Below are 72,089 nucleotides of genomic sequence, written 5' to 3'. Positions count from 1 at the left end.
AAATAAGGGATATATTTGTATTTTATGCAGCTACTTCATGTATTTAAGCACAATTAAATCTTCAACTTTGGTTTACCTTTTAGTAGAAATGCCCATATGGGAGCTATATCTAAATCTGACCAGATTTTCACGAAACTTAGCACGCATTATTCTAGACTCAATTCAGTACGTTGTGCTAAATTCCGTGCAAAGCAAAAGAAATACAGGGACTTTGGTGTGTATTTACATAAAATCGGACGAAAATATATATCTAAATCTGAACCGATTTCCACGAAACTTACCACACATCATTTAGACTCAATACAGTATGGTATTCCAAATTTCGTCTGAATCGGACAAACCATGGGAGTTTAGAGCTACATTTACCATAAACTCGGACGAATATAATAGTGTCTGGTTACTTTTCCACTAGCTGTGTAATTGCTACAGGAAAGTTATATTTCAGATTTTGCAAAATATCACGTAAATTCACTTAAAATTCTTGAAATTTACTTTTTAAACTTATTAGAGAATAAATTATAAAAACTTTTTTTGACTTTTATCAAAGTTTAAAATTAACGGCTGATTGAAATACATCGAATTGTGCTGGATAAATCTTACTAGAATAAATTTGTCCAGTAACATCCCTCTCTCTCTTTTCGCTTTCATTTACTGATCAAACATAGTGACTTGGGCGAACTATTGTAGAAACGGACAAGCCTATATATGGGATCCATGTCTAAATCTTACCCGATTTTTTCCAATTGCAAAAGAATTCGTTCTTGGGCTAAATAGGTAGGCCGCAGGCAGTTAAAATAGATTTTTGTCCTCTAAAAATAGGTCGTATATAAACAGATCGCCAAACCCTAAGCACACACTCAGTACAATTTTTAAAATAGTATTTTTTATGAAAACAAAGTTATACAATTTGTTTTTCTTATTGTTTACTTATTTAGAACTTGCAGACCCGACAAACGATGTCTTGCCTTATAATATTAATATAATTAATATTGTTAAGGAATAATTTTCGGTATTTTAGATTTGTTTTTCTGTTTCTATTCATACTTGCGTAAACAATTTTTTGTGTAAGAAATATCCATGAAAATTATTGGTATAGATAACCTTTTTATATTTTTTCACATAAACCGATATTGATCTATGCATCATTTCTGCAGTATAGAATGTCGAGTTTCAGTTGGGTTTGGTCTAATAAAGTAACATTACAGTTCTGAGCGTGGGTTATTAAATAAGGTCTACCGGGTGGTGAATTAACGCCTTAGTCTTCTCTTGCTGTAACTTTTTAATCGCAAAATACCCTCCAAAAGGGGATAAAAACTCAAAATATTTTCCACAAAAACGTTATTATAGTATTGTGCACGTATATTTTGGTTCGAATTAAATATTTTTTGTTTATTTATTCTTCAAACAATACATTTGAAGTCAATGAAGACATCGAATTCACCTCTTTGTTAACCTTATGAATAAACCTTGGTTCATAGTATCTACTATTTGATTTTTATGACCGAGTCTTGTTACTATAGAAAATAAATTCATTTATAATTGAAAAATGTGTGAGGATATTTTACGATTTTTGTTCTTGAGTTATAAGCGGTGCTATTGTTGAACCGGTAAACGGTGTTTTCTCTTCTAAAATTTCCGTAGATATAATTTTTGTAACAATTTATAAGATAAGATAGAGATTTGATTGGATGTTTGGTAAAGAAAATGGGATTGTTAACGAAGGATTAAGGAATAATTAATATTAATTAATAACAGTTTGGCCCAGTCGATCTTAACGACGTTTTTACTTGTTATTAGATGTCTTTATTTTATATATCGGTAATTGACATGTTGAGGTATTTGTTAAACAAATTGGGAACATTACATCACTACCAAACATCTTAGAAGAAGCAATGCATGTGCAAAATGTCAAAGCTCTTTATATATTTTCTATATTGCTGGTTTATAGTTAGTAGTTCTCATTCGAGTTTAATATCGAATTTTGCAATGAAAAGGAAAGACAGAGACCATTCTCGATTCAAAATGTCTTCTTATATTAGTTTTCTCTCACACATTAAGTTTTAAGATTATAAGTTCAAAGCTATTCTCCACCCATAGGCATAGCCATCATATAATGTACCACATTATTTTATATTGCTCATGGCATAGGAACATTTTAGTTACCTTAAGGAACAACATGTTCATATGGATCTATTATTATTATTTTCAAACCAAATAGAATCAGAATTCTTTGAATGGACACAAACTCGATTCGGAATGTCTGCATTCTATGGATAACGTGTACGCTCATACTTCTCAATTATTTTTTCCATTTTAACATAAAATACTTCCAATACAATGTCAAAATAAAAATAAAAGTTCCGTTCCAGAACCTAAAAGAATCTACTCATTTTACAAGTTTTGCAACTTTGCAGCTTTCCTGACCCCACAAAACTGGTAAAACATTCAATTAAATTTAAGAGAGCACAATACAAAATGGCGTTCTCTTTGTAAACTTTTTACCCGAGAAATTTGGCCGAGTAAAAATGGTAAGCAGGAAAATCTACTTCTGATTGGCTGTTATGTTGATTTTGAAGTATTGCCATCTAATTTTGGCATATTTACTAGATTTTCGTTCCTGAACTTTTTAAATTATTTTGTACTCTGAAAGCGATTTTGAAATGTTTCTCTTTTACTAGCTTTACTATTAAAAAAGTACTGGAACAGACCAAAAATGAAAAAAAAAATATTTTGAAAATTTTCAATAATTGACAAATGAAGACTTAATGAAATGATACTCTACCAATTTTCACCCAAAGTATCTCAAAATTACAACTACGACGTATTGCAACCAAAATAGTTCGAAACTAAATTCGTGGAAATGCAAACACTCGTCAAAATATTTTTTGGAACATTTTCGCGGTTTTCGATTTTTTCTCACCCTTTATACCTTCTCTGGACCTCCACGAACATTTCAAGACGAAGATAAGAAAAATCCGTTCAGCTGTTCTCGAGTTTTAGCGAGACTAACGAACAGCAATTCATTTATATACATATACTAGCTGGACCCGTGGCGCTTCGCTGCCCCTACTAAAGTAATTAACATAGGATAGTTCACGTAGAAAACTATTTTATTTAGTTTAAATGCTACTATTTATTAATAGGATTGATTGATATAGGTATTATAGTAGCCCCAATTACTGTTCGACTATATATATTTCGAAGTGTAATGTATCAGTACTAATTCCGTAGCAGCTGGTTAATGTATACGTTATTTGAAGCTTGAGCTTGACTTGTCTCAATATGATTATACACTAATATATTTTCTACAATATTCACATGTTTTGCATTAATCGTTCAAAGACCAATAAAATCCTTCATTCCCATTACCACCTACCTTTATGTCTGTATTCTCAACTGATTTCCCATTATATGGCTGGGATCCTTTCACATTGTAATATTTTTAACGAACTTAGACTTAGTTTTCTTCTTAATTCATCCTTGTATAATGTTCTTAACTGAAATAAATAGTTTTAGTAATATCCGTTTGATCAACTAAACTTAATTTCTCAAGTAATGTACACATTTTGTTTTAGGTCAGCTATGATGATAACCCACCACAGATTTCAGATTATTATAACTTTTAATCCATCATCCGCATTTCGCTTCTGGATACCTCCCAATTATTGCTGATGCATACTTTTATTGAATTCATGTTCGTTTTCTCCAATGGTAGTAAAATTATTAAAATTAAAAAAAAAACGTTCAAAAGCTGAAATATATATATTTTTTTCAAAATGACAAAATGTAAAAATATAATGTCAAGAATTTTTCATTTTACACAAATTTTATTCCAATGTGTATGAATATGACAATGGAGAGATGGAAAACAGTAGACGTTATCCGAATTACTGAATTACTGATAATAGGACAAAAAATTATGAGTCGAAAATTTCTGATTTGACCATATTTTACTTCCTGGTCATTTAAGATTGGATGTGTACTTATCTGAGTATCATACATACTTTTATGAACATATTTATTGAAGATATTCAGATATATGCATAGACAATTAATATTAGTTCAGAGGTATGATTACGGTTGATGCTATAACTCTTCGTCATCGCGGAATTTTGAAAGTTTATTTTGCATATTTTACTTCCATGGGATGGCATTTCTGACTGCGAAAATTTCTACAAAGTCTATTCAGCGATTTTTGTGTCCATGTATAGATATATTAAATTCAATTGTGAGTAAATTCCGTCCAAAGTGGGAATTTGTAACGCCCTTTAGGAAATAAACATAGAATACCTATGTCATTTCAGATTTGTGATTACTTATGATGCTATAACTCCGCCTATGATTTGTCTATCAGGTAGCATGAGGTGCTGTAAAATTCGCACTAAAATCTGTTGAGCGGTTTTTGACTAATCAAACAAAAAATGTTATTTTCGCTGTATGCAAATTATTTAAGTGCAATTAATTGTAGAAAATTAAAATATTTTGAGAATTTTCTATAATTGACAATTACTTAAAGATATACGCTGCCAATTTTCGCCCAAAATATGTCCAAAAAGAACTATGAAGAAATGAAACCATAAGTGTTCGATATAAAATGTGTGGAAATTCTAATATCTTTCAAAATATATTATTCAACATTTTCGCGGATTTTTCTCAAAATCTTCTTTTATTAAAACCTTCCCACTTCAATTACAGGCTACTAACAAAAATTGTAAGTCAAATCGGTCCAACCGTTTCTTTAAAATAATTTTTGCAAGATTTCCGCGGATTTTTTTATAAAGCGTCAAATTGAAATTGAACAGGCTAAACTATTTTCTGAAAGGCTACAGAACATCAAACCTGGTCCAAGAGCCCATAAAAATATTTACAACATAATTGGTTATAAGAAAAGGACATATATTAAAAAACTATCTGAGAACAATGTTGTGATACACGATGATTTGGTTGCTTGTGATAGACTAAAGCAATACTTCGGCAATATTTACAACCATCATGCTTTAAATGGAGACATACAAGAAATAGAATCTGTTGTACGTGAAGTCATTTCTAGTGATTCAAATCTGCTAGTTTTTAATAGTTCTGAATCGCCTCTTAACCCATTGAATAATCCAAGACTTACATCTATGGACGAAATAGTGAACATCAGCAAGCAAATTAACAATAAAAAATCTTGCAGCCTGGATAAAATTTCAAACTTTATAATAAAGAAATTACCAGTTAAGGCCTTCGAATTTCTGACGATAATATTTAATAATTGTTTAAATAATGCATATTTTCCTAATAAATGGAAGATATCTAAAATCGTACCTGTTATAAAAAAACCAAATAACTCCGAAATCAATAATTTAAGACCGATATCAATGCTTTCTAATCTGGGAAAACTTTTTGAGCGAGTCATTCGTTCTAAGATGGATTATGGAATAAATTCAAAGTATATACCGGAACTTCAATTTGGATTCAAGTCTGGTCACTCAACGACAGACGCTTTACTCAAATTTCAAAATGATATTGTATGTAACTTGCGAGAAAGGAAGTGTACGGTTGCGCTTTCTCTTGATGTAGAAAAAGCTTTTGATCACGCATCCCATTTAGGAATTCTATATAAAATGATTAAATTGGATTTTTATCCACGTGTTATTAAATTATTCCACAGTTTCTTCACTGGTAGAACTTTTTGTGTAGAATTTCATAATTTATTATCGGAGCTAGGAGAAATTAATTGTGGAGTACCCCAGGGATCGATTTTATCTCCCCATTTATATAGCATATTTATCCACGATTTTCCTCATACTGTCTCAGATTCCACCGGCCTTTTATATGCAGATGATTCCTTATTATATGCGCATGATGAATCACCAAATTTAGCGTTATCTAACGTAAAACATCACTTGGAATTGGTATCACAATTTTACCAACATTGGGGTATCAAAATTAATCCATCTAAAACCGAAGCTATATGTATAAGGAATGCATCAGGAAAATGTAAAAAATTTGTTGTTCCGGAAAGCAAAAATTTGAAATTACCTTTTAATGAAGTTGACATTCCTATAGAAAATTCCTTAAAATACCTTGGTGTTACTTTTGATAATCTTCTTAAATTTAACAAACATGCAAGAGAAGTTTTAAATAAGGCATATAGGATTTTAGGATCATTCTCTAAAATTTTGGTGAATAAGGATCTTCCAGTACGGACAAAACTGTTGCTGTATAAAACGAGCATAAGACCAGTGTTCTTGTATGCGTTTCCAATATGGTTCATTATATCCCCTATAGTTATTAAGGAAATGGAAATATTGGAGCGAAAAGTTTTGAGGCACTGTATTGGTAAATATTTCAAATCACCTTGCAAACGTTTTTCCAACAGAGAGGTTTATGGTGAGTCAAAAATTACTCCTGTTGGGTTATACGTTTGTGATTTGATATCAAAATTTATTCATAGGGTGCAAAATCATGATAACAGTTACGTGTCAGGTGTTTATAATAATCAAATATCATATTCTTGGAGGAATACAAATTACATGTCGCCTATTGGTTTTATTAATGAAAATCCACCGAATTTTGACATTAATGTCAATACTCGGTGTTCATTTTACGGAAAAGCTTATCCTGGTACGCATAGGGGGTAATATACGTGTTTGTTGTGTTTTTTTTTTGTTTTTTAAATTATTTTTTGATTTCCTTTGGTTTTTATTTTGTTTTTAGATTATAAGTTTAATTGAGTTTATTAACACTCCAGATAAGTGCATTCCCGGGAGCAAGGAATTTTTGTATAACATTAACACTCTGAATTTATTTTTGTGTCTATCTTACTCTTAAGCATGGTGCTGTACACATAATTATTGTAAATTTTGATCATACATTACAATCTTAAGTATTTCTAAATATTATGACAACTCTGTAAAAATTGACTGTTTGTTTCAAAGACTCAATAAATGTAATCTTAATCTTTATTTTATTTTGAGATATCTTCATGCTTCTATTTGTTTTTCGCGACAATTTAACCGTAATTCAATGTGATTTGACAAGTATACAAAGAAAACAAATGTATTTAACCATTTGTGAAGAAATTCGCGAATTACAACAAATAGGAATTCATTTCATTTATATTTGAAATGCAAGATTTAAAATCGCTATAACTTTCGTGCGCAGCATCCGAATTTGTGAACGCGAACAGATTTCGAATCAGCATATTTTTCTTAAACTATGTACCAAGAATAATGAATGTGATCGCAAAAACATTTTTCAAAAATTTTTAAAATAATTTTGTTTTTTGCTTTTCCCGAAAGTAATCAATGTGACCATAACCCTCTTTAAAAATACACATCTTGTTTTTATTTTAAAAAAGTTGTAACGTGACCGTTTCATACATTATGCACGACCCAAGTTAATGTCAACCCACCTCAATATTTAGTAGTGAATAACGTCTCACTCTAAACCTAAGCCGGTATCATTACCTGCGTTTTTCAAATTCATTGTATTAAACGACATACAATTCCCTTGAAGTACACAATAATTCTCATTCACTTCATAGTATCATAAATGTTCCACTATTCCATGCCGAAGTGGTCGACCTCGGACGTTAACGAACTACGAGTGACGAAGATGTGTGGCTTGTCCGCAGTCTCGTATACTGGTGAATGTTAACGACGGTTAGGCCTCGCTCTTTGCCAGCACCTCGCTCATAGCCAGCTCCTCCAGCCGACTGTATCCTGCCGATCACCAACGAGCCGACGGTAGCCAGCCGATCACACATGAGCCGACATCAGCTAGACGAGTATCTTCGAGCCGACTGTAGTCAGCCGATCTCCAACGTACCGACAGCAGCTAGCCGATCTTCAACGAGCCGACATCAGCTAGCCGAGTATCTTCGAGCCGACTGTAGCCAACCGATCTCTAAAGTACCGACAGCAGCCGACTGTAACCAACCGTACAGCTCCGAGCCGACCATTCGGAGGTAAGCGACTTCTTAAGTCCGGAATTTCTTAGCTGAATATATTTGTTGAAACGAGAGCAGCTGATTGAAGAAAGACAAAAGGTTGGACTTCATACCGAGGGCTACACCGTAGATCACCTTCGGAAACAACTAAGCAAACATATTAGAGAGAAACGAACACGCGAATCGGCTGAAAACCTATTACGGGAATTAGGGAAGGAAGTTAAAACTTCGGTGACAGCATTTCTACCAGAGATATCTTTGGAAGTTCCTGCAACAATAGATCGTACAACGAGTACCATGTCATACAACGAATTGATGAGTATAATTCACCGTTGGTCACTCAAATTTTTGGGTGACCACGATCTGATCGATTTCCTCGAGCGATTTGAAGAACTCGCCGAATGTTATAGCATTCCCTTTGGCCGTCCAGAGGCTAACGAGTTGCGAATCGGATCTTCGGTTAAATGTCGTGTATTCAGGAAAGATTACTAACCTTTGCGTCACCGTGCTTCCAACTCTGGCCGAACCACTGATATTGGGTATGGACTTCCTCGCGAAACGGTGTTGCAGGTTGAGTCTAGATGGAGAAATGATAGTGCGAACTAGGGAAGAACCGATCATCGATTATGCTCATACGATAACATCTCGAGATTTTCTTACAGCCGAACAGTTTGAAAGAACTACGTCGTATATTAGGAATGACATCATGGTATAGACGATTTATACCAAACTTCACAAAAGTTGTAAGCCCTCTAAATCAGCTTCAGAAGAAATCGGCACAATGGAAATGGGGACCACCACAAGCGGAAGCATTCGAAAACCTGAAACGAAACCTGACCGAGGCACCCGTGCTAACATGCCCCGACTTCACGCGACAATTCTTCCTTCAAACCGACGCCAGCAATACGACTTCGAGATAGAATCTCTAAAGGAGAGTGAATGGCCAAGATCTCAAACCCTAAATCAACACTGTACATTTTATTCCTCGAAGTGAGGGGGGAGATGTAACGTGACCGTTTCATACATTATGTACGAATCAAGTTAATGTCAACCCACCTCAATATTTAGTAGTGAATAACTTCTCACTCTAAACCTAAGTGGTATCATTACCTGCGTTTTTCAACTTCATTGTATTAAACGACAGACAATTTCCTTGAAGTACACAATAATTCTCATTCACTTCATAGTACCATACGGATCAGTGTTGCCGTTTGAAAATTTTATTTCCGCCCAAAATTTCCCCAAAAAGTGCCCAAAATAAAAATTTATGCCCAAAAATTCAAAAAGTATACACTGACGTTAAATATTAAAAGCAAGGGTTCTTTTTGTTCCATTTTTTTTTTTTTTTCAATTTCCATTCCATTTACAAATGACCGTCTGTCTGTCTGTCCAGTCATCCGGTGCGTTAAATATTAAAAGCAAGGGTCCCTTTTGTTCTATTTTTTTTCAATTTCCATTCCATTTACAAATGACCGTCTGTCTGTCTGTCCAGTCATCCGGTGCGCATGATGTCTTTCGAAAGAAGTAACCGATCTCATCCAAACTTAGCACATCATCATATTTCTTCCAAATTTAAATCAAGTTCGGAGATGGAGAAAACCTTCTGTGTCGAAATTTTTTTCATCCTATATCAGATGAACGGAATGTCTGATTCAAACTTTCCACCTACTTTTACCAAACCTAGATCAAGTTCGAACCCACGGGTCATTACTTCAGGGTCATTACTTCAGGTCAACATTTAAAAAGGTTGTAAATATTGATTTGATGCATTGAGTGTACATCGTAATATTTCACCAAATTTGCATTTAATATGAATATGTGGCCTCTATGGCATAACTCTTTGATAAAAACATGTACCTTATATAAAGCGAATGGTAAATAATGTGTGGTCTAAACATGAAAGACCTTAATACTTATACTTAATATACATTTTGGTGCAATTATCGGTCACAATATAATAAACAGTTCCACCTTGGATATAGAGTGTAATTTCAAAACCTAGATTCCGGGTATATATATATATATGTCGAAAACCGACTGAATGACCTAAAATAAAACCAGGAAGCGGAACGGAATATTCGGACATGGCTGACCATACAATACCCTACACACAGACCCTGGATATACATTTTCAGTCAAGTTTGTCTACATATGAACATTTTGGTATATACGACTACACACGTAAATATAGTTGAAATGATTTCAAAGTACAAATTATTTATTTTATCATATGTTCGTGGAGAAAACATGTCCACCATAGAATGACATGATCTTCGATGCCCAGATTCACTTTCCGTTTAAATTACATGGTTTTCAGATCATACACATGGTCTATAGAGCGATTAGAATCAAACATAAACATCCATGATTTTTTCCCATGTAAAGTTTAGTCTTGTTCGGGTCATAATTGTGATCTCGAGAGCGACCAGAATTACAGACAAAAATAAAGTTTTAGATCCATTTGAAAATATAAGAGTCGTCTTTGTATAGAACCTGATCCACATACAAATGGCGATTAATCCATACAAATTATAATCAAATCAGCTAGTCGAAATATATCGGTGGTCTTGGAGCAATATTTCGCTGTTTTACAAACTCTTGGGACAATAAAATTTCTCACAACATATTTGTGTAGGGTAAACAAATATATAAAAAAATTTAAATGTGCCGGAAACGAAAAAATGCCCAAAATGCGCCCAAGTCCAAAATTTTAAATTTTTTATGCCCATTTTTGGGCATAAATGCCCACTTTCGGCAACACTGATACGGATATATGTTCCACTATTCCATGCCGAAGTGGTCGACCTCGGACGTTAGCGAACTACGAGTGACGAAGATGTGTGGCTTGTCCGCAGTCTCGTATACTGGTGAATGTTAACGACGGTTCGGCCTCGCTCATAGTCAGGTCCCCGCTCTTTGCCAGCTCCTCGCTCTTAGCCAGCTCATCGCTCATAGCTAGCTCCCCGCTCTTTGCCAGCTCCTCGCTCTTAGCCAGTTCCTCGCTCTTTGTCAGCTCCTCGCTCATAGCCAGCTCCACGCTCTTTGCCAGCTCCCCGCTCATAGCTAGCTCCATATTAATAACCACTAACTACTAACCGAACACTGACAAAACCCGAACCCTGAAAACCCCATCCTGCGGACCAACAACGAGCCGACTGTATCCTGCCGATCACAAACGAGCCGACGGTAGCCAGCCGATCTTCAACGAGCTGACATCAGCTAGCCGAGTATCTTCGAGCCGACTGTATCCTGCCGATCACCAACGAGCCGACGGTAGCCAGCCGACCTTCAACGAGCCGACATCAGCTAGCCGAGTATCTTCGAGCCGACTGTAGCCAGCCGATCACCAACGAGCCGACATCAGCTAGCCGAGTATGTACGAGCCGATTGTATCCTGCCGATCACCAACGAGCCGACGGTAGCCAGCCGACCTTAAACGAGCCGACATCAGTTAGCCGAGTATCTTCGAGCCGACTGTAGCCAGCCGATCCCCAACGAGCCGACATCAGTTAGCCGAGTATCTTCGAGCCGACTGTAGCCAGCCGATCACCGACGAGCCGACATCAGCTAGCCGAGTATCTTTGAGCCGACTGTAGCCAGCCGATCACCAACGAGCCCACATCAGCTAGCCGATTTTCAACGAGCCGACATCAGCTAGCCGATTTTCAACGAGCCGACATCAGCTAGCCGAGTATCTTCGAGCCGACTGTAGCCAACCGATCTCCAAAGTACCGACAGCAGCCGATTAGTTACGATCCGACATCACTTAAACACCCCCGAGCCGACTGTAACCAGCCGGCTATTCACGATCCGATCTTCATACCCAGCTACCATTACCGATTAGAAGATTCCAACATAAAAGCTTATCTCACATCCAAACTATTATTCATATTGTAAACACCAGAGTATTATAATAAAGATTGAAATTGTAATCCTTCGTGTTTTTTACTTAAGGTTTGTGGGTCCTTAGGTTAACCCTGGCAGCGACTGAGCTTACTTCAGCCTTAGTTAAAACCACTCGTTATAAAGTCCTGATTTTGGCAAAGCCCTCATTCATGATACAAGCTTACAATGGTACAGGCGGATTTCAAAATTTCAATTTTAGGTGACGACGACTTATATATTTTTCGTAGTTACATCTAAGGTATGTGTTAATATTTGCGGATTGTGTCGGAACAATTGTACTTTTACTTTGTTACGACCAGAATACTGTTGGTATTGTGGGTCAATTGTGGGTCTTGAAAGTGCTACAAATTTTTAATACTGTCAAATAAAAGTGCTAAAAATGTATAGAAAGAAATTTGCTTGTAGTTAATAGTGAGATCTGTATTTCTTAAAAATTCATTATACTCTCAAGGTGGAATAAGGATATATTTACCTGAGACCCCATTTATTCTAAATCAGAATAAAATTCTATACCTATTTAGTCATGTACGTCTGTCGATACAGCTCACAATATTGAACACTGAGATTTGAAAATGTGCACGTACTAGTACTACTATAATGTTTGGGTAGCTCCATATAAATTTTTTATATGGAGCTATGTTTTACAGCCGAATTTGCTCTAATTTGATATTTTGGATTTTCATTTGGTACAGAATCTCTCTATCAAGAATTATCAATATGGGACGAAATGTCGGAGAAACACCCCCCATTATTGGTTTTTTGGTAACATTAGGCACGTTTTTAACCGAAGTGCCTTCATTTCATACGGCATTTACATTAGAACTTTTTACCGGGTTAACCTACTTTATGAGGATTTATTTGGCATACATTCAAAGGAATAGACAACTTAAACCCACTGGGTTAACCAAATCCGGTACGCTCATAGCTAGCTCCATATTAATAACCACTAACTACTAACCGAACACTGACAAAACCCGAACCCTGAAAACCCCATCCTGCGGACCAACAACGAGCCGACTGTATCCTGCCGATCACAAACGAGCCGACGGTAGCCAGCCGATCTTCAACGAGCTGACATCAGCTAGCCGAGTATCTTCGAGCCGACTGTATCCTGCCGATCACCAACGAGCCGACGGTAGCCAGCCGACCTTCAACGAGCCGACATCAGCTAGCCGAGTATCTTCGAGCCGACTGTAGCCAGCCGATCACCAACGAGCCGACATCAGCTAGCCGAGTATGTACGAGCCGATTGTATCCTGCCGATCACCAACGAGCCGACGGTAGCCAGCCGACCTTAAACGAGCCGACAGCAGCTAGCCGAGTATCTTCGAGCCGACTGTAGCCAACGGATCACCAACGAGCCTACGGTAGCCAGCCGATCTTCAACGTACCGACAGCAGGTAGCCGAGTATCTTCGAGCCGACTGCAGCCAACGGATCACCAACAAGCCGACATCAGCTAGCCGAGTATCTTTGAGCCGACTGTAGCCAGCCGATCACCAACGAGCCCACATCAGCTAGCCGATTTTCAACGAGCCGACATCAGCTAGCCGATTTTCAACGAGCCGACATCAGCTAGCCGAGTATCTTCGAGCCGACTGTAGCCAACCGATCTCCAAAGTACCGACAGCAGCCGATTAGTTACGATCCGACATCACTTAAACACCCCCGAGCCGACTGTAACCAGCCGGCTATTCACGATCCGATCTTCATACCCAGCTACCATTACCGATTAGAAGATTCCAACATAAAAGCTTATCTCACATCCAAACTATTATTCATATTGTAAACACCAGAGTATTATAATAAAGATTGAAATTGTAATCCTTCGTGTTTTTTACTTAAGGTTTGTGGGTCCTTAGGTTAACCCTGGCAGCGACTGAGCTTACTTCAGCCTTAGTTAAAACCACTCGTTATAAAGTCCTGATTTTGGCAAAGCCCTCATTCATGATACAAGCTTACAATGGTACAGGCGGATTTCAAAATTTCAATTTTAGGTGACGACGACTTATATATTTTTCGTAGTTACATCTAAGGTATGTGTTAATATTTGCGGATTGTGTCGGAACAATTGTACTTTTACTTTGTTACGACCAGAATACTGTTGGTATTGTGGGTCAATTGTGGGTCTTGAAAGTGCTACAAATTTTTAATACTGTCAAATAAAAGTGCTAAAAATGTATAGAAAGAAATTTGCTTATAGTTAATAGTGAGATCTGTATTTCTTAAAAATTCATTATACTCTCAAGGTGGAATAAGGATATATTTACCTGAGACCCCATTTATTCTAAATCAGAATAAAATTCTATACCTATTTAGTCATGTACGTCTGTCGATACAGCTCACAATATTGAACACTGAGATTTGAAAATGTGCACGTACTAGTACTACTATAATGTTTGGGTAGCTCCATATAAATTTTTTATATGGAGCTATGTTTTACAGCCGAATTTGCTCTAATTTGATATTTTGGATTTTCATTTGGTACAGAATCTCTCTATCAAGAATTATCAATATGGGACGAAATGTCGGAGAAACACCCCCCATTATTGGTTTTTTGGTAACATTAGGCACGTTTTTAACCGAAGTGCCTTCATTTCATACGGCATTTACATTAGAACTTTTTACCGGGTTAACCTACTTTATGAGGATTTATTTGGCATACATTCAAAGGAATAGACAACTTAAACCCACTGGGTTAACCAAATCCGGTACAATGTAAACGCACTTTTATATAATATTTTTAAATCTCATTGAGTAGTAAATCTCTCTACCAAGAATTATAAATATTGGTTCATGTTTCGGATTCGCCCCAACAAAGCGTTACCCCATATTATTCGGCATTTTGAGGACGTCGGGTACGTTTTTTGACTATTGACTATAATTTGAAATTTTGATTTTATGAGGTGTCAAATCTTCCCACTAAAAAGATTAATACCAGTAGCTACATTGTTATAATTTGACATTCTGTATTCCCCGTTAATTAAAAACCTTTTTATAGCAACGTTTCCAATTTATATTCATGATTTTTACATCGCTCCCATACAAAGTCCCCGGTAAATTTGGGGTTCCATTTTCCCAAATAAACAATCAACTAGCAGACAATATCAAAGCACCATTAAAAAAAAATAATACACACTACATGGTGCCGAGTATAAAATGTGTGGCCGGGCCGGGCTTTTTACTTGTTTACAGATTAACTTACAATTTTTTAACATTGGAAAATATAGGGTAAATGTTAAAATGCGCCAATGTGAAATTGAAAAACGGCAAATTTGTTTGAGATGCAATAAAAAATATGGACAATTAAAAAAATATCCAGAAAGAGAATAAAAATGTTAGGTGCTAGATCTTTTTTGGTGCTAAGTAAGCAAGTTAAAAAAGTGCTAAATCTTGCACTAAAAGTGCTAAATTGGCAAAACTGGTCTAAACCCCTATTGCGCATAATGTTATTCAATATTGTAGCATTCGAGAACGGATTTCGGGAATGAAATGTTTTATATTTATTAATTGTTATCGCTTTATATGTTTACAAATAATATTGAATAATATGTTGATATTTGGCACACGCGGTTTAATGAGAATGGGAAGCTGTTTTCTTTTCTTAATTGCATTTTATGTTCATTGCTTTGGTATTGTTAGCGTTCTTCTGATTATATATGCTTCCTTTTGCTAATGTTACTTGCGGTCCTTTGCACAGCTCTGGATTTGGTCCAAATGGCTTATATTTATGTTCACTAAGCAAGGATGCATCAGGTCCAATAGCAAGATTATTTTGGCCTTTGTAAAACTCTGGATTTGCACCATTCCAAGTTACGTAATCGGCTCTAGAAAAAATATATGTAAACATTAAATATGTTTTTGGTAATATATTCTAGAAAGTAAATAATATCAATTGTACAATAATACAAGGTTATGCCAAAATAAATAAATAAATTTGCAACTACAGTATTTTTCGGTTAATTGACCCTACGGTTAATTGGTTTCCACGCTTAATTGAACCACATGATGGGTCAAAAATATTACATTTCATAGTAAGCGGGCTCGGATAATTGGTTCCTCGGTTAATTGAAAAAAATTTGTGCAAATTTTGATGTGCAATTAACCGAAAAATACTGTATTTATTAGATTTATTATATAAATAATATACTACAAAAGCGCGAAATACCGCGAAACCGCTCTTTGCCAGCTCCTCGCTCTTAGCCAGTTCCTCGCTCTTTGTCAGCTCCTCGCTCATAGCCAGCTCCACGCTCTTTGCCAGCTCCCCGCTCATAGCTAGCTCCATATTAATAACCACTAACTACTAAACGAACACTGACAAAACCCGAACCCTGAAAACCCCATCCTGCGGACCAACAACGAGCCGACTGTATCCTGCCGATCACAAACGAGCCGACGGTAGCCAGCCGATCTTCAACGAGCTGACATCAGCTAGCCGAGTATCTTCGAGCCGACTGTATCCTGCCGATCACCAACGAGCCGACGGTAGCCAGCCGACCTTCAACGAGCCGACATCAGCTAGCCGAGTATCTTCGAGCCGACTGTAGCCAGCCGATCACCAACGAGCCGACATCAGCTAGCCGAGTATGTACGAGCCGATTGTATCCTGCCGATCACCAACGAGCCGACGGTAGCCAGCCGACCTTAAACGAGCCGACATCAGTTAGCCGAGTATCTTCGAGCCGACTGTAGCCAGCCGATCCCCAACGAGCCGACATCAGTTAGCCGAGTATCTTCGAGCCGACTGTAGCCAGCCGATCACCGACGAGCCGACATCAGCTAGCCGAGTATCTTTGAGCCGACTGTAGCCAGCCGATCACCAACGAGCCCACATCAGCTAGCCGATTTTCAACGAGCCGACATCAGCTAGCCGATTTTCAACGAGCCGACATCAGCTAGCCGAGTATCTTCGAGCCGACTGTAGCCAACCGATCTCCAAAGTACCGACAGCAGCCGATTAGTTACGATCCGACATCACTTAAACACCCCCGAGCCGACTGTAACCAGCCGGCTATTCACGATCCGATCTTCATACCCAGCTACCATTACCGATTAGAAGATTCCAACATAAAAGCTTATCTCACATCCAAACTATTATTCATATTGTAAACACCAGAGTATTATAATAAAGATTGAAATTGTAATCCTTCGTGTTTTTTACTTAAGGTTTGTGGGTCCTTAGGTTAACCCTGGCAGCGACTGAGCTTACTTCAGCCTTAGTTAAAACCACTCGTTATAAAGTCCTGATTTTGGCAAAGCCCTCATTCATGATACAAGCTTACAATGGTACAGGCGGATTTCAAAATTTCAATTTTAGGTGACGACGACTTATATATTTTTCGTAGTTACATCTAAGGTATGTGTTAATATTTGCGGATTGTGTCGGAACAATTGTACTTTTACTTTGTTACGACCAGAATACTGTTGGTATTGTGGGTCAATTGTGGGTCTTGAAAGTGCTACAAATTTTTAATACTGTCAAATAAAAGTGCTAAAAATGTATAGAAAGAAATTTGCTTATAGTTAATAGTGAGATCTGTATTTCTTAAAAATTCATTATACTCTCAAGGTGGAATAAGGATATATTTACCTGAGACCCCATTTATTCTAAATCAGAATAAAATTCTATACCTATTTAGTCATGTACGTCTGTCGATACAGCTCACAATATTGAACACTGAGATTTGAAAATGTGCACGTACTAGTACTACTATAATGTTTGGGTAGCTCCATATAAATTTTTTATATGGAGCTATGTTTTACAGCCGAATTTGCTCTAATTTGATATTTTGGATTTTCATTTGGTACAGAATCTCTCTATCAAGAATTATCAATATGGGACGAAATGTCGGAGAAACACCCCCCATTATTGGTTTTTTGGTAACATTAGGCACGTTTTTAACCGAAGTGCCTTCATTTCATACGGCATTTACATTAGAACTTTTTACCGGGTTAACCTACTTTATGAGGATTTATTTGGCATACATTCAAAGGAATAGACAACTTAAACCCACTGGGTTAACCAAATCCGGTACAATGTAAACGCACTTTTATATAATATTTTTAAATCTCATTGAGTAGTAAATCTCTCTACCAAGAATTATAAATATTGGTTCATGTTTCGGATTCGCCCCAACAAAGCGTTACCCCATATTATTCGGCATTTTGAGGACGTCGGGTACGTTTTTTGACTATTGACTATAATTTGAAATTTTGATTTTATGAGGTGTCAAATCTTCCCACTAAAAAGATTAATACCAGTAGCTACATTGTTATAATTTGACATTCTGTATTCCCCGTTAATTAAAAACCTTTTTATAGCAACGTTTCCAATTTATATTCATGATTTTTACATCGCTCCCATACAAAGTCCCCGGTAAATTTGGGGTTCCATTTTCCCAAATAAACAATCAACTAGCAGACAATATCAAAGCACCATTAAAAAAAAATAATACACACTACATGGTGCCGAGTATAAAATGTGTGGCCGGGCCGGGCTTTTTACTTGTTTACAGATTAACTTACAATTTTTTAACATTGGAAAATATAGGGTAAATGTTAAAATGCGCCAATGTGAAATTGAAAAACGGCAAATTTGTTTGAGATGCAATAAAAAATATGGACAATTAAAAAAATATCCAGAAAGAGAATAAAAATGTTAGGTGCTAGATCTTTTTTGGTGCTAAGTAAGCAAGTTAAAAAAGTGCTAAATCTTGCACTAAAAGTGCTAAATTGGCAAAACTGGTCTAAACCCCTATTGCGCATAATGTTATTCAATATTGTAGCATTCGAGAACGGATTTCGGGAATGAAATGTTTTATATTTATTAATTGTTATCGCTTTATATGTTTACAAATAATATTGAATAATATGTTGATATTTGGCACACGCGTTTTAATGAGAATGGGAAGCTGTTTTCTTTTCTTAATTGCATTTTATGTTCATTGCTTTGGTATTGTTAGCGTTCTTCTGATTATATATGCTTCCTTTTGCTAATGTTACTTGCGGTCCTTTGCACAGCTCTGGATTTGGTCCAAATGGCTTATATTTATGTTCACTAAGCAAGGATGCATCAGGTCCAATAGCAAGATTATTTTGGCCTTTGTAAAACTCTGGATTTGCACCATTCCAAGTTACGTAATCGGCTCTAGAAAAAATATATGTAAACATTAAATATGTTTTTGGTAATATATTCTAGAAAGTAAATAATATCAATTGTACAATAATACAAGGTTATGCCAAAATAAATAAATAAATTTGCAACTACAGTATTTTTCGGTTAATTGACCCAGGTTAATTGGTTTCCACGCTTAATTGAACCACATGATGGGTCAAAAATATTACATTTCATAGTAAGCGGGCTCGGTAAAAAGTGGTCCTCGGTTAATTGAAAAAAATTTGTGCAAATTTTGATGTGCAATTAACCGAAAAATACTGTATTTATTAGATTTATTATATAAATAATATACTACAAAAGCGCGAAATACGAATGTGAGTTTATTTTTTCAATTAAATGTTTGTTATGTTATGACTAGACCTCGGATTTTGCATATTTGCATATTTTTTAATACTGAAGATATCGAAATTCTGATTGGACACAAATTCGTTTCAAAGGATTTAGAATTATTTGAAGGGTTCATATTTTTTATTTTTTTGCATATTTTGCATATGCACGAGATATGCAAAAAATATGCAAAATATGTGCAAATATGAGCAACATATTTCACATATGCAATCATTTTAATCAAAAAAAAAAAAAAAAAAATTCAAAATTTTTAAAAAAAATTTTAACCTATAGAAATCTAATTGTGTATGTTTGCGTTTCATGGTTCAACTGTTAGATTTTTGGGGCATTATGAAAAATTTGCTAAATATATGTATAAAACATGCAAACATATATAACCGTTATATGGCGATATACTAAAACGTGGACCGATATATCCCATTTCCAATACCAAGCATCCTAGGAGTAATAATAATATATGTGCAAAATTTCAAAGTTCTATCTTTAATATTGCGACCTAGCATACCGTGCATATTTTTGCATATTTTTGCATATTTTGCATATTTTTGCATATTTTGCATATTTTTGCATATTTTGCATATTTTTGCATAATTTGCATATTTTTGCATATTTTGCATATTTTTGCATATTTTGCATAACCTATAGAAATCTAATTGTGTATGTATGCGTTTCATGGTTCAACTGTTAGATTTTTGGGGCATTATGAAAAATTTGCTAAATATATGTATAAAACATGCAAACATATATAACCGTTATATGGCGATATACTAAAACGTGGACCGATATATCCCATTTCCAATACCAAACATCCTAGGAGTAATAATAATATATGTGCAAAATTTCAAAGTTCTATCTTTAATATTGCGACCTAGCATACCGTGCATATTTTTTGCATATTTTTGCATATTTTGCATATTTTTGCATATTTTGCATATTTTGCATATTTTTGCATATTTTGCATATTTTTGCATATTTTTGCATATTTTGCATATTTTTGCATATTTTGCATATTTTTGCATATTTTGCATATGTTTGCATATATTTTGCATATTTTGCATATGTTTGCATATATTTTGCATATTTTTGCATTTTTTGCATATGTTTGCATATTTTGCATATTTTGCATATATTTTGTATATTTTGCATATGTTTGCATATATTTTGCATATTTTGCATATGTTGGCATATTTTGCATATATTTTGCATATTTTGCATATTTTGCATATTTTTTGCATATTTTTGAATATTTTAGCATATTTAGCATATTTTTGCATATTTTGCATATCGACAATGCATATTTTGTATATTTTTTGCATATATTTATCGCATATCGACCTAGCATACCGTGCATATTTTTTGCATATTTTGCATATTTTTGCATATTTTTTGCATATTTTGCATATTTTTTGCATATTTTGCATATTTTTTGCATATTTTGCACATTTTTTGTATATTTTGCATATTTTTTGCATAGTTTTTGCATGTTTTTTTGCATATTTTTGACATGACCCCAAATATCGATCAATTAAAGCATGAAACGCCTAAATACAAAATTTGAGTCCAATCGGATAAAGCATAAAAAATATGCAAAAATCCGAGGTCTAGTTATGACTTTGAGTCGTCGAGTCGAGGCAAAATACAAGCTTTAGTCCAACAAAAAAAAAAAAAAAAAAAGATTTCAGCGTCCCATACAATGGAATGCAATCCATTTTAAATAGGGTACATATACTGAATTGTAAATAAAAACATCAAATTTTCATTGGTATTTCATGACGAATATCTCATTTTGTTCGTAAGTTATGGAAGTTATAAAAATGTAAATTTTTTTGTGAAATAAATGCAAAAGTTTTTTATGTTAAAAAAAAACAATTTTTTATTAATATAACAAAGAAAGTCCAAAGATCAACAATAATTTTTAACATTAAGAGTTATACTTACAAAAGTAAGCCCTCGTCAGCGCCTTTAGCCAGGCTACTATTAGGTCCATTAGTTTGAATGCGTCCCATTAAAGATTTAAACTCTTTGCACAAGTTCTCTTCCGTCGAGTCAATGCAATCACGATGTGAATGTCTTTGATAAAATTATGTTTGTTAATAGTATTATATATATGAAAATAGTAAAATTATTTAACAATATTACAACTACTTTTTAGATTATAAAATGGATTAATGGAATGCGATGTGTCAGCATGCATAATAATCTGAACATAATATAAACACTTCTTACCACAGATCGATGGAAAAGTACTAAAATCACTATTCCACAATCTCTATTTTGTATGATTTTAAAACTAGGGTTTTCCATGACGAGTGAGCAATTTTTTGGAGTCGGTGCCGATAAAAGATATAGTCCTTTGCTATTATTTACTTTTTTAGTTCTTGTTTTAAAAAGATTTTATAAATTGCTACTTATCGGCAGTATAATATGGAATATATGGTTGATTAAATCAATCGTGTTAAATGTAGGAAACTACTGACATAGTGCAGACTTGGCGGTCATCCGACATTTAGTTTGAATATAACTAATTGGAATGCATAATTCAAAATATAAAAATTCTTCATAACTTAAAACTCTTTTATGAGTTGATGTATTGTATTTTAAACTACAAAGGAAATGTGTTAAGTAATTCACAAATGGAATAATATGAAGTAGATGAAACGTTAATGTCACTACAATACACATAATATATTTGAAAGTTACAGGAAATTAGAAATAGCCAAAGTATTTCCTTAGAGAGTTCGTAATAAGTTTTACTTCTATGGGTTGATTTCTTTATAAACAATTAGATATGGCCCGTCAAAATCAAAGACGTAAATGACATAAGGTAATATACGTCGGAATTGTATATCGAAACATATCAAAATCATTAGGGTTTTGACAAAGGAGTTATATCAATTAGTGAATACGGGAATGAAATATGCTTCAATGGAACAAATATCTTATTTTAAGGTGTTTTCACAGGGCTAATTAAGTAAAATATAAATATAAAATATAATATATATATATATATATATATTAATATAAAATTACTAAATATACGGTCAAAAAATACCAATATCAAATTTCAAAATGTTCTTCTCTAGAAAGAAATAAGTCAGAATATATTCTTGAAAATAACTGCATATATTTGCAAATATTGAAATAAATAAATGTTTACTACTTTTACTACATTTTATACAACTTTTCGATTGTTGAAACCTTAAAAATTTGTCATACATCGTATGTAAACGGTTATGATTTCAAATCAAAATTTTGTTTGCAAATAGTGAAATTTCCGAAGAAAAGAGAATACCATTATCCTCATAGAGATAGGACCTTACATTGTCCATGATACCTGAATAAAACCCATGATTTTATAAAAAAATATGTATAACACATCACAGCCTAATATCTAGGTCAGTTCGAGAGTTGTTCCTTATATTTTCATAAAATAACACATAAATACTCCGTTCCAGAACCTGCAATCTTTATATTATCGAAATAATTTTCGATTTTTCTTTATAAATTTAAAATATTGTACCAGATATTGACTACGGTAACAGAAATAAAATTTCCAGATGTTGAAATAAAATTTACATCTTAAAAAAGTTCTGTTCTAAAATCTGCAAGAGTCTACTAATCTCAAAAGTTTTGGATTTTTTTTATTCAGAAATCTTTCCTGACTCCACAAAACTAGTGAAACTTTCAAACAAATTTAAGGGAACCCCCCATTCTCGATTTTTTATTTTTAAGATTTTAAATGAGCTGGTAAATGAATACCACTTTGCACATATATATTTGAAGATTTAAAAAGGAAGAAAAATAATTTACAAAAAATTTTTGTTGTTGTTTTTTGTTATCAAAAAAATGTCATTTTTGATGGCGGGCATGATAACTCCTCACTGGAACATCGGAATCCGAAAATTCCAACGGTGTTAGAAAGAGTTCATGTCTGGATCTCGTATGAACTAGGATTATTGACTTCGCACAACAATTAACAAAATGGCGGAACTTTGAAAAAAAATTTTTTTTGAAAAATCGCCTATTTTTGACCACAAACTAAGTTAAAAAAAATAGGGAAGAACATCACCGATTGGCTTTATCCTAGTTCATACGATAGCTATACTCTCACAGAGAAACGCCATGAGTTATCGTGCCCGCCATTCGCAAAAACGCTGTTTGGAGAAAAACGCGTTTAAAGTATGAGAAGCCCTCTTGCTGTCACCTGATATCAACACAATAAATCGGCTATGCCTTCAAAATTTGTTGAGATTTTCACTTGAAAATTTATAGGGACATTCTTGAATTATTATAGGTTTAAATTAAATCAAAATAAAAAATTAAAAGTTTTGAAACCGAGAATGGGTTGGGTCACCTTAAAAGAACACAGAATAAAATAGCGTTCTCTGTAAAATTTTTAATAGAGAAATTTGGCCGAGTAAAACTGGTAACCAGGAATTCCATCTTATGATTGGCTGTTGTGTTGATTTTGAGGTATTGCCATTTGCTTTTGGCATTATTACTAGTTTTCTAGTTTTGATATTTTTCCCATTTACTAGATTTACTATTAAAAAATCACTGAAAAGGACATTAACACTGTGCGACACGAAAATTATGCAGGGGTTCTAATGCACCGAAAATACCTTTGGTTTTTTGGGTCACTTCCTAAATTTATTTTATAACGTTAAATTTAGAGAAACGCGTGGTTTCATAGATTTTCAATTTCAAACGGGAATAACTTATTTTCTTTCTAACGTATTTTATTATTATTCTTTTTATTATTATTCTTTCGAAGAGTAAAATTTTTCCTTTCAAACAAGAGATATATTTGGCAGGGACCGTAACGGTTATAAGTAATATGAAATCAGTTATCAGTTGTGGCCTAAATAAAAAAATCCAATTTAAATTATTTATTTTTTAACAGAAAAATAAGCGTTGACTGTTAAATGTTAAATATGATTGTTATAACATAATTTTGATTCGAATTTTAAATCAAAATGATGTTAGGAAAAAATAATTTTTTGAAAAATGGGAGACTCGAAAATCTATATAGACCTATGGTTCCTTCATCAAAGTTGCTTAGAATTGTCCATAGAATCATCCTAGGGGCTGGTTTTAATCGAATTTTTTGGCCCCATACAAATTGGCCCGCCCTAGTGTACACATAAGTGATTAGGATCAAAGGTAAAAAATATTTGTAAAAAAAATTTTAAATAGTAGTTTAGTGTATGAAATCAAGAATATTAGTTAAAGTATAATACCCTTGACTATAAGGTCAAAGGTTATATAACTGGTATTATATGTTATTTACGTTTTTTTTATTTTCTGACGGAAAAAATAAAACTCCCAAAATGATTTTTATTTTTGATGGAAAAAAAACTCCCCAAATAAATTTTATTTTTGACGGAAAAATAGCAATTCCTAAAAGAGTTTTATTTTTGGCGGAACAAAGATAATTTTTTACAGTTAAAAATCAACGTTTATTTCTTTCGTTAAATAATAAGTCTTCACATGGAAAGTGAGAATGTTTTCTCAAGATCACCCAGTATCCTTAATGGGCCCGTCAATACGAATCTATTGGTATATGACACTGTAGGTGTCCCTTGTCTCTAACATGAAGAGTTTTTTGTTTACATTTTCAAAAATAACTGTTATTTTCGGTCCCTGATATTTGGTAAATAGGCTGAGTTACAGTGGTTGAAAAGTATAAAAAGACAAAATTTATTTTTTATCGGACTGTACGATGAATTTCTTATATCAAGCCGTACAAGTTTTATTATATAACGGAGAAGAAAATTAAATAAGATTTGAAAATGAGCAAAATCAAAAAAATCGGTTAAAAATGGATGTCTTATACACATTTTTGTATTTTAACTTATTAGTTCCTTATTTAGAAATATTCTAAAATAAGTGAAATATTTATCTTTTAACATAAAATTTAACGAAGTGTCCTAAAAACCAAAGGTATTTTCGTGGTGTAGGGACTCCATCTAACAAGAATTGGTGTATTAGAAACCCTGAATAATTTTTTTGTTGTTCTGTATCACAGTGTAATTATAATTTGTATAAAATTTTAAATTTTGTAAAAATTCTTGCGATTGACTGACATTATAAAAATGGAATGAAGGATTGTATGTCTAACTACAGCTATGGACTCTAAGACCATAGTCTCAATACATATACTATAAATAATACAACAAAATTGTAATCAATCATACGTATATATGTTAGAAAGTGTATATCATACTTTAAAGAATTGGATTTATCTCGTGATTGTGGGGACAATTTATGCCAAAATGTTGTTGATGCGCATGTTCCACGAATGTAATGTTTGGAACTATTGCTGGAATTTATACGATATCGATCTAAAATACTTGTTGTTTCCATGGTAACTGAAGACAGTTTTAAGTTGAGACTTAATAATAAATTAGCATCATTTGATCCATTCACTTCAGTCTTTGCGGCATTTGTCACCCCTGTATTTGGTGTATCCTTTGACGTTGGCAACATACCGGCAGTTTCAACATTCGTTGTTCGGCTATAGTTTCGTTATTAGTTTTTGTATTTGAATGCAAAGCGTTTCAAAATGTTCACATATAAATAAAATTAGCAAGTAAAAAAGTGAGTAGCGGAAGAATAAGGGATACAGCAGAATTATGAAGATGATTATGAAATGATGATTCCTTACAACAAGCTCGTTATTATTTTGGATGAACTTACCCGGACACACGTGGAATGCCAACGCTATCTCTAGCATATATATTGGAAGTAGTTGTGTTATCGACACCAATCAAACCGTGAGAAGGACAAATTCTATTCATAGCGCGCTCTTGCTCTTCGTCGTGAACGATTTGGAGTATTTGAATCGCCCGATCTTCTACATAGTTTACAGACTCAAGAGCCATACGAATTACGTGTTCCACAATGTGCGGATATTTCTTTTGAAGACGTTGCGTTACTAAAAATAAAAAAATTTACATTTCTGTAATTTTTATAAAAACAAGCAAAGAGAAAGCTGCATATAAGTAAAATCCAACCATTGCCATTTTATAAAACTGTTTTTTTGCAATATGAACCAAATTACATTCCAATAGGGAGATATAGTTACGATTTTTTTACAAAAATCGGGAAAAATAAAAGTAAAATTTATGAAATCTGAATACTGAACGATTTAAATAATTTGGACTGTATACACAATTGTACTGTACACATAGATTGAAAAGCACAGCAATATTTTAATATTTTGGATTTTCATTAGGTTTCGTAGTTTAATTATACAGGGCAAATGCATTTGATTTTTTTAATTAAATTAATAGAATTCATGCTGAATATGTATACAATAAACTCAAAATAAGAAAGTGTTCCCACTTTCTTTCACATTTTTTTAGTTTTTCATTTCAAGAACAGCAATTACGAAAAAACTTTGATAACAAGGATCGATCCTTTACAATTACAAATTATTTAAATCAGTTTGGAATATACTTTTTTTATTTTTGTAAAAAAGACCATAACAAATAATGTAATTTTCCGTCAATATTGTATGTATTTGGTATTCGAGGATAGTTCCATTAAATATGTCTATCGAAAATTGTTAACACCCACCCCATATAAAGAGGAGTAAGTGATGCAGACTTACTTGCAATTTTTTTATCTTCTGTGTACTTATTTGGAAGCAATGGTATCGTGGTAACATTTTGAACGGTGTGACATCCATCATCAAATTCGTGCTGATTTTCAAAATGCTGTGGTGGTTTTTGGGTTGGAAGAAAATCCTTTTTGGTATATCCCAAGGATATTACCTTTTCTGATGCCTTTTGGACGTTGTTATCGGCATTGGCTAATACATCTAAGAGCAATGTTTCATCAGCCTTTGGAAAAATCATTTTCATGTATCTGTGAAAAATCAATACAAATTATAAAATAAAAAAATGTTTATTGTAATAGTTTCGTTCCAGAACCCTAATGAATCTGAAGCTTTTACAAAATGTCCAACTTTTTACTTAAAACCCGTTCCTGTACACTCAAAACTATAACAACATTCAGCGAAAATTTATGAGAATACAGACAAAAATAACGTTCTATTTAAAATTGCTTACTCGAGGAGATGTAACTAAGAATGCTACAGGGGAGAACACGGACGGGGCATGTTATGTGTTACAACCTTAACTTCTGATTGGATTTTGTGTTTGCTATGGACCATGGCCCAAATATCAGGTCATTCAGAAGGCGAATTTTAGGAAATACATTTCTACATTTTCTGCCAAATGTTGTTGTTGTATCTTTGAAAATTTTCGATTTATTTTGCACTTTTTGAACGCACACAACAGAGTTTTTATACAGTACTGTGTTTAATTTAATAAAAAACTGCTTTTCACCACATCTGAAAAACCATTTTGTTTATTTAAAGATAATTTTTAAACAAATTGAATTTTTTCCATGCCTTAACTACGGTTATTTTTTTTCAATTAAAAATATTTTGAAAAAAAATCTAGATATCAGATATATATGGGCAATATTGCCAATTTTTTAATATTCCATTTTCAGAAAATCAGCTTTTTTGTTTTTATGGTACATCAATGATTTTTGGTACACATATAGAGAAAAATGTTCTGACTCCGAAACCGATCAATTTTTTGGTTGATGCGCGCCAAAGTTATCGAGGTTTTAATTTTGGGCATAAGAAAAAAATCTTAAAATTACGCCGTTTATTATATTGACCAAAAACGTTGATATATATTTTCCCTCGTAGAATAAGAATATGAATATATTATAATAATCGGGAAAAAGGTGCACATCTTCGCGAAATATGATAAAAATAATAAATATATAGGAGATTACGTCAATATTTTCATTACATTAATGACATACACGCACCTAAAAATTAATTTACAAATATCTACATAATCTAAACACCATGATGAATCAAATTATATCAAAATCAAACAAGTCCGTGTAGCGGTATGTACATTACAGCGACAACAAAACAAAACAAACAACAAAAAATGTCATCATATTTATTTTTAATTTTATACAAGAAATTTCGGAAAAAATGTAGGAGTTATTATGATATTTTACCCGAATTTCTCCGAAAAATTTACATATATAAAAATAATCACTTTTTGTTTATAAGTATACGCCTTGTGGATTATATCAAGACCCTTCTGATAAATCTTTGGGTTCTATAAATAGGAATAAATCTTAAAATAAAATAATATTATGAAATATTATATGAATTATATGAAATATTATGAAATAAAATAATACTATTAAATCATTTGATGCGCATGCGGTTCCCAGGAAGTACTGAAGTTTATCTTCTAATCCATATATATATATATATATATATATATATTTTGCGAAATTTCATTTGACGGCTAAGATGTACTACATGTTGCATTGAAGTACCCAAAAACTCGTAAAACGCGAATAATTTCCGAAAACTCCATATGCCTTAACGCGCATCCGATTTCGGTGTGCACCCTAAAAAAATACATCGATCTATACTGATTAATGCTGTCTTTTCGCAAAAGTAAAAATCCGTAACAGGTCATTTATTAACCATTATCCACAGACAACGCAAATAAATCTGCGATATTTTCAAAAATATTTTTTGCCAAATTACTTGTTTTTTGGAAGGCCAGTTCCCGCCGTTCTAGTATATGGATTTTCACGAAAAATATTTTATATCATTCGAAACGTAAAAAACCTTCGGATGAGTATTACTCTGAAGCTGTGCATTATACATACACAAAATATATATCAAATTACTCAGAAGTAAAATTCAAAAAACAATGAAAATCGAGCTTCAAAATTACAGCATCATTTAAAGGTAGAAGCAGTTAAAATTTTGAAAAATTTATACATAAGGGGCGTAGTCCCTATTTTGTTGGCTTCTAGTTTTACTTTGATACAAAGACCGTGAAATGAGTGGCTTAATCACAAATCTATAGAGAACATAAAAAAACTGCTTCGCCTCAACCTGTTTTTACACATTTTTTTACATTAAAGTAGACACAGCTTCCACCAAAATAAAGTTTGGAGGTCAATATCATGAACAGTTTGCAACGACAGTTCAATTAACCTAAAACTATTCACTTTTTTCATATACTTAATAATTCCGCTTCAGCTATGTTGAAAAATTGGTAATATTGCCCATATATATTTTTAATTTTTACATATAAATTAAAAAAAAAATAATTATTGGAATTAGGTGTGTTAATTGGTCCAGTTACATTACCTAAAATCTTATGCTCTCTCGAGAAAAAATATTGCTAAATAATATAAAATGCAAAATATCTACAAAAGGTTAACTTAATTTGTAAGATTTCTTTAACATTTAATTTTTTTAACACTTACTACCTGTCGGATATACTCTTACTGGATTGCATAAACAAAAAACATCCAATAATTATTTATACAAATTATTGAAAGAATAAACATACCTATTATCATTACACACTTACTACATCTATGTACACTTAAATACAGTATATCTAAATTATCAATTTCATTATATTTAACATATATATTATATATCCTAATAGGGGAGGTTAACCCGAGAATAAGTTCTAATGGAAATACAGTTTTATGACATGGTTCAGATATAGTCATATTTTTATGGATGATCCACATTAATAAGTATTGTCATTATTTTGAGTAACATGTCAAATGCAAATCCCAAACTCGTACATTCTTGTAGGTAGGAGATCTTAATCCTAACTTATTTAATAAAAAAATACACTTTATATAAATACGCCTTGTATTGGAATAAGTTTACATACCTTAACTTCATTTTGGGAGACGAATGTGGTTTTGGTGAATTTCTTACTTGTTCGCCTAAGAATGGCGATCCGTGAAAGGGTGACAATACCAATGGACCTATGTTGCCGCTATTAATACTCATTGCATTACAAAGGCGACCAGGTGGCACAGGACTTGCTGTACGCGAGTAACTGTTGCCCATTTCTAGGCCTCGCAGATGTGAGCCAGGATCAAAGCGCCGAGCTGGTGGTGTCATATGAATGGTGGAATTACTGTGAAATAAATGCCTTTGTCCTGGTGGTGTAACATGAGGTCCTGGCATTGTAACGGGATGCTTCTCCACCTGTAAAGCACTAATAACAACAGCTTCTCGATTATAATATCTATATGTATATACGAGTTTTGCCAAATTTGAAGAAATCCATATATAAATAACAATGCAGCATGTGAAAGATAAGATGGAAATAAATATATTTAAATATGCAAGCTTTATGATCTACGTTTACCAATATAGATAATTCTTTTGATATTAAGAATTATTGCTTAAGGGAACCCCCCCCATTCTCGATTTTATTTTTTCAAGATTTTCAATGGGCTGGTAAATCAATACCAATGCTTGTTAAGGTTTGTAACATTGCACATATATAATTGAAGGTTTAAAGAAGAAGAAAAATAATTTACAAAAAAATTTTGTTATTGTTTTGTTGTTGTTTTTTGTAATTAAAGAAAAGTCCTTATTTTTGATGGCGGGCATGATAACTCCTCACTGGAACATCGGAATCCGAAAATTCCAACGGTGTTAGAAAGAGTACATGTCTGGCTCTCGTATGAACTAGGATTATTGACTTCGCTCTAAAATTATCAAAATGGTGGACCTTTGAAAAAATATTTTTGAAAAATCGCCGATTTTTTACCAAAAACCAAGTTAAAAAATAAGGAAGATCTTCACCGATTTGCTTTATCCTAGTTCATACGAGAGCTATACACTCCCAGAGAAACGTTGTAAAATTTGGAACCGATTGGGTTATTAGTTTTTGAGTTATCCTGCCCGCCATTCGCAAAAAAATGTTTAGAGAAAAACGCGTTTAAAGTTTGAGAAGCCCTTCATCCGTCATTTGATGCTGATACAATAAATCGGCTATATCTTCAAGAGTTCTTGAGATTTTCACTTGAAATTTTGTAGAGACATTCTTTAATCAGTGTAGATTCGAATTATATCAACAAAAATTTTGACCCCGAGAATGGGGGGGGTCCCCTTAACTTATTTTTAATACTTCTTTATAAGTTCGGTGTTAACATATTCTACCTTTGTACGCTACTCTGCTGCTGTTCTTTATGATTCTCTTTTGAATTTCTAATCACTTTACTATTCTTTTACCTCCCTCTCCTGAGAACTCGGCAGAGTTGCAGCAGAATTGCTCACAAAAGTTGCAGGTATCAGTTGTCAAAGAAGTGTTACTTAATTCTTTGCCATGTTTATTATAGGTTTCTCTTTATACTATTCTAGTATGAGAGAGTAAGAGCGATACTTCTTCTTCGAACAATAAAATTACAAAGAGGAAACAAAAACAACATTTTGTACAAATTTTAAAACTTGTTGTTTTTTGCTTATACAAAACTTTACTGAGTAAATTGTACCTGTAATAAAAATGCAAAATACAAATTGTTGATTTTATGTGTGAATCTGCAAAACACATATTATAGCCCAAGCTATGCGATTTTTAATAACTATTTGACGGCATACATGTGTGCGTACGAATTTCTACGCGCAGCACGTTATTGAAATGTGTTTGTAATCTGATTGCATAAGTCTTGTCATCAAAATCTATTTCGATTCGAAGGCCCTAAAGAATTATTTTAATTGAATTTTTCGTCAACGATGAACTACAAATTTTCTAAAACAATTGAAATGATTCAGTATATAGAAAATAGTTGTACGGAAAATCGGACCTCAAAAAGTTTATATGATAAAAAATGATTTTTCAAAAGCGTTAAGAATTGCCATTACTGCGTTAAGAACTGTCATCTCAAATGAGACTATCCAATATATTTTTGACACGCAAATATTATGCATTCTATGGAAAAAATATCCAGCATATTTTTGATAATGTTGCGTTTATATTGTTTCTGTTGTTATTCTTCAAAAATTAAATTGTACTCACTTTTTCAGAAGTAAACGTATGTGGTTTTCACTTGCGGTGGGAAACATATTTTGAATTTTTCGTACAACAGCATCGGTGTCAATTTGATTTGTAAACGATGTTTCCTGTATGGTAGAACGTCGTGATAAATTTACAGTACGAGGTGCCTGTTGAATTTGAGATTTTTGTACCGGTAAAGGGGACATGTCCTGAAAATATATGATATTTACACAATAAGCCACTGGTTAGTATTCGAGGCACACTTACGTTGATCAAATGTGTTCTGGAAGATGTCAATAATGGGCTGGTAGACATATGTTGAAGACTGGAGTTTGGTGTTTGGAAAGCCCGTATAGCTGTCATGTTGTTGCTTGGGTAAACATGATATGGGGATCCCCCGGATCCGTGCAAAGACTAAATATATTAGAAGAAGAAATCATGATTTAAATTATTGCCGATAGTTTATTTGAAATACATTTCTATATTTCAAAGTTGTAATTAGCACATGTATTTTATTACATAAAAGTATTATATGCTATATTTTGGAATGTGGAAGAATCTACTGTTTTTAAATTCTATATACAGTCAACGCTCGGTATAGAGAATACTCAGTTTAACGAATTGCGGGTATAACGAAACGTTTTCCAAATTTGTATACTGGGTATAATGAAATAATATATTTGTTTTATAAAAAAGTGTAAGAAGATGTTATTATGTTAATTATTATATATATTGTTCGAAATGCATAAAAAAGTGAAAAAGCCTTTTTGTTTTTTAATAATATTACAAACTAAAAAGACGGATGAATTCTTTTGCAGATTTTATATTCTTAATCGCATTTTAGCTTCATTTTTTTAGATCTGACCAATCGTCGTACAGTCAATAAAGAATATTTTTGGAAGTTGTGGAATTGGCCGATGAGCCAGAACCAACAGAATTACCGCGACATTTCCTCATTCGATTGTAATATTTTAACTGTATTCTCAATTTGGGTTTGTGAAAATTTTAATGTGAACATATTAATATAATGAGTGTAAGTTTTCAGTTCGGCTTTTCATTTAAAGCTTGACTTTCGCATATCTGTGTTCGTTGGATATGCGTGATAAAGCTTTCCAATTAAAAAAAGCATACTAACCTGCATGGCAATTGATTCGGATGAGCATCTTTCATTTTGTAAAGTTCTATAACGTGGATCATGTAGTTGCATTACTTTCGTGATGTAATTTATATAATAGCTGAAAAAAAATAAATGGAATAAAAACGTCATTATCGAATTTTTAACCCATATAACGCCAGATATTTTATAGAGGAATAGCTAAAATGTGTTTCATTACCAAGTTGCTTGAGAAGAATAATGGGTGTATTGTATAGAATTTTAATTTTGTATATCGTTAGCTAAAATGCAAAAAAGCGTAACTAACAAAAGCATAATTGTGTAGGAGAAGCAAAAAACTGTTTTGAATGAAAACTATAAACATGTCAAAAAAAGTATGCTGCCGGGCATACGAATAATAGATATTGCATATGACGAATAATAGACTATAATTTTTATACCCTTCACCACACTGTGGTACAGGGTATTATTATTCATTACCAAGTTGCTTGAGAAGAATAATGGGTGTATTGTATAGAATTTTAATTTTGTATATCGTTATCTAAAATGCAAAAAAGCGTAACTAACAAAAGCATAATTGTGTAGGAGAAGCAAAAAACTGTTTTGAATGAAAACTATAAACATGTCAAAAAAAGTATGCTGCCGGGCATACGAATAATAGATATTGCATATGACGAATAATAGACTATAATTTTTATACCCTTCACCACACTGTGGTACAGGGTATTATGTCTTTGTGCATATGTTTGTAACAGGCAAAAATAATCGAGATAGACCCATGGTTCCTTTTGAGAATATGCATAGAATCACTTTCTGAATCGATTTATGCATGTCCGTCCGTCCGTCTGTCCGTCTGTCCATGTTAAATTGTAAACAAAGTACAGGTCGCATTTATGATCCGATTTGGATGAAATTTGGCACAGCTCATTTGTTTGGCCCAAGGACGAACCCTATTGAAATTGGGAAAATCGGTTCAGATTTAGATATAGCTCCCATATATATTTTTGCCCGATTTACGGACTTTAGACCCTGAAAATCTTTCGATTTGCACGAAATTTGGCATAGCGTACTGAATTGAGCCACGAAAGATGTGTGCCAAGTTTCGTGAAAATCGGTTCAGATTTATATATAGCTCCCATATATAGTTTCGCCCGATTTACGGACTTTAGACCCTGAAAATCTTTCGATTTGCACGAAATTTGGCATAGCGTACTGAATTGAGCCACGAAAGATGTGTGCCAAGTTTCGTGAAAATCGGTTCAGATTTAGATATAGCTCCCATATATAGTTTCGGCCGATTTTTGGTAAATGGCATACCAAAGTCCCTATATATCTTTCGATTTGCACGAAATTTGGCATAGCGCACTGAATTAAGTCTAGAATGATGTGTGCAAAGTTTCGTGAAAATCGGTTCAGATTTAGATATAGCTCCCGTATATATCTTCCTCCGATTTAAGGTAAATGGTGTACCAAAGTCCTTATATATCTTTCGATTTGCATGAAATTTGGCATATCGTACTGAATTGAGGCTAGAATGATGTCTGCCCAGTTTCGCGAAAATCGGTCCAGATTTAGATATAGCTCCCATATATAGTTTCGTCCGATTTCATGTTAATGGTGCCCCAAAGTCCCTATATATCTTTCGATTTGCAGGAAATTTGGCATAACGTACTGAATTGAGCCTAGAATGATGTCTGCCCAGTTTCGAGAAAATCGGCCCAGATTCAGATATAGTTTCGTCCGATTTCATGTAAATGGTGCACCAAAGTCCCTATATATCCTTCGATATATTTGGATAGAGCTTCCATATATATTTTCGCCCGATTTTAAGTAAATTGGACATCAAACTCTTCATGCTAGTCAGGTTGACATCAAATTTTGCACAACGTACAAAATTGAGCATAGAATTACGTAGTTGCGTTTTCTAGAAGCCCAACAGATAGCCCAACAGATAACCTATTTATATTTGATTGAAGTCGATTTATATAACTTATGGATATATAGGTAGATTCACATTTAGATAAATATCACATATTTTATTTCATCCAATTTCATGTTAATAGTCCTGTTTGATATATCCATAGTGGTGAAGGGTATCATATAGTCAGCCCCGTCCGACTTTACTACTTTCCTTACTGGTTTTAACAAATTTAGTTATTTAGTTTAATGGCAGTCATAACAATTAAGTAAAAATTTGATTTTTTTTAATTACGCCTTTTTGTTTTTTGTTAATAGAAGCATCTTCTTTGACCGCAGACGTGTAAAACTTTGTCAACACATGTAGTTTATTGACATTCTAATATTCATTCAAAAAGTCAATTTTCAATTTTTTTTAGTTACGCCTTTTTGCATTTTAGCTGACGATATGTATTTAAATGTCAGTCAATTTGGTAAACTGGTAAACGCTTTCGACTTTATAAAGACGAAATTGAAAAAATCAATGAAGACTTTAGGTTGCCTTACCTTAATAAATAAATCTTGGTTTTGAATAGAATATTCAGATATAAATTTCTATTCTAAAATCCTAAATTACAGGTGGTTGAAGTGAATTAAAAACATGAACTCACTGCGAACTAATGTGTCACTAAAATTTTTCCCAACCATGATAATGATGCGTTGCACGCTTTTGAAGTTTAGTATTATTATAATTACATAAGAAAACTAATGTTATATGAAGTCCTTATGTTTATTTTTCACTAATTCGTCGTTTTTTTACAAAAATCTATGAAAGATCTATGGAAATGTTATAAGGGGTTAACTGAGTCAGGTAGAATAGTTACATTTTACTTATTTTTTTTCTAATTTACTTCTAATAAGATTAGATAAAAACAGCTCAACCACAAAATCATTTGAACTTTTTTATTTATGTGAATTTATAAGAATTTTAGAAAATTCTTTTTAGTCATTCTAAACACATATATAATTAACCACAAGCTTTCCCATGAAATATCTTTAAATATGAAAATCATAAAAGATTTCAGCATCCTATCTATAGTCAATGTCCCATTTAATTAAAAAGTCATGTGTTTTTTTGGAATCTAGAAATTTTTTTCGTTCGTTCCCACGCCTTTCACACCCGCCCTGCTGACCGAGGGGGGTTACCTCCCTATTTTTAATTTTTATATCCGTCACCACACAGTGGTACAGGGTATTATGCCTTTGTGCATATGTTTGTTACAGGCAAAAGGAATCGAGGTAGACCCATGGTTCCTTTTGAGACAAGATTTTGTATACCGTATTGAAGTTACTACAGGTTGACATCCGTGAGGTTTTGTAGAGATAGGTTCAGATTTAGCTCCCATATATATTATCGTCCGATTTTATTGAAAACGCGCACCGAGGAGTCTATGTTTCTTCTATATTCACGAAATTTAGCAGCGGGTATGGACTTTAGTTTGAATGCGTTGGTTAAGTTCGAAATCGTTTCAGATTCACATACTTTAGTCCCATTTCATGTAAATGGTGCACCATATATCCTGTTCTATTTGCACGATATTTTGTTGTTGAAATCTGTTCAGATGTAGATATAGCTCCCTCATATATTTTTGTCCGATTTTATGCAAATGGGGGAGCGTATATCTTTTCGCTTTACATGAAATATAGCATAGCGTAGTGGATTGAGGACGTTTCAGGTTTAAATATAGCTTCCGTATATATTTTCATCCGATTTCATCCAAATGATGTACCAAGTACGTTTCCACGACAGAGTGGTCTACCATCCCAAAAGACCCGAGTCTTACTCGGCCAACGTCTGTCACCTCAGTCCATTGTGCATTCGCCCACTTATGACGAATTAGTGCACAACGTACCAAATCTTACTCGGCCAACGTCTGTCACCTCAGTCCATTGTGCATTCGCCCACTTAGGACGAATTAGTGCACAACGTACCAAATCGAGACTAGAAAAACGTGTATTGGATTTCGTGTCGAGCTAAATTTTGGATAACGCACGGTGTTGCACATGCCAACTGGTGTATGCCACGGTTGCTCAAATATTTCCATTTATATATAGATCTTAAAAATCTTTTGCTCGATAATTGACATTGATTTAATTTAGTTCAAATGTCTATTATTTCGTTTGTTTTAATTTAGTTCAAAAATCTTTGGTCTTCACGCAGTTAATTTCGTCCGATTCCATTTCAATGGACGTACAAAGATGCTATGTCTACTCAATCTAAAGGATATTGTACCCATAGTATCATATATTCGGCCCCGTCCGACTTTTGAACATTCCTTACTGTTTTTGTATATATATAATTAAATAATAAGAATTAATTTTTGCATAAAAACATTATTAAAAAGTGACGGAACGTTTTTACATAATTAAGAAGAATAATATTATTTTATTTATTTATTTTAGGCAAAAGTTCATTCATTCCTACTATTATGAATCGTCATAACTCTACAGCAATATAATCAAATGATAATTGCCACCCTAGTACACAAACACACACAATTAAATTACTTGGCTTCCTTTTTGTACGAGAACATCAAAAGCACACAACACTAATATGTTAATATGCACAAATATATGTATGAATGTTGCAGAATTTATATGAAGTACTTCTTAAATTTAGAGCAAATATTTTAATAATTACACAATCTAGGTACTCCAAAAAATACAGTATAAATGAAATTTGAAGAATTACGCTAAGATTGTAAATGCCGATTTTTCTGTCATATTCTTTTGTGCGACACATTATTGCTCTGTACTTACCAATTTCCGGTGGCTTGGTCATATTTACAATCCCATCCTGGTGGCAATTTCTGATAATGCCTATCTCCAGATTCACCCATAACTTAGTATATTGGCCTTTGCTTGGATTCAAATGGTTTATATTTATTTTTCTGTTTGTATACGCCACTCATCAAAGGGCAGTAAACAAATCATGGAAATGTGTATACCGTATTCCTTTCATAGTCCTTTGACACAATGAAGCAGATGAGACACTGATTTCACATCGTACACAGTGTGATTTAAATCCTCTCTTAAAGCTTTTGTACGGCTGTGTTGGCATTATGCTGGCAATGTGAATGAGGCATCGCTGAATACCTACGGAATAGAGTATCAAAACAAAACTTCTAAAACATAAAAATGAAAATGCTGAGGGTTGTTTTATTGTAAACAAACCCTCAACCCATTCTATACTGTTGAACCAGGCGTAGTGGAATGTATTAGTACAAAAACCGATATTTTAGCGACATGCGCAATAGCAATTATTGTTTTTTTAATATACGTAACTGAAGTAGGATTATTATATTGTACAACAAACTATACAACAACCACATGGAAATTTGTTGTAAGTAATACTACACCTTTTTCACATGTTATTCAAAACATATCAAATGTAATTCGAGAATTTCATTTGTATTTCACAACATACAATCTGCAATTCGATAATTCCATTTGCAATTCATAACATATCAGTTGTAATTCGAGAATTTCATTTGTAATTAATAGAACACCGTCCGAAATTCATAGAATTCCATTTGAAATTCATAAACTTCCATTTGAAATTCCAAGTATTGCATTTGAAATTCTTAAAATTCCATTTGAAATTTAAATAATTCCAATTGAAATTCTTAACATTTTATACATACATATAAAATTTCATTTGTTATATGCATATAAAATTTCATTTGTTTTTCATAACATTTAATTTTAAATTCGAAAAATATTAATGGTAACACACAAGGAATATGTATCAATTTGAAATGAATTTTTACGAATTACAACTGAAATATTTTGAATTACAAGTGAAATGTTATAAATTCCAAGTTGACTTTTTTGAATTTTAAATCGATTTCTTTGAATTTCAAATGAAACTCTACAAATTTCAAATGGAATTATACCAATTACAAATGAATTTCTTTTAATTTCAAATAGATTTTTTTGAATTTCATATGAAATGTTTAAAATTACAAATGAAATGTTGTGAATTACCAATTGCACACTACACCTTTTTCACATATTATTCAAAACATATCAGCTGTAATTCGAGAATTTCATTTGTAATTCCTAGAATACCTTTCGAAATTCATAGAATTCCATTTGAAATTCATAAACTTCCATTTGAAATTCCAAGTATTTGCGTTTGAAATTCATAAAGTTCCACTTGAAATTAATAAAATTCCATTTGAAATTTAAATAATTCCATTTGAAATTCTTAACATTTGATTTGAAATACATAACATTCCATTTGTTTTTCATATCATTTAATTTTAAATACGAAAAATATTATTGTAACACAAAAGGAATATGTATGAATTTGAAATGAATTGTTATGAATTACAACTGAAATTTTATGAATTACAAGTGAAATGTAATGAATTTCAAATTGGATTCTTTGAACTTCAAATGGATTTCTTTGAATTTCAAATGAAACTCTACGAAATTCAAATTGAAATATTCGAATTACGAATGAAATTTTTTAAATTTCAAATGTAATTTTTTGAATGTCATACGAAAAGTTTAAAATTACAAATGAAATGTTGTGAATTACAAATTACATACTCGAATTACAAGTGAAATGTTATGAATTGCAAATTGAGTTTTCGAATTACAAATGAAATTCAATTTGCAATTCATAACATTTCAGTTGTAATTCGATTATTTAATCGGCAATTCACAACAATTCATTTGTAATTTTAAACTTTCCATATGTAATTCAAAAAAATTCCATCTAAATTTTTAAGAATTTCATTTGTATATTTTTATTTGAAATTCAATGAATTCAACTTGAAATTCATAAAATTTTACTTGTAAATCATAATATTTCAGTTGTAATTCGTAAAAATTCATTTCAAATTCTTAACATTTCATTTTAAATTCGAATAAAATAAATATATTGAACAATAAGTGGTGTAAAATTTTTTTATGTAGCGAAAAATAGTATTAAAAAATAAACTAACATATATATATATATGAGAAATTGATAAAAGATATATATATATATATGCGGTTTTTAAAAGAATGAATAAAAATCAACATTAAGGTCTGTCAATAATGTATATAAATTAAATTTAAATACATACATTAAAGATCATGATGCAAAAAAGTATAAAGTATATAAAATTATAAAGTATATTACATTAACACTAGAACGCCGAAGGCAGTCATTTTGACCGCTTTCCAATTTCAAGTACAAAAGGAACTGTGCATTTAATGACACTTTTTTTAAATTTACTGAATTTTTTATAATAAACGTAATTCTGTGAGGTACAAAAAGTCACCATATTTTAAAAAAAAGTGTCATTAAATGCACAGTTGCTTTTGTACTTGAAATTGGAAAGCGGTCAAAATGACTGCCTGCGGCGTTCTAGTGTTAATATGTACATACATTATTACCCACCTTAATGTGTTACACATATTTTGGGTGTTTCCCATAACATTTTTCCAATTTAAAATGAAATGATATTAATTTCAAATGAAATATTACGAATTTCAATTGAGTTTATTTGAAAGTTGAATGGAATTTTATAAATTTCAAATGAAATTTTAGTAATTTCAAATGGAGTTTTATGAATTTCCAATGGCATTTTACGAATTTCAAATGGAATTCTGCGAATTTCGAAAGGTGTTCTATGAATTACAAATGAAATTCTCGAATTACAACTGATATGTTATGAATTGCAAATGGAAATCTCGAATTGCAAATTGTATGTTGTGAATAACAAATGGAATTTTCGAATTACATTTGATATGTTTTGAATAACATGTGAAAAAGGTGTAGAATTACAAGTGAAATGTTATGCATTGCAAATAGAGTTCTCGATTTACAAATGAAATTCTCGAATTGCAATTGAAATGTTTTGAATAACATTTGAAAAAGGTGTAGTATCAACCTCATTTGACAGAAATATGTAAACAATCAAAGACATTTTATTTATTTCAATTTTTTTCGAATCCTCAAAATAAAATTGAAAACAGGAATGAAAATCTATCAAAATTTTATTTTTATCGTTTCTACATCTTTCTTCTAATCCCTCTCTAATTTAGTCATTAGCAGTTATATATGTAACCCATATTAAAATGCTGGAAATTGCCATATTCATATTGACAATAGTCTTACGTTTGAATCAAATCAGCAGGGTTTTGCTGTTTCCTTTTATAATTGTACCATGCTCTAAAATCCAAAAAAAAAAAAAAAAAAAACGAAACGAAATTTTGAATGGATTAGATAAAGGCCTATATAAGGTCGAACAGTAAGCGAATGCATAGAGAAAACTTAAGTTTAACGTCAATTATTTTTGCCGAGGCGAAAACTAATTGTTTCGACTTTAAATAAAAAACACAGCCAAAACACAATTTATAATTTGTAGAATATTTTACTTGAAAATCTTTGTTAAACTCTTGAAATAGTCCAAATATGCTTCACAAAGACAATATAATTAAAATTGAATTGAATGTTGACAAAATATTATTTTCGTTTTGACGTCTAATATAATTTTGTTTGTATGTATAGGTTTCAAAATATGTTTTGACAGCAAACTTTATACTCACCTGTGCTTACTAAGTGAAATGTTATGAATTGCAAATTGAGTTTTCGAATTACAAATGAAATTCAATTTGCAATTCATAACATTTCAGTTGTAATTCGAGTATTTAATCGGCAATTCACAACAATTCATTTGTAATTTTAAACTTTCCATATGTAATTCAAAAAAATTCCATCTAAATTTTTAAGAATTTCATTTGTATATTTTTATTTGAAATTCAATGAATTCAACTTGAAATTCATAAAATTTTACTTGTGAATCATAATATTTCAGTTGTAATTCGTAAAAATTCATTTCAAATTCTTAACATTTCATTTTAAATTCGAATAAAATAAATATATTGAACAATAAGTGGTGTAAAATTTTTTTATGTAGCGAAAAATAGTATTAAAAAAATAAACTAACATATATATATATAAACATGAGAAATTCATAAAAGATATATATATGCGGTTTTTAAAAGAATGAATAAAAATCAACATTAAGGTCTGTCAATAATGTATATAAATTAAATTTAAATACATACATTAAAGATCATGATGCAAAAAAGTATAAAGTATATAAAATTATAAAGTATATTACATTAACACTAGAACGCCGAAGGCAGTCATTTTGACCGCTTTCCAATTTCAAGTACAAAAGGAACTGTGCATTTAATGACACTTTTTTTAAATTTACTGAATTTTTTATAATAAACGTAATTCTGTGAGGTACAAAAAGTCACCATATTTTAAAAAAAAGTGTCATTAAATGCACAGTTGCTTTTGTACTTGAAATTGGAAAGCGGTCAAAATGACTGCCCTCGGCGTTCTAGTGTTAATATGTACATACATTATTACCCACCTTAATGTGTTACACATATTTTGGGTGTTTCCCATAACATTTTTCCAATTTAAAATGAAATGATATTAATTTCAAATGAAATATTACGAATTTCAATTGAGTTTATTTGAAAGTTGAATGGAATTTTATAAATTTCAAATGAAATTTTAGTAATTTCAAATGGAGTTTTATGAATTTCCAATGGCATTTTACGAATTTCAAATGGAATTCTGCGAATTTCGAAAGGTGTTCTATGAATTACAAATGAAATTCTCGAATTACAACTGATATGTTATGAATTGCAAATGGAAATCTCGAATTGCAAATTGTATGTTGTGAATAACAAATGGAATTTTCGAATTACATTTGATATGTTTTGAATAACATGTGAAAAAGGTGTAGAATTACAAGTGAAATGTTATGAATTGCAAATAGAGTTCTCGATTTACAAATGAAATTGTCGAATTGCAATTGAAATGTTTTGAATAACATTTGAAAAAGGTGTAGTATCAACCTCATTTGACAGAAATATGTAAACAATCAAAGACATTTTATTTATTTCAATTTTTTTTCGAATCCTCAAAATAAAATTGAAAACATGAATGAAAATCTATCAAAATTTTATTTTTATCGTTTCTACATCTTTCTTCTAATCCCTCTCTAATTTAGTCATTAGCAGTTATATATGTAACCCATATTAAAATGCTGGAAATTGCCATATTCATATTGACAATAGTCTTACGTTTGAATCAAATCAGCAGGGTTTTGCTGTTTCCTTTTATAATTGTACCATGCTCTAAAATCCAAAAAAAAAAAAAAACGAAACGAAATTTTGAATGGATTAGATAAAGGCCTATATAAGGTCGAACAGTAAGCGAATGCATAGAGAAAACTTAAGTTTAACGTCAATTATTTTTGCCGAGGCGAAAACTAATTGTTTCGACTTTAAATAAAAAACACAGCCAAAACACAATTTATAATTTGTAGAATATTTTACTTGAAAATCTTTGTTAAACTCTTGAAATAGTCCAAATATGCTTCACAAAGACAATATAATTAAAATTGAATTGAATGTTGACAAAATATTATTTTCGTTTTGACGTCTAATATAATTTTGTTTGTATGTATAGGTTTCAAAATATGTTTTGACAGCAAACTTTATACTCACCTGTGCTTACTGTCCGATTTAGGCCTTGGATTAGATTTTGATGATGAAGATTAGATTTTGATCTGGAAGATAAAGGATGAGAAAGCCACAGCGACCATAATATTAAGTGCAACACCGGTACAGATTGCGCACATCAAGAACTGTACAAAAGCCAAAGAAACATGGGAAACTCTGAAAGATGTGCACCGACCAAAGGGACCTGTAAGAAAAATAACATTGTTTAAGCAATTGATACAAATGCGCATGGCAGACGATGAGGATGTACAGTAGTACATATGCAAATTTGTGTCTATTGTGGAAAAGCTGGCAGAGACGGGAATAGCCCTACAGGAGGAGCTCTACGTTGTAATGCTCTTAGCGAGCCTGCCGAGGTCATACGACAATTTAGTGGTTGCACTAGGAGCAAGAGATGAGCTGCCAAAGTTAAGCACCATAAAAATGAAATTGGGCGAGGAATGTGATCGCAGAAAAGTATGCAACAACAACACAAACAACGAGGAAAGTGATGTTAAAATCTTTATGACACGCACAAACAAAGACAAAAAGGGCAATTATAAGAACAAAAACAACAATGACGCCAAAAATAACGGAGGTAGCGGTACCCAGCGAAAACAACGCAATTTCCATTGTTTCAATTGTGGACGCCTTGGTCGCTACGCAGCACAATGTAGGAAGAGAAATTCTAAAGCAGAGAGTAAAAGAGAGCCACACAAAGCATTTTCGATGTCGACTGAGAGCACAATCAACAGAAGTGTTTGGTGTGTGGATAGTGGTGCGTCTGCCCATTTGTGCTGCGACAGAAGCATGTTCACAAAGTTCGATGAGCACACAGAAGAGATTTTGCTGGCAGGTAACAACAGCATTCAATCGACAGGCAATGTAATTTCATTTCGGTTGGTAAGGAACCCTGTAGGGAATGAACCAATTTAAAACTAACTTTAAACTAATTTTAAAATAGTCACTACTAGTCCATTTATCGATTTTTTTTCTTTGGGCCAACTGACTTTTTTTACATGGCGATGATCGCGGTAGTAGTCAGTAACTTTTCAACTGGTTACAAACTAGTTATTTTTGACGCATTTACAGTTAGATTAAAAAAATGCAGATAGTCATCGGTCTAAAAGAGATTAATTTGTATGTAGAATTTTCGAAATGACTATTAGTTGGTATATGTTAAGATAACTATTTACTAACTTAACTTGGCTAATTTGTAATAATACCAATATTGTTGTTTTTTTATGCATATGTCGTGGAATTGGCGTTTTTTAATAATATGCAATGCTTTTCGGAGCTCTTTCTCTGGATCCACTGGAAGTGATTCGCAGGGCGTCCATAAGACACTCGAAAACATTTTGGAAATCTTTTAGACGTTTTTCCATGGGTTCCATCCACGTTAAAATAAATTATTATTTCTATTGCAAATATTTCCATCAGCGTCTTTTCTAATTTGACTTTAGTTCACCACTTCATTGAATTTACCTGTGAATAAATTACAAATTAATTGAATTAAAAATTAATAAAAATAACAACGTTTAAAAAGGGGAAAATTAATACTTACGTATGTAGTCGATTGTCTTCATCTATAAAGTTATTGAGGGTTGATAAATCTTCAACCGTTTTGACGGGGAAATAGTTCCTTACATTTTTGTGCTCCGCATCTTGCCTCATTAAGTTTTCGGTCACGACATTTCAATTATATTATTAAAACACTTACCAATTTATTTTTAATTTCACACTTAAATAGCACAATTACAATTAGTTACGATTTACACGTCTTCACTCTCCGAAGTATCAAACAGAATGATTTTTCTTCATCTTTGCATTCGTTGTTGTTGTGTGGAATGCAATTCTAACGATTTCTTGTTTTGCGTTTGTTATGTTTTTGATGACATGAACATATTTTTGATTTCAATGTGGTTGAGTCTTAGATGACTTTCTAGCTAATTTATAATCAGTTGATTAATAATTTCTTTATAACTAAACATTTTGTAAACTAGTTGATGAAAGTCCTACAGGGAAGTAAACAATGGTTGCGTCGTAACATTTACAAACAAATCTGTAACGATTACCAAAGGAGGTAGTCGAATGCTCGAGGCGAAGAAAAGATGTAATTTGTTCTTGTGTGGTGTTACTAATAGAGAAAAGTTTTTTGCATGCCCAACAATTACCATTAAAACATATATTTTTTCTGAGTACCAGTGCCTAGTGCTCTAAAATTATCAATGACTCCAACTCAGGGTTTAAAATGCAGCATAAAAAAATAGCATTAGCTTTATACAGCTACTGCTAAAAATATTGACATTATGACTAAATAAGCAAACCGCTTGCTTTTTTAGTTCGTAGCATCTGTGTTATGACTAATCGGCAGTACGACTACATATTCATATAATATTTCGTTGCCGACGAATAATCAGCCGAGGGTTGTTTTTATGTTTGTGTGTTGCCAACGCAGAAATTAGAAAAAAGGCATTTCATTTTGTGTGTTGCTATTTAATTTAAACTTGTCAAATCCATGGCACAATAAATATGGAGTCCATTTAGCGCAGCTGATGTATCGATTAACTGTCAAAGTGCATAATTTCCACTTGAATTCGATGTGCAAAATTTGACAGATGATCGACACAAAAACAAAAATTTTTGTTTTAATACATCACCGTATTATTGCATCATGGTCAAATCATAATCAAAAACTGTCAATAATAGTACTAGAATTACTAAATTATATATTAAATAAAAAACCTTTAGCAAGTATTACTAATTGTCTTTCTTCGATAAAATGAAATTATCATAATCGCGATTTTTAATTCTCTCGCAAGAAAAATGTATACTAACGCATCAATTGAGAACGGCTGGACCGATTTGATTCTTTCATTTGCCGGTAATTACAGTGGGAAGGTTTTTATGAAAGAAAATTTTGAGAATAATCCGCGAAAATCTTGCAAAAATTATTATAAAGAATCGGCTGGACCGATTTGACTTAAATTTTCTGTTAGAAGTCTGTAATTGAAGTGGAAAGATTTTAACGAAAGAACATTTTGAGAAAAATACGCGAAAATTTTGCAAAATATATTTTGAAAGATATTAGCATTTCCAGACATTTTATATAGAACCTTTATGGTTTCATCTCTTCGTAGTTCTTTTTGAACATATTTTGGGAGAAAATGGACAGCGTATATCTTTAAGTAATTATTAATTATGGAAAATTGTCAAAATATGTTAATTTTCTACAATTAATTGGATTGTCATTACCTTGAAAAAACTATTGTATATGAAAATAAATTTACATTTTCATTAGAGTTAAATGTAATAATAAGAAATCGTAAAGAGAGAGTAAGATTAATCGCTATCATTATTTGCTCACATTTTCCATAAGATCAAGATCTATTTAGTTTGAAAATACAAGTTCTGTTATGTGATGAAATTTGCATGGTATATATAGGTTGTAAAATTTTTCTCAAATAAAATACAGTAAGACATTAATGTAAAGATTAGCGAGTCCATTATGTGGAGCCTATACTAAAAACTATCTTACTCTATGGGGAATACCGAATTAAAGGCAATTTAATTAATATTTTGTTACTACTTTCCAAGTACTTTAAAATAAGGATGCTTAAAAGCGTACAATAATGGAATAAATTGTTTTGAACTTATAAATAGAACACATATCCCATGTGATATCTGGGCCACTGACCGAAACTTGATCATGTCTTTATAGGAAACACCATCAGGAATATTTTTGAGAAAATTGCCAATACATACACATATATTTTTATGTTTTAGTAAAAACTAAAACGTCTATCAGAGTATTCAATACAGTTCAATGATGTTAGTAATTCGCTATATACGATTACAAATACGTCAACAAAATACGAAGGTATTATTGAACATTTTCTTATATTCGGGAAGAATACATTTAAATTCGAATCCTACATGGTGGCAATTCCGCATTATATGTTGTTTTTGCCTAACTCATATGTGCCTTTATGGTTCCTTAAATGTATTTTTAAAGATGTGAATAAAGTTTGCATGGTATATTGACTGTACCGTTGGGAAGTTTTTTACGAAGAAAATGTTGAGAAAAACATCAACAAGTCGGGAAAATGGAATAATCGAACGTTGTGTTAGTTATATTGTTTATAACTCAAGAACTCTACACCGATTTTAACGATTCAAAGGACTTATAAATCGTATGTGGTCAGAATAAGAAAATATAAAAACTAATTGTGAGATTCCGCCAAAACAAATATATTAAGTAATATTTACAATATCAAAAAGCTTTATGGGCCGATTATGGAAACCAACCAAACTCCAGTTGCGATTTCAACTGGCAACACCACTGAAATAAAACTTAACATTATGAATATCAACTTTTCTCAGTTGCCGTCGATAATACTGTTTTGACACTTTTGCAACTAGAAATATTGTAAACAAACAAGAAATTGAATAAAAAATTTCATTTTTAATCATTCGCTATCTACAGGATATTTTCCTCTATTCTGGAGATCTGGTAGCAGAAATGTTATTGAAAATTATAGGGGTATTGCAAAATTAAGCGCCATTCCAAAACATTTCGAACTTCTAGAATCACGTAGAATAATTCATTTCGTTTCGCCAATAATTTCACCTTGTCAACATGGTTTCATAAAAGGGAGATCAACTTTAACTAATCTGATGGAATTAACATGTCATGCACACCATGTATTTTCTACAAAGCAACAAATAGATGTAATATACACTGATGTTAGTAAAGCGTTTGATACGGAGTTGCACAAACTTTTATTATTTAAGTTGGACGCCATGGGTTTTCCATTCAAAATTTTGTCCTGGATTTCATCCTACTTGCAAAACCGTACTCAAAGTGTGTCTTATAATGATATTTTCTCTAGAAATATTGATGTTCATTCTGGAGTCCCTCAAGGTAGCCATTTAGGTCCATTATTACTTGTGTTATACCTTAATGATCTTTCATCAGTGATTCAATTTTCTAAAGTGTTGATGTGTGGTGATGATGTAAAACTTTTCAGAAATTTAGACTCACAAAATCAAAGCCTTACTCTACAAAATGATTTGCACTCTCTTAAATACTGGTTCAGTATTAACGGTATGTCACTAAATTTAAAAAAATGTAAAAAATTATGATATAAAATAATCCTACCGATTATTTTATAGGATCTTACAAATTAGACAATGTTGACTCCCTTCTTTACTAGGATTCATAAACGATGGTCTAAAGAGTTTGACGACCCTTATGTGACAAAATGTTTATTTGTTAGTCTAGTTCGGCCTACATTAGAATATGGATGTGTATTGTGGAGCCCGTTTTACAGTTGTTATTCTAAAAAATAGAATCTGTCCAAACACAATTTTTCTTATTTGCTCTTAGAGGTTTGCCTTGGAGTACAGTTAAAGCACTCCCCCCTTATGAAAATCGTTTAAACCTTATTAATTTTCCAACACTAGAACGAAGACGTTTAATGCTAAGATCTATATTTTTAATAAAACTTTTACGCGGTCAAATTGACTCGAAATTGTTAATCGTTGAAATCAAGTTTAATGTACCTCACGTCTTACTCGTAACTATATACCGCTTTATCTTCCTTTAGTGGGATCTAATTATGAGTTATGTAATCCCTTTACATCACTATGTGAAACATATAACAACCTGTATAATCGCATCTCTTTATCTGATCCAATACATGTAATTAAAAATTCTATTCTATATTTAGAACTGTAGAGTGCAAGCAGTTGCCATATGTTTATGTTTGTCATTATTGTTGTGTTTAATTAACTTTAAATTGTATAACCGGCTGATGTTTACTGTAGCCGGGGTTTCCCAACATTACTAACCCTCCATAATCCGGATTATGGGGTGTACGTTCTCCCTACGTTATGGGGTGGAGGCCCCCTCAGTCGGCTGGGGCGGGTAAGAGTGGCGTGGGAACGACCGAAATAAAACAAACTAATTTTAAGTGATGATAAGCTCAGTGGAACTAGTTTTCGATGATAAAAAAATCCATTAGAACTACCATCTGTATTGTGAGTAGATGTTTATGATTAGAGAAATGTTCAATCAACTGCTCATTTTAGCTATAAGGCGTATTTTCGGCTACCAAAAGATGCCGTTGAATACTTATTTGAAGCATTAAACACTGATTTCCGAAAAGTCAGATGGTAACAGCCCCTCTTAAAAGTGTGTGCAGCTCTGGGGTTTTTTGCGGAGGGAAGTTTTCAAAAGTCCCATGGCAATGACTTCAACCTTGGCATAGCTTAACCAACAATGTCGGTGATTTTGACCTAATTTGTCCGGATAATAGAGGAAAAACTATGTAAAATTTGGATCGTTTCCAAATTAACAGAGGAGGAAAAAGGGAACAATAAACATTTTTTTATCCAAAAACAAAGTTCCGGGGTGTTGTCGGATGAATACTATTCATGGGCCAAAAAGATGTTCGCCATTTGTATTTAATTTGGAAAGGCTACATTAGTTTAAACGTTTAGTAGTAATATTAACTATTATGGGAAGCCTACAAAATTCAGTTCTTATTGATAAACACGACTAAACAGCAAGCAAAAATAAATGGTTGCCGAAAAATTATTTTTGAAGCAACTGAAATTGACAACAGTTGCCATCCACAATTCAAATTCGGCAACTGGAAACTAAACTATGGTTACCATCCGTAATCGACCCATTAGTTTTGCTTGCTAAAATTTTTTATAATGTGTTGCTATTTGTTGCAGTTGTGCTTGTCTGTGCATATTTTGAGGATGAATTTAGCAAGCAATGCGGTAATTTTCGGCGTTTTTGCTATTTTGGCGTTAGCATTTTAAATTCTGCTCCAACTAACTTGTTCCCTTAAACCTCTGATATACAAATGTACAAATAAATACATAATAATACATACCCTGTGTCGAGTGTTGCAAGCGTACACTGTGCCGTATTATGCACACTAACTGCTTAATACGACACATGATAAGTAGGATAACAAGAAGTAGATTAATGGTACAGCCCTAATACAATGTTTCTCTCTTGTGATGTCTCTTTTCAGACGGAAAATTAACTCAATTTAATGCAGATGGTTTTTGTTAAAATAACTTTATTGATGTATTAAAGCTTTAATCTGAGTAATAACGTGAATTTTAATTTACACTATTATAGTGTACTGTATGTGAACATAAAAAAATATATATAATAGTGTATTGTAAAATGTCTTAAAATGGTATAAATATAAAATGCAAGTAAATTTACAAATAAAATATTATTTCATGTGCCAATCATAAAAATTCATTTCAAATAAAGCTGATAGGCTTTACGTTAAAACGTTGAGATAGAGCTTCACATGTTTTTAGTTGATTTGGCAAGTACTCAATACCTCCAGCTTCATCCACAGACTTCATGTTCATTGTCTCTTTATCGCCAGCAACAAGCACGGGCTTCTCAGGGTCAGTCTAGAGGAAAGAAAGAGAGAGCGAGAGAAAGAGATTGTCAAACTATTTTTTTCAATACAATCAATAATCTATTTACTCACAGGTGTGCAACTACGTAATCTGGCATTGAAATCACACATTCTGTCTTCAAAGTTGGGTGCAAAGCAATTGGGATCTACGGCGATGAATACCTGTCCAAGATCTGCAGCAGTATTTGCGCCGGTATGAGTCCATTTACGAACTTTTGTGGAATAATTAGCCCCAGCCATTACCCCTGATAAAATATCGACTAAACCACCAAGACCTTAAACACACAAAATATTCATTGGAATTCAAAATAAATGTGTATGCAATTGTTAATCATACCATAGCCTTTATAGCCGGAATTAATTTCTGGGCCGCCTAATGGCATCAAACAACCAGTTTGGAAAGCCAAATCAGCGTCATTGGTCACTCTACCTTCAGGATCTTGAGCCCATCCATCGGGTAATGGAGCTCCTTTACGACGTTGTATTTCGATTTTGCCTACAGCGACAGCCGTTGTAGCCATATCCAATAAGAATTTATCATCCTTGGCAGGTACTCCCAAAGACAATGGATTGGTGCCCAAGGCAGCTTCTTTTGAACGTGTTGGAGCCATCAAAGGTGAAGTATTTGTCATGGACATGCCAACTAATCCCTCTTTCATGGCCCTCATGGGATACCACCCAGCAATACCGTAGTGATTGGAACCTTTAGCACAGACCCAGCCAACACCTACCTGTTTTGCTTTCTTAATAGCCAAATCCATACAAAAGTTGCCTACCACAGCGCCCAATCCGTTGCAACCATCGACCCAGGCAGTAGCGGGAGTTTCTTTCAAAATTTTGGGAACAGCACTGCCATCCGTAGAATTAATGGACAAATCATTTAAATACATTTCCAAACGATTCATGCCATGGCTGAAATGACCGCGATAGTCAGCCGCAACAAGTAGTTCTGCCATTTGTTCAGCATGATCTTGAGGAACATTTACCGCCTTAAAACAGTCGATCATAAAACGCCTGGATTCCTCAACGGAAACTAATTGTTTTTTCTTCCCGCTGGATGACATATTTCTGTAGGTCGTGTGCCAAGTATCTGTAATAAGACCAGATCAGTAAATGCAGTAAGAATATTATTCCCACTCTTATTTTGAGGTAAATTGCGACTCAACTATTAGTTACTACCAATTGGGAAGCTCCCAGCAGACTGAATGAAAATATTTCCTACGTTCTGTACAAAGATTAGTATTCTTAAAACATCTAACCACTTAACTGGAGAGTGAAAGAGAAACCATATCTCAAGTTTTCTGTCGCTCAACAGCCCATGGTCGAGGGATGTGTTCTACCTTTTATATCAATTGAAGAACAATCAGTTGCTGAAAATATTCTCTTTATAATGTTTTCACGCAAAGCTGTTATTGTATGATTTGCTTTTGATATATGGACATATGCAATAAAATTTTTATATGTACGTCTGCGAAACAGTGAATAGTGTGTGCCGAATTTTAGATGCCGCTTAAGTAACTGTTTATATCTCTTTTGATAAAGTGTATAATGACAATTGCCATTGACTACAACTAGTACTCATTCAATACTTTTTTAACCAATAGTAAATAAAATATTGTATTTCCATTAAAGATACATTGAAAACGTGCGATATCACGATACACCCTAATATGAAACATGTTTACTATTTGCGAAAGAAAAACAGGCATGGAATGTATGGAAATTATAAAAAAACTATATTTTCAGAATGATCTTACTTTACGCGACATTTTAAATGCGTATATAAATACATACATATATTTTATGTATAAGTCTTATAATGTCAACGTCAACGCGTGTGTAACAAATAACAAATTAATTTCTACAACATCACACTATATATATATATATAGATAATTAAGCATGATTATACAAATGCTACTTGGATAGTATAATTTGTATTAGTCTGCCCGTACATTTCTGGCGTTTGGTAATGAAGTTCTTGGACAGGAGTGCTCAAAAAACTTTTTAATAGGCTGGATTGAAGCAGTAAATAGGTACATTCGTTTACTGTAACATTTACTGAGAGTAAAAACGAAAAAGAGAGAAATTTGCAAAAGTAAACGAGCAACACCCAGTGAAAATGTTGTATCGATACAGCTTATTACAACAACAAAAAGCTTGGCACGAATCAAAATAAGTAAATTGTATAAGAAAAATGAATAACAAAAGAAAATCTGTTATTTGTATTATTTCTATTTATATTTGCGTTTTCTTTTTCTTACTTAATACTTAATGATACATAAACAAAAAAAATATTACCAAGATACAAGTTGCTGGTAAACAAATTGTTTTGTTTGTTTACAAGTTATGATAAAACAGCTGATGTTACTGGAAAATCTTTACTGGGTAAATTCCGCAGTTAGAATTTGCAAATACTCAGTAATACAACTGTGAAACGTTCTCTATCTTTTGCTTAAACGAACAACATCCAGTAACAATTTGTACAAATTATTGAGTAAACGAACATATCTACTATAAGGAAATAATTAATGTTTATTAGTCTCTTGAATTTAAATGCTATTTTTGACAGTATGCGGAGCAAGAAAAATCTTTACTTTCAAAAATAGTACAGATATTTTGGAACCCAAATTATATTTTTAAATTGTGTTCATTAAATGATTTCCAAGTTCATGTGCATACTTGTTTCAGAATACAAAATAATTCGAAAAGTTTGGAAATGGGGAAACCAGTAAAAATATCAAAATTGGTTTGCAATGCCTCAAAGTCATGCGGCATTTTAATTACAAAAGTGTTTTCATGAAACTTTTTAGCAACATGTTAAAAACTACATAGGAAAATTGTATTCTGTTTAAATTTGACTAGTGTTCATCAATGACGTACATGGACAATTCCGTATAGAAGGTTTAATACGCACATTTTGTTTCTACCCTTTTACGTGGATTTGCTTAATTTTTAGCAGACAAATTTGAATGGGGTTAGAACGAAGAGCGTAAATGTGTTATTACGCAGTAAACGTCTGCATGAAGGTACTCGTACAATGAATGCCCATCAGCATTCATAAAAGTTTATTCGTATTCAGTATGTTGGCAGAGAGTCGTATGTTGTGAATGTTTACACTGTACACTTTACACACAACTCTCAAAGAGAACATGCGTGCGGGGTTTGCCGGATGCTGCTCTATCCATTCAATGATCGGTGTAACCGTAAAAAATCAATCAATTGTGATAGAAAACATATTTAAAAATCGATAATTTCTTTGCATTTCTTCATAAATACTTGCGTTTTCTTCATCCACATTAATGTTTAACGATACAAAATCACTATAGCATTCACAAAACAATCAATTAGAGAACAATTCAGTTGTTTGTTTACAAATCATAACAAAACAGCTTATTAAATATCAGCTGATGGTACAAGGAAATTATTACAGTATACACATTTGGAAAACTTCCGAATTCGACTTTTCCTACCTAATTGTTTAATTTTAAAATTATCCATTTCTGCCGTTTTAGCGTATATGTAAGCTTCCCGCAAAAATGTAATAAGATTATGGGGTTTTACGCTAAATCATAAAATAAGTATATTACAAAGAAACTCTTGCTTAACGGTTTCGTATAATGTGTTCAAAATAATTGGGTTGGAAAACTTCCGAATTCTACTTTTCCTACCTAATTGTTTAATTTTAAAATTATCCATGTCTGCCGTTTTAGCGTATATGTAAGCTTCCCGCAAAAATATAATAAGATTATGGGGTTTTACGCTAAATCACAAAATAATTATATTACAAAGAAACTCTTGCTTAACGGTTTCGTATAATGTGTTCAAAATAATTGGGTTGGAAGCCACATAAAGATAAGAGAACTGGTTAATTCCTTGCCTACAGTCATTATTAAACATATATAGTTTACATATAGACTTCAAAGATAACAACTTCAAAGTTTGTCCAAATTTCCAAAACTTGCTTAGAGTCAGATCAAAATCAGTCAAAAGTAATAAATATACAGACAGAAAAGAAAATGTATGCTTCAACCCACAATATAACATATTCCCATCATGCCGTACAGCATTTATTATAGTATGTGTACTTTTTTGAAAGTTTATTTATGTATGTGTGACACACACAATGCTTGAAGAATATCAAAATAGTTTTCATTTTGAAAATGATACCCTTTCAATTTGGTGAATTTTATTTATTTTTCAAAGTAAAAATTTTTTAGTATACCTATATTAAAATTGTGACGAAATAAAAAATAACGGAATTTACGACTTAAAATGTGATTTTTTGGAACTTACTTACATGGGTTTGTATACCTTAACACTAGATTTACGGAGTAAGCTAATTTAACTCATTTCAAACTATATACATATATTTAAAACTTTAATATTTTAAAAATCATACATTGGTTTTCGAAATATATATATAAAAGTGCATCCCCCATCACAAATTGTCAACATCTCGATTTTTTCTCAATATTTACTTTTTAGTTGCATAGCCCATATAGTTTTAACGAACTCAATGCGACTGGACAATTTAGTAAAAAATAATAAGAAGAAATATTTTTTTTTAACTTTATTGCGCCTCTATATATTTTATATGTAAAAAACCAGTAAGGAAAGTAGTAAAGTCGGGCTGGGCCGACTATATGATACCCTTCACCACTTTGGGTATATTCTACATATGTATCCCAACAGGCGACGCGATTTTGTTATATATCTATATCTGAACCGATTTCAGGGAAAATTGCCAGAGACTAATTTATATTACTTTAGTACGTTGTGTCATTCGGCCTTGCTATGGATCTTTTCACGCAGCTTAGCAACATCATTTTAGACTTAATTCAGTACTTCAGTAGTTTTGGCGGTTTATTTGGGATACCATTTGTATTTTGTTTTTATAAAAAACAACTATCTATTAGTGGGGAATGTATGGCATTGATTGCCGAGGGGTAAGGCAGGGAAGACTATAGTTTCGGATCACGCCACTGATCCTCATAAGTTCCCTTAGTTTTTTGTTGGGATATTCTCCCCAGAAGCTATTGCTTCTATACAAAAAACCTTTCAAACCCAAATGTCTCTTGTAACAAAGCGAAGTACTTAGCTGACCAACGTACCCTATACCAAAATTCGTGCAAATCGAAAGATATATAGGGACTTTGGTGCACCAATTACATAAAATCGGACGAAAATATATATGGGAGCTATATCTAAATCTGAACCGATTTTTACGAAACTTTGCCACATCATTCTAGACTTAATTCAGTACGCTATGCCAAAATTCGTGCAAATGAAAAGATTTCCCGGGACTTTGGTGCACCAATTACCTACAATCGGGCAAAAATATATATGGGAGCTATATCTAAATCTGAACCGATTTTCATGAAACTTAGCACAAATTATTATAGACCCAAATGCCAGTACGCTATGCCCAATTTCGTGCAAATCGAAAGATATATAGGGTCTTTGGTACACCAAATACCTTAAATCGTATGAAAATATATATGGGAGCTATATCTAAATCTGAACCGATTGTCACGAAACTTTGCACACATCATTCTAGACTTAATTCAGTACGCTATACCAAACGATTTCCAGGGACTTTAGTGGACTATTTACCTAAAATCGGGCGAAGCTATATATGGGAGCTATATATATATGTGAGCTATATCTAAATCTGAACCGATATTCACGAAACTTGGCATACATCATTCTAGACCTTATTCATTACGCTGTGCCAAATTTCGTGCAAATCGAAAGATATATAGGGACTTTGGTACACAATTTACCTTAAATCGGACGAAGATATATATGGGAGCTATATCTAAATCTGAACCGATTTTCGCGAAACTTTGCACACATCATTCTAGACTTTATTCATTACGCTGTGCCAAATTTCGTGCAAATCGAAAGATATATAGGGGCTTTGGTACACAATTTACCTTAAATCGGACGAAGATATATATGGGAGCTATATCTAAATCTGAACCGATTTTTATGAAATTTTACACACATCATTCTAGACCTAATTCATTACGCTGTGCCAATTTTCGTGCAAATCGAAAGATATATAGGGACCGTTTACATTAAATCGGACGAAAATATATATGGGAGCTATATCTAAATCTGAACCGAATTTTCCCAATTTCAATAGGGTTCGTCCTTGGGCCAAACAAATGAGCTGTGCCAAATTTCATCCAATTCGGATCATAAATGCGACCTGTACTTTGTTTACAATTTAACATCTACAGACGGACGGACGGACGTGCATAAATCGGCTCAGAAACTGATTCTATGCATATTCTCAAAAGGAACCATGGGTCTATCTCGATTATTTTTGCATGTTACAAACATATGCACAAAGACATAATACCCTGTACCACAGTGTGGTGAAGGGTATAAATATTTAATTTTTTACTATTAAATATATATATATATATATATATATATTGTTTTTGTTTTATTAAAAATTGCTGGTGTTTTCTGGATTAATCTATAATAAAAAATAAAATAAATAAAAATCGAACACATCTACAAGTTCAAAGCCAAGGGCATTTAATCGATAAGTGTGTTCGGCATTAAGAACACTTTAAGGTCAAAACATATCAGAAAAAAATGTGTATTTCGATGTTATAAGCTAAATACATACACATATAATGTTTAAAACGAATATTCTAAATATACAGTCATCCAACCCAATTCTAATGCCAACGACACTTCGTATCTTTACAATTTTTTATAGACACACATATACATACAATTTGTGCTAATAAAGTACATTTACCCCTTGGCGGGACAAAACATGACCGTGAATATGTTGTTATGATAACACTGTGATACAAAACAAAACAAAAAAATTTTTCAGGGGTTGTAATGTACCAATTCCGTTTAGTTGGCGTCCCTGGACCACGAATATACCTTTGGTTTTTCTGGGTCACTTCGAAAATTAGTTTTATAACGGTAAATGTAGAGAAAAACGTGGTTTCATAGATTTTCACTTTTCTTTCTAACGGATTTAATTTATTCTTTTTTCCTTTTCTCTAAAGGAAATATGGGTCTATCTCGTTTCCACATTATGTTTGTAACAGACAAAAGAAAATGAGATCGACCCATATTTCCTTTAGAGAATATGCATAGAATCAATACAAAAATGTGTATAAGTCCTGCATTTTTTAACCGATTTTTTTGATTTTTCTAATTTTCGAAAGCTTATTACTTTGTCTTCCCCGTAATATAACAAAACTTATACGGCTTGATATCATAATTTCTTCGTACAGTCCGAAGAAAAATAAATTTTGTCATTTTATGCGTATTTTTTTACATTTCAACCACTGTAACTCAGCCAATTCCCAACCGATTTACCAAACATATATCTTGTTTGAAAGAAAAAATTCTACTCCTCGTAAGAAAAAAAGTATAATATAAATCCGTTAGAAAGAATGAAGTTATACGCGTTTCAAAGTGAAAATCTATGGAACCACGTTTCTCTCTACATTTACCGTTATAAAACTAATTTTGGAAGTGACCCAGAAAAACCAAAGGTATATTCGTGGTCCAGCGACTCCAACTAAACCGAATTGGTACATTAGAACCCCTGAAAAATTTTCGTGTCGCACAGTGTAATTGAACTTATCTGTTAATGTAAAATTACAAAAAATAAATAATAATAATAATGGAATGACTACCCGTCTTTTGTTGTTGAGCGTTTCAGTTTTGCTAAAAATTGATCGTTGACAAACTGAGACGTTCTTTGATACAAAAGACTGGTGATTCAGCTGATGTTTGCTTTTATACATTGGTTCAATAACTATTGGATGTTGTTCGTTTACGCAAAATCTAGTAAAAGAGAGTGAATTGAGAGAACAGATTTGGAACGAATTCGGTTGTCATTATACGAACGAAAATGTCAAAATCTCCTACTTGTTTCATAGCTTTCGAATTATGGACCTAAATTTTCCGAAAATTCACACCACACAATTATCTTAACAAAATAAACATTTTTAAATGTATTTTACATGAGTCGTTTGTGTTTTTATTTTTTTTTATTCATGTTTTTACCAAGGTGTATTTAATAGGATGTATGCATCAGATACAACACCATAAATTTTACAAAAACAACATTGTTGTTATAAACAAAAACAATTGTTCGTTTAGCTATGTCAACGAATATTCTTTAAAGAATTGTTATTAAATAATTCTTGGGGTATTGGCGATCCGGTCGCGAATAATTTAAAAGAGTTTTCCTAATTATAGCTCTTATTCTTATAATGTAAATTATAATATATGTTTTGAATATGTGGCTCCAAATTTCTTCTTAGTAGAATAGTTGTGTTACATAAATTCCTGGTGAAACACCACAAACCCGTATGCAATCTGTCGAGAGACAACGCAATTGCAAATATTTTCTAATACAGGCTACGTAAAATAATCTCCATGAATTTGGGGAAGCTGGCGATTTATGCACAGATTTAAATCGACATGGTTTCGTACCTTATTTTTGGGTTGCTTCGATCACTAGAACACACATATACATATATTTTAATAATCTGGAATCCAACTTGCGCAAATATGTGTATCAAATAGGCGGTCGGACTTAAAACTACGTTTCCTTGTCATAATTTGGAACAATAACAAATATTCCTTTACAATCGATACAAATGCATGTCCATTTAGTTATAATGAATTCAAGTACATTTTCCTTCATTAAACTTTCGTTTTAATACATTTTCGTCCAGAAAAGGTTAAGGAAACCCAAAATGTTTTCTTTTTGTTTTTTGAATGGAAGTGAAAGAAACTTTTCGATCGTCTTAGTGAAACAGGCTGAAAGTCAAAACTTGCAATAAATGTATATATACACTTAGATGATATTGATATTGGGTTCATTTCAATAAATATGAATTCGGTGATACATGACAACAAAATGCAAGCTTAAATCATTATCATTGAAGATGTATTTGGTGTGAATTGCTCGTAATAATATAATATAATAATATTTACTTTTTTGTTAATGAAAAAGTACAGCTTTTTCACTAAGTCCCAATTTAGATTAGGCGATTGTTCTTATTGTAAGTCCTAGTTTATAGGAGAGATGTGCAAGGGGAATAGAAATGGAAAAAAATTGCTCGTACCGGCAATTTTCTAGCCGAATTAGTTGTTGACATTTTGTTTCAATTTCACAAATAGTTTTGAAACCGAGTTGCCTTGTATAGACGCATGAAGCAATTTCAAATGAGAGCAGTAAGAACTCACTTGATTCATAGCTTTCAAATCGATTGTAAAGACGCGAATTATGAACCAAAATTTTCCGAAAGTTCACACCACTTAATTCTCTTAACAAAATATTTTTTTTTTGAAATATGTTTCATTCGATTCTCATTTGAAGTACATAGTTGTAAACACATACGTTAAATGTTGTACTTTTTCAAATTTCGACGTTACAACTTTTTTTAACCAACTCTGCTGCAGCTCTTTACTACTCTTTTCACATTTTTCAACCGCAAGCTCAAAAAAGATTGTATTATTATTAAAGGGATTAAAGAGGAATATCGGTAGGCCATCGAGTCGAAAACACGATTTTAAGATCGAAAAGAACATCTAGGTTCGATTGGATCTTTTTTGTATTCTAAAAGAAGATTGCTTGGTATTCTTTATAACTTCTTTATGTCATTTCGGTATTTTATAAAAGGATAAAAGATACTTTTTGCAAAAAATATACCGTTCAACCGTTGTGACACTTGCGGTTCTTGGAACGGTTCAATGTTGACACCAAAACTATTTTTTATGCCTTCAGTTATGTTGTATTTATTTGTTTTTCACATTTCATATGAATACATAAAAACATTATAGAAAAAGTAGTCCAAATCTTGTTATCACTCCGTACATCCGATGACTCCAACTTCGCTCCTTTGGTGTTGCTTTTTATTCACAAATCACATGTTTTCACAAATATTTACAATATTCAAAATTTTTTTCCATTTCATATTTCAAAATGCTAAATTCTGATTGGTTGAATCAAGGCAAGGTGTATTTAATAACTGAGCCTAGGTTTCCTTTCCGTCCGCCTCTATGAATGTAGTTTTCTTGAATGTTTATTATTAAAAGCCTAAGCCCATTTTTGAAATCGAAATGTAATATTGAAAATGTTTTTGACAATTTACTTTACAAACAATAAAGAAAAAAGTTTGAAACCATATGATTGTCACTTACACCTTATTAAATACACCTTGAATCAAGGTATATTAATAAGGTAACCTTAACAAGGCAGCTGATGGTAACATTATTTGTCAAATAAAATGTTCGTTATTTGGATTCGCCATAGGAAAATACAAAACAAAAACAACAAAAATTGTTTTAAAATCAATTTTATGAAATATGTAACAACTAGAAAGCAATGCGGTATATTCGGACATATCCACTAGTGATAAATGTTCTATGGAGCTTAAGCAATTGTGCAAAAATCCCGCGACAATTGTCTGATATTTGATTATCTAACAGAACTAACAATATTTGAGTATTTGAATATGTAAATATGTTATACATACATATCGTCAGCTAAAATGCAAAAAGGCGTAACTACAAAAAATTGAAAATTGACTTTTTGAATGAATATTGTGAATGTCAATAAACTACATGTGTTGACAAAGTTTTACACGTCTGCGGTCACAAAAGGAGCTTCTATTAACAAAAAACAAAAAGACGTAACTACAAGTGGGTTAATTTGCAAAATGCAAAAAGGCGTAACTAACAAAAAAATCACGTTTTTACTTAATTGTTATGACTGCCATTAAACTAAATAACTAAATTTGTTAAAAAAAATTATAGTCTATTATTCGTCATATGCAATATCATATATATATATATACACCATATAGGACCAAATACACCCACATATTAGATATGTATATGTACGCCATAAATTTATGTTTTGGTTATTATTCAAACAAAATGTAACATATGTTTAGTGACCATCATTAATTAAATAACATTCTATAGATTTCGGGATATAATTTGTGAGAAATAACAGGATGATTGGTTCATAACTGCGGAAACAATTATGATTTCAAATTGTAATGAACAGACGGACTGGCACACATGCCTGATTGATTCAGCTAGTAGAGATACGACCAATCGAGTATGCGAAAAGATGAGTATATGTCTAACATTTTGTGGCATTATAAACACATTTTCAGCGTGGACCACATATTGAAATCACTCCACCGCCATTTTATTGCATTTACAAATGCTGATTTTAATTTTTATGATGGCTTTCATTCATAAAATTATAATTTACTCAAATGAGAAGAATTTCAAAAAAGAGTTAAAAGTAAAATAATATTTTTGATACTTCAAAATTCTGTGTTCTGATTGGTAGAAAACAATTTGCTTCAAAATTGATATGTCAGAGCGAATTAATTTAAATTCGCTTTGCCTGCCGTTTTGACATATCATGTTCCCAATTCGCCGATGCGGCTGCCTCATATATCTACCTTGGGTTGAATTAAATTTGCTTTGAGTTTTGTATGTCATGGCGAAATTATTTGTATTCGCCTGGTTAACAATTTTGACATATCATGTTCCCAATTCGCCGTCGTGGCTACCTTATATATCTATCTTGGGTATTTGGGTAACATTCATTGAAATGCATGTATTTAACTTTTGAGGTGAATGAATTCGTACGCATAGGCATGAATTTATGTACGACCCTAATAAATAACAATTTCAAATTATATGCGTTCCCAATTTTCCTGTTGGGTGATATTTAAAAACATAATTTGTCAAATTCATATTGACACTAGTATTACATCGGAATCAAATCAGCTGGGATTTGCTGTTACCTTTTATAATTGTACCATGACTGTTGTTATAGAAATTAAATTGTCATGCTGACAAATAGGTTTTGACAAAAGTACATAAAAACAATTATACATTTCTTCAGGTCGAATAATTTGAAAAGTGTAAAGCTTGGCTCCTTGGGGATTTTTCTTATATTTTAAATTACAATATTTTTTTCGAAGAAAAATTGTAGTACATAAATGTCCGGTCAAACACCACAAACCCGTATACAATTTGTCAATAAACAACGCAACAGAATCTCATTTTTAATTATAAAAAATTGTATTTAGCCAGGCGTTTTTAGAAAACTAATGGACATATTCTAATACAAGCTATGTAACACAATTTCCTTGATTTTGAAGGAATCAGGGGATTTATGGGCAGATTTCAACACGGAGTACGAAACAATCTCCTTTTGGGATTGAATCGATCATAAGAACACACACACACACATATATATATATATATATATATGTATTTGCATTCTGGAACCCAAGTTGTACTTGGTGCAAAAATGGAACAAATCAGCGGCCGGATTTAAAACTGATTTAAGCCCACGTTTCCTTGTCGTCACTTGGGGCATTAACTAATATTCCGTCCCTACAGATGCATTATTATTGCACTTTTATTAATAAAAAATAATAACCGAAAATAAAAGACAATATTTTAAATCGAAATGAAACGTTGACAAATATTTTTGACAATTTGCTTTACAAACAATAAAGAAAGTTTAAAACCATATGATTGTCACTTACACCTTATTAAATACACCTTGCATCAAATCAAAATACATATTTTGTGTATGTATATGTATTGTTTTGAATACTATGTCAAATAAATTCAAAATAAATTATAATATATTCAAGATTAATTGAAATGAAAATTGTTTTTAACACGTTCGTCTGGAAGTAATTACTTTGTTATGGATGAAACAAACATTTTATGATATTCCCTACTGGATTGTGACAAGAAATCCTAACCTTTCATTAATTTTTCGCGTTTTTAGTTTTGTGTTGAAAAAATGTCAAATAAACCAAACACTTGTTGTGAATATTTATTTTATTTTTGGCAGAAGAAGCCACACGTACATAGTTGCTTTTTTGTTATTCAAGCTGCCCTACCTTGTATTATTGTACAATGATTGCAAGTTACTTTTTTATTGAATGCATGCTTCGAAACGATAAATCAATCCTCAGATTATTTTTAGTTTTATGTTAACAAGTCTTAAAGATAGTCATTTATATTGTCAGTTAAAGTCAAAGAAATAACAATCAGTAATACTTACTCCATTTCGTAACTTGTTGTTCTGACTTCTGAAAATATTTCCCCTGTGTGGAACATATAACTGCATAAAATCGTTGTTGATTATTGATACGTCTTAAGAACAATTTAGTTGGGACACCACGGGCGCCAGATTTTGCAATTATGTTTTTGGTGAAAATATTTGTAGATGCCATCTCTCTGACAGTGGTGAATTCAATCGACTTGGAATTTGTCTCTCTTTTGTGGGACCAGCTGTTAGCTGATGTAGCCGGCCAGAAATCAGCTTTGCTTCTGCACTCGAGTCAGACGTTTGTGTTCAAGAATATTTGTATAGTTTTTCTGTTTTTATAACTAAAAAGAAAAAACCGTGTTAAACAATTTTCAAACTAAATGTTATGTTTTCGGATTTGTTCCAGATTTTCGATAAAATCACCCAATATTAATTGTTTGCTTCACAAACACGGTAAGCAATTTATGTAATCTGGTGGTCATCCGAGGCCCACTTGATACGTACAATAAGAACACATGCGCTAGGAAATTGCAAATGAAACAGATATCACCAAATACAAACAAATTAAAAATTTTTAATACCAAATACTCCGGTGTGTGTTGTTTCTGGTCAACTGTTCCAAATGAACTGCCATGAACTACTACTGTCGTTAACAAGCTGATACTATACGTTGTACTCAAACCAAACAATACGACGAAATATAGAAAACTCACTTTTTCTCACAATTGTTTGGAATTATTTTTGCACTTTTGCTCATTGAATAAAAATAATGTTTTGTTGCTTGTTCTCTCTACGTTTTGTCAATTCTTATCATTTATTATTGACGGTTTTTATATTTTGGAGAAAGACCTGCGCATTGTATGTTATAGCTATTCCAACAAACGTCAAATGACAGTGTAATACAAACGTATTAAGGTACAGGTATTAAGGAACGCAATTGTACAATGGACAATAGTTATCTTACCTTGGTACCTGTTTCGGTCTAATAACTGAAATAGACATTGGAGTAATAGTATGGTTGTCATAACAATAAAATGGGTTTGTAAAAGAGGCATAGGATCACTTTTTGTTATTGGTAACAAAAGTCAAGTCAATATATTCTTTTTCTCATTTGTAACGTTTATTATGTAGTGGCTATTATCAGCAGCATCTTCGGCACATTATTTATGATGCAACTGACATTGACTTTTGTTGTTGCAAGGATAACAAGTTAGAACGATATTGACCATGGCCGTTACTAATTACTTTAGTGAAACTAAATGTTCGTAGATAAGTTCCTTTTATTTCGATAGTGGCATTAGGAGGAAAGTCACCAACCGGGCGTTGTTCGCTTCCTCATTCGTCGACCCTCAATTTTGAAATAATGCCACAGTTCCCATAAACATTTTCCGAGTGTACATTGTTCAACTCGAATCATTCTCTACACAACCAAAAAATTGGTCCCAACAAATGAGAGAATTTATCGAAAAAATTAACTTTGACAGAACGAGAATAAATTATTGGAATTTTAAAATTGTTCATAAAAATTAAAAATAATGAATGAGAAGTATGTGTTAATTCAATACAGACTTCTTTTCATTCGATTCCAATTAGCGTATAAAAAGAAACAAAGGTGGGATAAACCTAAATTTAAAAAAAAAAATAATCTTTTTCATATGTGACACATCATTGAAAAAATATAAAAATGTATCAAAATCAACAATATTTGCAAAAAATAAAAATATGAATGAAAAGTATTTAGCCATTGGCTCTAACTATAATCAGGAGGAAGAGAAATTATTAATAGGTGAGGCAAGTCATTAAGTCTTTTTATTAATTAATCTATATATATAAAAGAGTTGCGTTATAAGTGACTGACTGATCATCAACGCCCAGACGAAACGGCTAAAGCTAGAAACTTAAAATTTGGCATTTAGTTCGGGCCTGGTGCGTGTGATAAGGCGGGGTTTTTGGAAATTCGTACTAAAAAGTACTAAAAACTGTATTACGCGGGAACGGTTAGATGTAGAACTCTGAAATTTGGTATGCAGCTTTGCCTAGGATGAGCGAAGTGGTATGTGTGCAAAAAATTTTGGAATTTAGTACAAAAAGGTCCTAAATAGTACTAAATATTATATTTCAATGGAACCGGTGGAGATTAGTATCTGAAACATGGTATGTACCTTAAGGTATTACAAATAGAATGAGGTGAAGAAATATTTTTTTGATGTTAGTACTAAAAGGTACTTAAAAAGTACTAAAACTAGTGTAGAGTAGAGTAGAGTGTGTGTGAAAAAAGTTGAAATTTAGTACTAAGAGGTACTAAACATTACTTTTGAATGGAATCAGTGAAGATTCATATCCAGAGCTCCGAAATGCTCGCTCGAATTCGAGCTGGAGTACTCCAGCCAGTTTAAAAAGTATATAGAGTATACTCTATTTTCCTTTGCCACTCAAATAAGAGCATAAGTGCTTTGCTCGTTTTCGAGTGGGAGTGAAATACGCTTGAAATCGAGCAGATTACACTCTTACAAACCAGCGCTTGTAAAATAAGATACGCGTTGTATAATAATTTTCTACATATTTAATGAATACCATTTTAAATCATTAAAAAAATTAATTAATTAAATCACACGGTTGTTTTTTGTACATGATCTATCTCACAGCACACAAAAGATCAACATTTTGCTACTACACACACACAAATAACCAAATTTATTTGTCCACTCGATTTCACTCTTAGAGTGAACTTTTTACGTATTACGCCGGAACGGTTGGATGTAGAACTTTGAAATTTGGTATGCAGCTTTGCCAAAGGAAGGGGAATGCGTAAACAAATTTTTGAAATTAGTAGTATAGGTACTAAATATTATATTACAATGTAACAAATAGCAATATATATGTGAAATTTGATATGTAGATTAAGCTGTTACAAATAGAATGTTGCACACATATATTTTTGGAAATTAGTACTAAAGTGGTACTAAAACCTGTATTATTCTTGAAAGGTTGGAAGTAGAACTATGAACTTATATTACAAAGGAAGAAGTAGAAATATACATATGTATTTAATATGGGCAGTGCTGCCAATTTAGCACTTTTAGTGCTAGATTTAGCACTTTTTAAACTCGTTTAGCACAAAAAAAAAAATCTAGCACCTGGCATCTTTTTTAGCATCTTTATTTTTTCAGGATATTTACAAAATCTTCTGTCTATTTGGTTTTTTAAAATAATCGATTTCGTATAAACCTATTGATATTTATTTATGTTTCACGCTATGAGTAGTTTATTCAACCGGAATCCAGAATGTCAAATTATAGTCACTTCATAGTACCGCAAGAGATGGACCTACATAGAAATATTTTCCGCACTCATATTTTTAAACTGTATGCGAATAGGACGGAAAGGTTATATGGAGTATATGTCCAAATATAGAAAATTGTCCGCAAATGCGACTAAACCCCTTAAAATACCGAAAATAGGTCGGTACTTTAATATGAGGGCTATGAGCCAGCTTCTGAAAACGTGGATGCTATCCCGAAACACGGAATGCCCGATGAGAATCCAAAATATCACATTGAACTTCGGTTGAAAAATCTGACTAAAATCACCAAAACACCCAATAATTGAAATACCGCTCTACACCGTAACAAAAATTAGTACATATTTGGCATTAGTATTAAACTACCGAAAGGAAAAAAATTTAAAACCCTATTATGGTCGATAAAATAGTACACTTTCAGAAAATATAAAAATTAGTAAGTTGTACTCGATTTAGCAGGATTCGTGCATCAACGCTACATAAACATATGTTCGAAAGAAATGCTGACTAAGCTAACTAATTGAAGATGTAGGACCAATTATTATTCATTTATAGTACATACATAGAAATTCATAAATCCTTATTAAGTTATATTGTGAAGCTAAATTAAAATTTATTTATTTTAACAATAAAAAGATCCGTTAACGACGTAGCGGGCCTATGCTAGTTTTGTATAAAATAAATAACAAAATATTTGACTGGTGGTATGAATTAAGAATAGCGCTGTGTGAACGGCTTTATTCTAAGTCGAACAACGTTGCTTAAATACCCGTCAGTCAATTAACGACTGATGGAAAAACATCGAATTGCGCTGGATAAATCTTACTAGGAGGAATTGACCCAGTAACATTCAGCAAGTTTTTAGCGTAGAACTGTCAAACCATCTCTCTTTTCTCTATTTTACTGGATGTTGGAGTAAACAAACAACATCCAGTAACATTTGGTAACAATTGTTACCAGATATCGAGTAAACAAGGACAGCTAATGTTTGCCCTATTTTGTAATATGATGCAGTGCATATGCTTATAACATGCATGGATTTTTATAATTAGCATATCAATTTGAATATATGTATATTTAAGTACATCTTATGCCTAGTTCAATTTCCTGATACATGTTCAAGTGAAAATATAGAAACGAAATATAGTCATATAACTTATGACTATATTTTTCTAAAAAAAAAAATTTTGACCTGGGATATACTGAAAAATGTTCCAAATGTACCAGAAATTCGCTAGAACTATTAGAAAGCTATAAATATGTATGCCTTAAAACAAATATACTATCCTAACCACTAAAGGTTTACACCCCATTTTAACATATTAAAATTTCAGTTTCGAATCTCTCTAACTCCCACCAACCAAAGGCTACAGACTAAGTGGTCTTTATAAAGACATGTGGTCTCATCAGGCCTGTGCTATATATACACTTCCAATAGGTCTCTTTATAGACCAATTGATATTTATAAAGGCCTTTGGTCTCTATACAGACCAATTCGACTATATAAACCCCTGTGTTCCATATACATACATACCAATTGGTTTTTATAAACACATGAGGTCTCAATACAGACCCCAATTTTAAATGGAAGTATGTTTATAAATACAATCGAAAGAGTATGGGTTGACATCAGATGGAGGTTAAGAAATGAACCCCAAATGAATGAAGGAAATATTAAACATTAATAAATTAAATGAATAATGGAATAAATGCATATAAATACAAGAAAAACTAAGGCAATGAATTTTGGATTGAAAAGTGGTGAAGAATTATTAATCAAATTTTATTACATTGATATAGAATTTGTTTACAGTATAAAATGCCTGGGTTTAACTATTGGCAAGCATCTTAACTTACGCGGACGACGTGGTGATATTGATTTCCGGAAAATTTCCGTCTACAATTTCGGAGCCTATGCAAAGAGCCTTACTGACGCCGTCACGCTGGGCCAGGGCAAATGGTCTTGGTGTAAATCCAACGAAGACAGAACTGGTAATGTTCACTAGGAAGCGTAAGCTCGGCGTTTTTGCTCCAGCAACACTGGATGGAGTGCAACTTCACCTATCTCCCGAAGCAAAGTACCAAGCTTAAATGTTCCCGGGGAACATACCAGATCAATTTTTCTTTTATTATTCATTTTATTTTTAATATTAAGTGCAATACAAATAATTGTGTTCGTCCTTTATTTATGGTTTATTTTGGCGCAAATCAAATGTTTTCTGGAATCAGCTGTTTATTTGCTAAATCTTACTAAATGTTGTCTGTTTACTTTTTTCAGTATTTTCCCAAAATATAGTAAAAAAGGCTTACTCTCTGAACTAGAACTTACTGAATAAATGTTACTGGAAAAGTAACCAGACACACCTATTAATTAAAGTAGTGTTGGCGGCAGTGCTACCGCTAGGAATTTTAAAAAAGTTGCACAAAAAGTCGTTCCCTTGAAAAAGGGTCGCACAGAAAAGTAAAATTGTTGTATAGAACAAATGTCGCACAAAGCTTAAAAAGTTGCAAACAGAGATACAGGGCATTAAAAAGGTTGCAAATTGCGACATTACTCGCAGAACGGTAACCCTGGTTGGGATACCATTTGTATTTTGTTTTTTTGCAAAATAGTCAGGCTGAATCTCAGTTTCTTGTTTTTATAAAAAAAAACTATTTATTAGTGGGGAATGTATGGCATTGTTTGCCGAGGGGTAAGGCAGGGAAGACTAGAGGCTATTGCTTCTATACAAAAAACCTTTCATAGCCAAATGTCTCTTGTAACAAAGCGAAGTACATAGCTGACCAACGACATAAACTGCATGTGAATTTCGCTGGTGCCTCACTTCGAGGTTAACAAGGCATTTACAAACAATTCCTTACCTTTCCCACTGTTGTGTGTTGTCACATTGCGACAAATGCACACAACGACTTTGTTGGTGTTGCTATAGTTTCGAATGCCATACATTCCCCACTAATAAATAGTTGTTTTTTATAACAACAACAAACTGGGATTCAGCCTGACTATTTTTTAAAAACAAAATACAAATGGTATCCCAAATAAACCGCCAACACTAATGAAGTTGTAGACGCAGGCGCGGCTAAACTGTTTGGTTTGTTGCTGTATACTAGCAACACCAACAAAGTCGTTGTGTGCATTTGTCGCGATGTGACAACACACAACAGTGGGAAAGGTATGGAATTGTTTCTAAAGGCAAACTTTTTCACTTTTCTGCGCTCCAATTGGCACATACGTTTGAAGGCCTTGGGTGAAACCATTCCACAAGTAATTGGTCAAGCTCCACGAATTAACCTGCCTTTTCAGTACGGATGCTGGGCATTCCCATGATGATGATGTTTGCCGAGGGGTAAGGCAGGGAAGACTAGAGGCTATTGCTTCTATACAAAAAACCTTTCATAGCCAAATGTCTCTTGTAACAAAGCGAAGTACATAGCTGACCAACGACATAAACTGCATGTGAATTTCGCTGGTGCCTCACTTCGAGGTTAACAAGGCATTTACAAACAATTCCTTACCTTTCCCACTGTTGTGTGTTGTCACATTGCGACAAATGCACACAACGACTTTGTTGGTGTTGCTATAGTTTCGAATGCCATACATTCCCCACTAATAAATAGTTGTTTTTTATAACAACAACAAACTGGGATTCAGCCTGACTATTTTTTAAAAACAAAATACAAATGGTATCCCAAATAAACCGCCAACACTAATGAAGTTGTAGACGCAGGCGCGGCTAAACTGTTTGGTTTGTTGCTGTATACTAGCAACACCAACAAAGTCGTTGTGTGCATTTGTCGCGATGTGACAACACACAACAGTGGGAAAGGTATGGAATTGTTTCTAAAGGCAAACTTTTTCACTTTTCTGCGCTCCAATTGGCACATACGTTTGAAGGCCTTGGGTGAAACCATTCCACAAGTAATTGGTCAAGCTCCACGAATTAACCTGCCTTTTCAGTACGGATGCTGGGCATTCCCATGATGACCTCCCTCTTTTGAAGAATAGATGTGAGCACAGACGGAGAGAAGTGGTAGCAATTCGCCATATCAATTTTTTCACAATTGTTGACTGCATTTATGATGTCAAGCGCCTTGTAGTGCGACCGTTTTAGTGATCCCGATCGATCAACGTAAGAACAATGAGAGTTAGAGAAAGGCACACACAAAAACAAATGCTTTGCCACTTTAGAGCAGTGAATTACTAGTCAGTGCATTACCGTTAATTTCATATAATAAACACAAGAAACTCGTGTTTACTCCAAAGAAAGATTTTTTACAGTAAATTTATGTTTGCAACAGAGATTTTTCATTTTGTACCAGCGAGATCCCTACTCACCTAAGATTGACTTTGGCCCTCTTCATTCTGGAAAATAATATTGAAAT

General features: G+C 32.6%; 2 protein-coding genes across 2 annotated transcripts; both read right to left on the bottom strand.

Annotated features, from left to right (window-relative positions):
* Window positions 1–18,765: 18,765 nt before the first annotated feature.
* On the bottom strand, window positions 18,766–38,157 carry LOC133327750 (uncharacterized). Its single transcript, XM_061536290.1, has 9 exons — window positions 38,078–38,157; window positions 33,383–33,482; window positions 32,515–32,661; window positions 32,269–32,456; window positions 30,127–30,489; window positions 26,982–27,238; window positions 26,066–26,303; window positions 21,305–21,436; window positions 18,766–18,988 (listed from the first exon to the last, which is right to left on the bottom strand). Exons 1-9 carry the CDS (start codon window positions 38,155–38,157, stop codon window positions 18,766–18,768), a joined length of 1,728 nt encoding a protein of 575 aa, XP_061392274.1.
* Window positions 38,158–51,136: 12,979 nt separating this feature from the next.
* Window positions 51,137–52,376, bottom strand: LOC133327745 (uncharacterized oxidoreductase YjmC). Its single transcript, XM_061536286.1, has 3 exons — window positions 51,641–52,376; window positions 51,376–51,578; window positions 51,137–51,295 (listed from the first exon to the last, which is right to left on the bottom strand). Exons 1-3 carry the CDS (start codon window positions 52,365–52,367, stop codon window positions 51,137–51,139), a joined length of 1,089 nt encoding a protein of 362 aa, XP_061392270.1. The 5' UTR covers window positions 52,368–52,376.
* Between the last annotated feature and the right edge of the window lie 19,713 nt (window positions 52,377–72,089).

The sequence above is a fragment of the Musca vetustissima genome, unplaced genomic scaffold (assembly GCF_032173495.1).
Source record: "Musca vetustissima isolate MV318-11 ecotype Yass unplaced genomic scaffold, APGP_CSIRO_Mvet_v1 utg2303, whole genome shotgun sequence".
NCBI classification, from domain to species: domain Eukaryota; kingdom Metazoa; phylum Arthropoda; class Insecta; order Diptera; family Muscidae; genus Musca; species Musca vetustissima.
The sequence above is the reverse complement of the archived record's forward strand: the minus strand, read 5'-3'. Positions and strand labels throughout refer to the sequence as shown.

Bases quoted from the DNA above. Each gene is read 5' to 3' on its own strand.
- LOC133327745 (XM_061536286.1), bottom strand. From the start codon at position 52,367: ATGTCATCCAGCGGGAAGAAAAAACAATTAGTTTCCGTTGAGGAATCC. The intron at 51,579-51,640 runs GTATGATTAACA...TGTGTGTTTAAG, and splicing joins TTCCGGCTATAAAGGCTATG to GTCTTGGTGGTTTAGTCGAT. The intron at 51,296-51,375 runs GTGAGTAAATAG...TCTTTCCTCTAG, and splicing joins GATTACGTAGTTGCACACCT to ACTGACCCTGAGAAGCCCGT.
- LOC133327750 (XM_061536290.1), bottom strand. From the start codon at position 38,157: ATGGGTGAATCTGGAGATAGGCATTATCAGAAATTGCCACCAGGATGG. The intron at 30,490-32,268 runs GTGAGTACAATT...ATATACATATAG, and splicing joins ATACGTTTACTTCTGAAAAA to ATATTATAATCGAGAAGCTG. The intron at 18,989-21,304 runs GTAAGTATAACT...TATTTTTTCTAG, and splicing joins GCTGACGAGGGCTTACTTTT to AGCCGATTACGTAACTTGGA.